This window comes from Apteryx rowi, unplaced genomic scaffold (assembly GCF_003343035.1).
Source record: "Apteryx rowi isolate R43461 unplaced genomic scaffold, aptRow1 scaffold_300, whole genome shotgun sequence".
Lineage (NCBI taxonomy): Eukaryota > Metazoa > Chordata > Aves > Apterygiformes > Apterygidae > Apteryx > Apteryx rowi.
This window is the reverse complement of record NW_020449420.1, coordinates 737,600-809,688: the sequence shown is the minus strand read 5'-3', so window position 1 is coordinate 809,688 and position 72,089 is coordinate 737,600. Positions and strand designations below refer to the sequence as shown.

The following is a 72,089-nucleotide window of genomic DNA, read 5'->3' as shown; positions in this document are numbered from 1 at the left end:
AGGCATATTATACACAGATCCTTCCTGAATCTAAAGATCAAGAATTCTGCTGCTATTTTTGTTTACAGGTTCGTAGTGTTAGCACCTCAGATTTTCAGAGGCAATATTGTGACTTTAATTGTAAGGAGAGAGCATTCAGGAGAAGCTCACTTTGCGATATGGGAAGCTAGTGACCTGTGCTGTGTGAACCTGCAGGCTTAGCCATAATTTGTCACTTGGGTAATTCATTAATGTTTGGAGAACAGAATAAGTGGATAATGAGAAGAGCAGGAAAGAAATTTTCTCATGATTTCCCTACCTAAAAGGACGGACACATGCAAAAAGCAGGTGGGCTGTATCTCAAGAAACAAATAAATGCAAGCAGTCATTAAAGATTATATGGGTTTCTATCAGGACATGCTACTGACTCATTTTAGAAGGCAAAAAGATGGCTCAAGGAACTGGTAGTGGATTACAAGTCTTCTGCATTGTCTGAATTTAGCCTGAAGCATCTCTCTTAGGAAGTTCCTATCAACTCACCAATTTCCATCTTGTGTGAAATGAACAGGTAGCCCCAATCAGCTCCTGCAGCAAACTGGAGTCTGCATCACAGAAGCCACCGTTACAAGCAACATTAATTGGCAGTTTGGCAAGCCAGTCGGCCCTCATCCAAATGGGCATAATTACATGCTCTTTTAACTTCAGTAGCAGGCCCCTTCAAGTGCAATGAACAGGGTAGCCTGAAGAACTTTCCACTGCAGATCATCATGCTGTATCTGTTAGGAGATCAAGAGAGTTCAGACCCAAACTTTTTAAATCCAGTATTTTTGCTAACACAGAAAGGTTACTCTCCTCTCCTACTGCCCTACACTATAGGGACCATAAATACCTAAAAGCTATCCATGGAAAATTTTTCCAGAGTGGACCCAAACCAGTATGTAGCAGGTGTTGGAGTGGGAAAAGCCTTCTGTGCTGGTGGAACATTCCTAGAGAAGCTTCTGTAAATGCACATTCTGCATATTCTGTAAATATCTACCCCAGAGTTTGCTCAGGGGCAAACTGGAATCCTAGGAATGACTTAAAGGCCCCTTAAATACCATCTTTCCCTATGGGCTATGTTTCCTCTTCACAACTTGATTACCCAACAGGAAAAGAATTCATTCCCTGACAGTGATCTTCACTCTTCCCTCCAATTAAAGAGAATGGGAAGAACAGTGGAAGAACTGTTTCCACTCTAAAAATACTTGATACAGGAACTGTAGTTCAGAGACTGAGGTTTATTTCCTAGCCCTAGCAATCAGGACAAAGGTTGCAGGAGTCAATAAAACTCAAGACCCAATTCTAATTTCACTTGCCCCACTTTGACAGAGGTATAACTCTTTATCTCCTTTTCTCCCAATTTACAGCAGTGTTGGAGTAGAAATACTGATTGCAGAAAAATTTATAGGGAGAGACTGTAAACAAGACTAGCCATTGTAAGCAAAAACAAATGATCAAGGAATGATTTCTGCTGTCATTTTAAATGAATGAGAAAGTCAGAGAGCCCCACTGAAGTCAACTGGATAGTCGGATAATCCATAGCACAGAAGATCCCAAGCCCAATTTGGCCAACCATGGAGTACTAAGTTTGCATGAGCTAAACAAAATACGCACAGATAAGCTTTACTTTTCTTTTTGCAGTCCTGGAGGGGTTATGATTCCGTTTTAAAAGAAATGGAGAAGCAGACAGTTTCATACAATCATTTTCACACTGATACTGTTTCAACAGACCCCGGGGAATAATTCTGATTTCTGTTCGTCACAAACTGTGACAGTTCAAGAATGAACCTGTTTTGAAACTTGCTCTGACGTAAAGACCCTTCCCAAAAGAGGACAAGTGTTAACTGACTGAACATATACATGTTTTCCAGTGCAGTCATACAAATTTGAATTAATATGGTCAAAGTGAAAATACTTTTTATAATGGTTCAGTGCAAAATGACAATGGCAAACTATATAAAACTTCCTTAAAAATTTATCCAGCAAAAATCTGACTGGCTTGGGAGGACCAGTTTAGGAGGCAGGCATCTCTTTTGATATGTGAAGTCTATTGCAATGCTCATTACCTGCTAGGATTGTGCAGCAGAGGGAAATATATTGACATTTAAAATTTCTGTACTTTGAAAGAAAAAGAAACAGATTTCAGCTCAGGTAGCACCTCTGGTTTTAAAAGGCATATTGCTTCACTGTTTCTGAGTATTCATATTATTACAAAATGTCTTTCCACATATAGAATTTTCAAAGCTTTCATCAAATGCACAATGAATGTCGGATTTAGTATCCGAGCAGATTAGCTATTCATCAGCGGAGAAGGCTTTTCCAATCAAAACCCTTTGTCCATCTCTCTCTATAATGAGCATAATGGGCTGCTTTTCCTTCCAGCTCACTCCACTCACTTCCGCCTAACCCTTGGCAGAGCTGCCTGCAACTCCATCACGGAGAGAGCTCTGAAGATGATGGGAAAACCTGAAAAGCAGGGGGAGATGGAAATATTCAACAACAGCAGCTGCTTCCCATTCAGCTGGCTTGTCAAAGTACGTCCTGACTGGAATAAATTACATCTCAGCCTCTGAACACTGGAGGGGAAACAAGGTGTTTACAGCACAACACCTAGTTGGATCAATTCCAAAATGTGACATATGTCACACAAAGTTGCGTTGATGGAGCTAAGCACACGTTTCTTTCCACAGTTGAAATCGGTGAATTAGCATTAAAATGTGGATCTTCATTCTGAGTGACAGCATCATCACATTAGCACATAATCAACATAACTTTATAGAGAAGTGCAAGATTGTGTTGATGCAAGACAGGGAATCATCTTGAGGAAGCATTTTTATACTTTAACACTAAATAAAGCCTACAGAAAAATGTCATATTCACCAGATAAGATACCAGTTACATTTTCCTTATCTTCTATAACATAGCCACTCTTGAAAGGGATGGCTTTTAGGACACAAAAAAAGTCCTGCCCCCTGTAATAAGAGCAGTTCAAAGCCAGACTCTGGCTCTAAATACCACTAAGCTTCAGTGAAATCCAGCTACAAACTTTGCAAATGTAAGGGGTTATTTTCCCCCTCAAAGAAACAAGTGAATTTTTGAATTGTCAAACCAAGAAACTAACAGTACATGGGAAATTAAAGCTGGAGACTGTCACTCTACATGAATCTATCATTATGTAGCTCAATACAGACTTCTTGCATCCTTGCTAACCATTTGTTGGATCTTCTGCCTGAATGTACCATTGACTGCTATGCCACATAAACAGAAAGAGAGGACCCCAAGATGGATAGGCCTTACYCATCTACATCTTCTGCTTTTAAGGACTATAGCAGAGTATTAACCATAACAAACTTAGCAATGGTCAAGGAAAACAATCTTATGTTACATAGATACATATTTTTTTTCTTTGGTGCAATAAGGATTTAATCGGTATATACTTTAGGCATTCTACGGTCTCACTGAATACCTGTGTCTGCTCCAAGAGGTAGATTTCATTTCTAGTGACAGAAGAATTTAAAAATTGGAAAGGAAAAGGAGGAATATCATGGAGTCCCTAATCGATTCTAGCCCAATAGTGCTAAAAATATAACATTAAGCAAGATAAAGATGATGTAACAGAGTGGAGGATCAGGTCCTAAACCAGAGTTACTGGAAATGATATACATTTAACAAGCAACATATGCCTACACTGAAAAATTGTGTTCTCTCTTCAATAGGTCCTCATGGGACATTTATCTGGTAGTTTTGGCCTCAAACCAAATTTGCTAGAGAGTATCTGCACAGAGGTGACATTAAGCAGAAAGAAATAAAAAGAAAAAAGAAAAAAAAAGGAACAGTTTCAGGAGTTTTCCTTTTTAATTATCACTTCTCTTTCTAATTGCAGAACTTTAATACTAATGATTATTTCTTCCAGGGTGACAGCCTGCATGCAGTCTGACTTCCTCAGGTTTGAATGGCAGCTCATGACTCAGAGTGCCATCTTGCAACAGCGCGTAGCGCAGCTGGCTGCTTTGCCCAGTACCCCCCAACAACAGGCAGCACTGCCTCCTTTGCCATCAGCCAGCCAGCCAGCAGTAGCCAGAAGTCATTTCTTTATTAGTTCTTAACACCTCACATCTGGACAAACCTGTTTTTAGCCTACCCACTGGGCACAAGTAGAAGCACCAATTGCATTGTGCTGTTGGTTCATGCTTTGGGCATGAGTGTGTGGTTTCTCCCCACCTCCCCTTATATTGGATCAGAAGTCTGATCTTTAAAGCAAACTACAAAAAGATGAATAGCTTTAGCTGTAGAGGGAACAAATCTTCAGATCTGGCTTCAGATGTCATTATAAAAGTCACTGCAGTTACAAGGTAAAAGTTATATGCTATGCATTTTTCTGGGTGATATTTGCCTGAAAGCTAGACATGAAGCATCCCAACAACCCTGTTGACCCTTAGGAGGAAACTAGCAAGACTCAACAGACTTATCTTCTTTGGTAATCAGAATCAGATTTAACTCATGTACTGAGCAAACTCAAATTCAAGTAGTCTTGCAGCATAGAATTTTAAAAGAAAGGGTCTTTAATCTCCACTGATCCATGGTATTGCCTATGGAACCAAATAATCTTTCTCCCCACTTCCCTCCATCTCAGGACGGGATTTCACTCTCCACTCTGTATCCTTTTACGCACTGGTACCAGAAATCTCACAAACAGATATGATGTTTGTCACATCACCTACTGCACTCCTGAAATGCTTGCAGACTGAGGAGGATGCCAGAGATCCTGTGTCCCTTACATTAGCAAAATCATTTCTGAATGCCACTTCATAGCCAAGTATTTTCAATGCACCAAGCATTTCCATAAATCCTGGTGGGCATCTTCTCCATCAGTCCTCTGCCCTACCACAGCAGCACCATACAATATGTGTTTCTGGTTGCCCTTTAAACAAATAATCCTTTTCACTTTGCATACTTTAATCCATTGCAGGATGCAGCTTTGTTAAGATTAGGCAACGATGAGTCGTTTTGTGCTTATTCAGAGTCCAGGAGGCAGCTTCTGCTAAGCAGGGATGATTTTGTCACCAGTTCTTTCAATCCCTAGCTCAATTACTGTAAAAGGGAGAAGTCCTCTCACTTTACCACATCTCACTTTACCACATCAAATGGCAGATTATGGCAATTACCCTGTCTCCCCTTCTCCCTTTCTCACTCAGACCAGTTTAATATTCAACCTCCCACCCTCTTTCTGGACCCCAGGCATTGTGAAGAGCACAAATAGACTCCCTGACCTAACTCTTTTGCTTCCCCTTCATCACAGGGCTGCTTGCTTCATTTACAGATAGGCAGCTGAATAAATGTATTGAGCCGTCTGCACTTAAGCAGAAAATGACACTGATTGTCACTAAATATAATGAGTGCCGTATGTATGTTTCATTGGAACCACAAGCTCAAATTAGCCTGTCAGAATTTCACTGTACCCTGATGCCAGCCTGTCAAGTGACACAATTAGCTCAAGAGAATAAAGAAAAGGCTTGTCAGAGCCATCAAGTCTTTCCACTTGCTCAAGTCCCATCCCTTTGCTCATTGCCTTTATTAAATCTAAATGCATTTTGTGTTTGCAGTTAGGTAGATACTGTCTCTTTGCTCCCTTTTCCCCAACTCCCTTGTCACTATCACTTTCATACTAAAAACCTCAAATCTGTGGAGAGGAAAAGAAAGCAGTATACGCCTTAAGTCTCATTTTCTTATGGAAAAGGGCAAAATTTACCTGTAGATAAGATTTTATCAGTCTTGTTTTTCTTGCAGAGCACTAAAAACATTAGAATAATACTGGATTTAGAACTGAACTGCAAGAGGAGACATTTCAAGTATAAGGGCTGTCTTCCTTATAATTATTTCTTTCCCCATCAGAGCATACAGAAGCGCAACATTTCTTGTCACAAGTCTCAGAGACTAGCAGGAAGAAGAAGGAGGAGAGAGGGGAAAAAAAAGAAAAAAAAAGAAGTCAAGCTCAGAACTGGTATCTGTTGCTTCAAGGGCATAGCCATGCCTAACACAAACTGCAAACTCACTAATCCCAAGCATGTCTGAAACTGACTCAGAGGCTGGCAACTCTGAGCTGCAGTTGGATCTACAAAGTAGACAGCTTTTTCAGATCGCTCCTTAGCGACAGCACTTTCTTCTTTTCCCAGCGATCCCCTTTCAGCTCCTTCCCATCTCTCAGCCCCATTTAGCCCTGACTCCACACCACCTCTTTGTAATTCCAGAGACTGTCTTCGCAAGGATACCAGCACATTAGCCAACAAAAACCAAGCAGCATGTCAAAACTAGAATGATGCATCTTCTTAATTAGTATTTTAGGCATTTTCCTTCTCTGACCACAAGAATATTCATGCTTGTATAGTTGTTAAAAAAACAACAACAACAATTTTCTTCCACAAACTAGATTAGCGAATCATCCATGCTGATGGTGTTTCACAGGAAAAGTAACCACACTCCCCCTGGACCCACCTGCAGCACAAGCTAAATGTTAAAAAACTGAGCTTATGTCATTAAGACATAAGATCTAGCTTCAAGTCTGAAAAGCAGGTTACAAATAAAACCTAGTACCTCACATCAAGACTGTGTTGACAAGAAGATACCCTTCCAGGTCTTATACTCTTATCTAGGTTTCCACTGATGCCAGGGAAGGTTTCTTGTCAAAATGACTGTTACGTTATTTTGCTAACCAGTATCATAATGAGGTTGCACTAATTTACACACTGGATGAAGCTCCAGTGTGTCCCTCACTTTGAGAGGCCACATGCTCCGCTTTAACAATACAGCAAGAGGCCTGGTAACACAGCAGCTCATCTCAGCTGCTACCCCAAACCTTGAGGCAGCGCTTTTGGCCTCAATCCTTGTGGCTTAGCTCAGCCGAGAAAGGCTGAATGAACACCCTGACCAGTCTAGAGACAGCGACTACCCCAGCTGGCTACCTGCCCCTCTGCTGAATCACCAGCCCCACAGCAGCAGAGCACAGCTCAGCATGTCAGCACAGTCCCACAGTCCTCAGCAAGTCCTCGCTGGCCTGACAAGGACAGGCAGCGGAATGAGCGTTACTACAGATCTATGTAGCTTATAGGGAGCTTTGGGGATCCAGGAAGAGAGACGACAAAAGATACTAGTCATCTTCTCAGATATCCTCTGGCTCTGTGACCAAAAGGAGGTAGGAAATACTGGCAGTGACTTGCTCATTTTATATTTCAAAGCACCAACTGATCACATAACACAAGCCTTACTCAGTGTAGAGTTTCAAAACCTTCCACCTCCTGACACAAAATACTGCTAAGAGCAACCAAACGTGAATATGGTACAGATGAATTAGTCTATTTATTCAGTAAATTCTTATCTCTGATACTGACAGACCTTGCCTTTGGCATTCTTTCACTTATGTGAGATTGCCATTTTGTAGCTAGCACAGAACAAGCTTTTGTCCGTATTCCTTTAAACAGTAAATATTTTTCATAAAGGTGATGTCTCAGAGGAGACTCCACCTGAAGCAAAGTGCATGGATTATTTATCAAAAAAGCATTTTACTTCATCTGAAGGAAGGGATCACATGCATTGGTGAAGCATCATCTAGGACTTCTTCCTACACTTCCAAGAAATCTGCAGGGGTGGAAAGGAGAAACAAGTGACCCATAATCCCCCCTGCTAACAAGTAGGGCAGTAAAGAGAAAGGCTGTACAAAAGTTTCAGAAAATAATTGAGTAAGGGTTTCCAGTATCTTGACACTACTTTGGGATATTTACACTCCTTGATGGTATCAGTATTTGACATTGGTGCTTATCAATGAAAGAACGTGCCTGTACCTCTCACCACTCCCACCAAGGAGGAGGGTAAGTTAACTGGAAAATGGCAATCTTCCCTTGACAGAACTTCTATTTCATTCAAACATCATTGTTTTGAACTTGAAGTATCCTTTAACACAAAGATACAAGTCTTGTTTTGGCAAAGACAGGGCTCAGAAAGGGAACTATTAGATCATGTCACCTAGTTCAATCCACATTTTATTTACATGTTGCCTAGCTTAGAACCAGTTAACAGATAGCATGTTGCCCAAGTTAAAGGCTTCCCCGTTAGGCTTTGCTCTTGAATAGTTTAACATGCTGCCAAGTGCAACATGTCTGTCTGGAACTGAATTTTAGAAAGCATTAAAGATATGCTTTGGATCAAATCTTCTAAGTTCCATTCAAGCCAAAACTTTCTTCATTGTTTTAGTTAAGTATGAAAATGCAGGACTGAAGAATGCAAACTTCTTTAATCCAGATAATACCTCCCACACCCTCTTCTGTATATTTTCTGGTGATAAACAATAGCTCATGTTCATCTGTAACAGAAAATGGTCCTCAAGATCATTTCTGCACCTTGCTTCTGAGGTAGCCTGGGATCCTAGAGCATGTACGTCAGACAGTCTCTTTACTCCCAAGAAGTATAGTGAAGCTTCAACTAAGAGCTGCTAAACAAAAATTTCAGCTGCTGGGAGTTAAAAAACAAAAAAGCATAACTAGTGCGCTAACACTTAAATATYTATTAGACAGGACTGGAACATGGAAACATTTTTAAAATGTTCTTAGTGGTATTATTAAATGCTAAGTTTTATGCATACCAAATAATTTGTACCCTGTTAAAATAGCTTCTTTCTGTGGCCTAGGAGATACATAATTAATGTATTTTTTCTAGCCATTGATGTTTAATAATTAAATAGTTTGACTAGCATTTAGATGGTAAAAGTACAAAAGTCCTTTGAAAAAGCCTAACATTTTCATGAAGAACATGACTGAGAGAAGTCATTTTCATTAAGGCTTTTTTATTATGATTTATTTTAAAAATAGCACATACCAGTCTCTTTAGATCCTTCTGAAGTCTGGTGTATGGGGCAGGCTTCTATTTTTTTTTTTTCTGATTCTTGAATGTGTAACTGTATTCTTTTCTTTCACTGGCAAACTAGGTACAAAGAATAGCTAAATAAATGAGAAACTAACTTGCAAAATAACTGGAAGTTTTATGCTTAGGTTGTCTTCATATTTGATATCAGCAAAAAAAAAAAAAGATTTCTAGTAATAAGTAGTTAGCACTTTTCACCACAGATCTCAGTTCATAGAATGTTATTGTTCTGTAAATTTTATAAGTATAACCTGTGTAGAGGAAATCAAACATAAGTTAATTGACCAGACAAAGATCACATGAATCTGCAATGCTGGGAAGACAACCCAGAGCAGAGCTGCCTATTTCTACAGAAAGCATGAGAGGATCTGRGATACTCCACACCCAAGGGCTGAGGAAATCTCTTCTTTGTAGGGCAAATACCACCTGCATAGCTGAGTTCTACTATTGCTTGCATCCCAGAGTTAGAACAAGCCTAATACTATCGTGCCTTGGCACACAGTTATTTTAAACATGTATGGATGCATATAATTAATTTTATAATATCATTGGTGTGATACTGCCTTTTCTGAACAGAAATTAAACTGAAAGAGCACATGAGCAGGGCAGTGGACAGATGCCTTCCAACAGCTGCAGTACTATTCCTTGTCTTGCCTTAGCACACCAGCCTTCTGGTCACATGTAATGGCCCACAGTGCAGCTGTGCAGCTGAGCAAGCATGAGTATCAAACTCCAAGCTTTAAGGTCTAAGTACAGGCGAAGGGGTGCACAGGGCAGCATCAGAAGCAAGGAGAAACTATTGTTCGGCTTCGCAGCTAATGATGTCAGCCAGTCAGCAGCTCAGCTCCGTCAAGTTTCTTATAAGTATTAGGGAAGTATTAAGGAGAATTACAAGCAGACATTTGAAGAAGAACAATGAAGTCACTTCGCAGTGTTGGAGGAAAGCGCTGGAATTGCTCACAAGCACCTGCACTAATGGGAGACAGCACAGAAGTACTTGCCTGAATACAAAAAATTAGGGTGAAAGTCTGGCACTGCCAGCACCAGATGCTTATTGGAGGTGGGAGTCAAGCTTTCAATACTGGGAGAAAGGATAGGTAGGCCTTAAGAGAAAAGCTATAGCTTATGATTGACATGACACAGAGGGAAGAGCAGAGTGGTGAAAAATGATGTGCAATACAAATGACTGCAGCAGCAGTACATTGATTGTGCCCTAAACAGGATGGAAGAACTGGATTCTTGGAAACAGTTTAAAATGGAAAAGGGAGCAATTCAGGGGTAAGAGAAGTAGGTAGGTTTTTCTGGGAAAATAAAGTTCAAATTAAATGACTCTATACCCAGGAGTACAAGTTTCAGCATGATAAAGGCCAGAGAAACAAAATGCAATTCTTCAGTAGCTTTCTTATCCCAGGGTAAAAGCCAATACTCCTTTCTCCTTGCTCTTCAAAGGATCAGAGCACCACCATTGCTTGGGAGCTCAATAAGAACCAGCCTGAGCTTGAATAAATGCAGCAGGAGCACTGCTGTATTACAATAGGCTTTTCTGGGGTTCCCCCCCCCCCGCAAAGTAATAAAACAAGCTGATAGCTGAATAATGCAATCAGCAGCAATTCATTTCTTTAAAGTTTGGTAAATAAGCAGAATATGGACTGTGGGGCAATGTACTTTAGAGAAAATAATGGTCTCTGTACAGAAGCAGAGTGGAATTTCCTCTCAATGAAACTTTTACATACATTGCACTATATGGATATAAAATTCAGATGCTATGCTTCAGGGAATATGTAATGACATGAGTAGGTTCCAGAAACGTACACAATTATTCTGTTCAAAACATAGAGGTGTAAACAGTTTTCTGAAGAACTATGAAATTGCTAACTGGGAAAGTTTAACTCCAATTCCGAAATAATTTAAGCACTACATCAACCAAAAGCATGCAACTCATTCCACTGAAAGCCGCACGTGTTCTTAGCAAGTATAACATGCTGTTGCCTTTGCTCTCCTGGTAAACACCAGCCGTAACAACTCATAACAGGAAGGACTGCATTTTTCTGCACCAAAACTGTTCTCTTACCAGCTTGATATATCCTTCTGGGCAACACGGCGTTTGCAGAGGGCAGCCCTGTCGCTCTCCTGCTCCGGTTTCCGGCGGGCAGAACTTGCCCTGGTGGCTGGCTCTGGCCCGCCACTCCTGACCTGCAGCTCCCCACCCCTGGGCCAGCATCCCCATCTAGGGGGAGTTGGTGGGGGGGGAGAAGTAGAGTCCCCCAAAAAGGTGGCAAGCACAGAATGCCTAACAACCTCTGAACAGGGTGAAATGTACTTGAAACGCCCTGTTAGACAGGCTGCCCCGCCGACTGACACCAGAGGGAAGTACTTCTTCCTAAGAACAACGAGGAGTCTAAGGAACGCAGCACCTTTAGATAAAGCCTAACAGGATAGTAACCATACTTTAGAATAACGATAATAACTTTAGTATTGTGATATGTGCTAATTTGTTGCATCGAAGTGAGAAACAGCCTTGGGAACATCTGTGGGAACATCCTGTGGTGGGGGGGCATGTACCTCACCTGAGAAAATTGAGTTGAGCTAGCGAAGCGGCAATGTTAGTTTAGATAGCCTAATATGGCACACAATGCAGAGGAAGACTCCAGCCTTCATCCCCACGACCACCAGAGGGCTGAAGAAGACCCCCTAGCAACAGCCGGCGCAACCACAGAAGTTACAGCAGGTGCCCCGTATACCCGGAACTGGAATCGCATATAAGGAGACTGTGAGGGGGGGTTGCGCGCGCCGTTGGTGGAGCAGGAGACTCCCCCCGGCCGCCCAGCGCTGCTTTGCTTACTTGTGACTTGCTCAATTATTTTATAAATTGGAATTTATGCAACCCGGCCCGAGTGGTTGTCAATTTGTCACGTTTACCTATAACAGTATGAGTAGCTAAATTATTTTTTCCACAAAACTGTACAGCATTAGTTACTGAAAACAAACTAATAAAAAGCAGTTTCATCTGAAATATGTGGTTTATAAATACTGTTTGCTACTGAGGATCTATCTGCCTTACACTTCCATAACCACATCCTACACTAATTGCTGATAATAGACACTGTAAATTGCCTCCCTCAACCTCTTAACTGAGAAGTGTAACAAAGTCAAAAGCCCTCTTTTGAAAGAGGTTTAAGGCATTCCTCATCATCAGCAATACCAAAGAGGGGGGAAAAAAAGTTTCTACAAAGCTGTCAGGAAGTCTTGAAAAAGACTTCCTGGGTTATGCGATTTGAGGACAAAATTCACCTGACATCACAGAAGGGTCCACAACAGACAGAAAACTAAAAATACAAAACCCATTTGGAGCAAAAAATATATATATATATATATTTTTTCTCCCCAGTATCCATATTGGCCAGATGTAGGTGCAAGCAATCAGCCAACAGAGGAGGATACTGCTACACCAGACAAGAGGAAAAGTGAAAGAAATAATCTCAATATGGTAAAAAATGAATACCAAAACAGTGATTTAGAGGCATTTACAGTGGAATTTGCCACAGTAAAGCCAGATTCTGACATGATTATTCAGAGATCTTTTTTAATTCTTTATTTAGGCCCACTGAAACAAGAGAAGAAAAAGCTTCACAAGCAGAATTGCAGGGATTTGGTTAGTTTTATTTTGCATTTATTCTTCATGAGCACCGAGCAGTGAATAAAACTCATGAATTCTTCTTACAAAGGGACATTTAAACATAGCATTTAAAAATTAAAAGTTGCCTTTAGAAATGCACAGTTCAGGTCTGATGAGTTTTAGTCCATACTTTCTGAAAGACACTTTGTATGACATGTGGACATGGCAAGCTAAATACTGTCAAGTTAAGAGTATGAAAGAGATGACAAGTGAAATAACAGAAGTGAGTTTGCCAATGCGAAAAGTAAAATTTTGAGCTTGCTGAGCGTGAAATAGAGGTTTTATAATTCTGAACAGATTCAAATTGATCTGAGCATTGATACGATTCATTGCAAATGCTACTCCCTAAAACAAAGCCCTGAAATATATCATTTCATCCTGAGCCTTGTCTTTGAGAAGCTGGTCTCTGTAGATTGTTGGCTTACAATGCCACAAAAAAGACATGCAGGCACATTTCTGCTGTCAGTAGCAGAGGTAACAAACTCGGAATTCATATTTTGTGAGGATTGTCGATGTTTCAGGGTACGTTTTCACCACAATTCAGAGGAAAACCAAGTATTTCCTATTTTCAGTGATAAAACACTTTGAATTTTCAGCATTTAATATTGTAAAACATTCTAAACAAATTCTACATTTCATGACAAGTCTGTAGAGATACACTGCAGACTTTACTACAACTATCAATGACTCAGGTTGATTTAATACAAAAGCTAAAATTCTCCCTGCTAGTTAATATAGATTGAAACATCTACTTCTTCTAGATCAGCATTTTCTTCTTCTGTTGTCATGAAATATTTTGACAAAAGCATTTGACTGTTCCATTACAAATAGCAGGAAATCTGAAGAGGAAGGTATTTCATTCGTTCCTATGAAGTAGCCTTCTTGATTGTTCAAGCTAGTATTTTAATATCTGAATTACACCTCCTGAGTTTTAAAAAGTCTTAAAATACAGTTAAAACCCAAAACTAATTTCACTGAAATATTGCTAACACAGCCAAACTTCTAGGGTAGGAACATGAAATTTCTAGGACTTCAGATTAGCCCAGATCTAATCAAAACCCTCAAACAGATGTAGTATCGTTTTACACCGAGTCCAAGGGCAAGCTGCAAGCCTTAGCAGAGAACTTCCCGCAAAATCAGACCAGGAATTTTTTTTATTTTTTTTTTTTCCCCAGTAAAGACTATGTGGGAATTTTCCTGATGATAGAGGTTCAGCAGCAAACACGATTTTTGCTTATGCAAAAAAAATCCTCTGCAGGATATTAGAGTGATGCTAGAGTAAAACTAAGCATCTAATAGATCTAAAAATATGAGCATCTCCTCTCCCTCTGTTCCTCAGGTATATTAAAGGGTTTGTGTAGACAGCCTGTGCAGAAAAACCCAGGCCAGCTCAGCCCACTCTAGCAGGACAGTTACATATGCGAGATACTCAGCCTAAGCTTGTTTTCACTCCCAGGTGAGGCTACCCTTAGGCAGAATATCATACAAAACGGCTGCCTGAGGCCTGGATCCAAACTAAGCTTTGCCACATCTAGGAACATAAAAACAGTCACCTTCAGTTAAATCAGAAGTCTGGCCAGCCCCGGTGGTACCTTGCCTCCAACAGCAGCCCCAAGCAGATGCCTGGGAAGCAGGTAAGACCAGAGGAAGCAGCGAGGGCGCTCGGTGTCCTCTCTCCACTCATGGCCAGGGGCATCTCCATCCCACACAGTGTCTACATCCTTAACAGCCCTCAAGGGACTTCTCCTCCACAAACCTGGCCTTTCGCCTGACCTCCAAGATATTACATTATTCAGCACAGATACACTCTGTTGTTCCCTAAGGATTCATTGCCACAGCTGGTCCCTCAGCCCAGATTCTTACTAATTTGCCTTGCATCTAAAGGACAGCATTATTATCTTTGTAATTGGTACTCATTCAAGTAAGACTAAATAACTTGTTAACAAGATACTGCAAAATACAAGTGAATAAAAGCATCAACTTAATTAAACAGGTGGTAAGCCATAGAATAGATATTTCTTCAAATCCCCAGTACCTCCAGTTTTGGACCTGAAGATGTTTCTCCCCTTACTAAAATATAAGTTAATAACTTCCTTCATGCTGTAAAGAAACTGTTACATTAAAAAAAAAAATCAGGAAATCAAAACAAAATTTTTGTAAGTAAGAGATAAATAAGAAAAAAGGAAAAAACAGAAAGATTGGTGAGGGGGCAATTTTGACCCTTAAAAAAAATTTTTGTTCAAAATTTGAAAAACAAACATCAAATTTTCTCCAGTTCTCACTACGCTGCTTCACAGGAAGGTCTCTAGCTCATAACACAAGCCAACAGCTTCTGAACTTCATGAATCATGGGATCCTACTCCTGTTGGGAAGGTCCATCTTGGAGAATAAGTGAATGAGAAACAAAATTACAACTGCCTGGCACACCATTGCTGAAAAGCCAAATAGAACATCTCAGCTGACAACATGCATTTTGGGAAGTATTTTGGTTTTTTGCAGTTAAAGTTTAAAGTTTTCTCCTGAGAGAAGGCACTTTTCACACACACAAAAGTAACAGAGCCAAAAACAATTTTCCAATAAAAGAGTTTAGACACACACACACAAAAAAAACATTTACTTAGCTCTAATGCACATACACACAAAATAAAATTAGTCTCTCCTAGAGAACATCCCTGGGTTTTGTAACAACATTAGGGGGAGGGGGAAAGGAAGAAATGATTCAGCTTCACTCAGAACCCAATAACTGGTTTTCAGGTCAGCTAAAAAATAATAATTAAAAAAAAAAATCAATCACCCTAGTGCAGAGTGCCACATAGTGCTTGGACACCACTGAAGTCTGACTTAAAATATCAGCATCAGTTCTGGGTGTACAGTAGTCCTCTCCAGATGGTTTAACATTACCCTCAATTAAGTTAATACTCAGTCAAAACATCTGTGCCTGTATCATCTTTCATGGTTATAACACTATCATTTTCCTTTCCCCCACTTCTCTGTGGCCTCATCATGCAATTTAGTATCGAGTGGCATGGATGTTTATTCTAATTAACTGCATTGGAGGCCTATTTTCAAAATGCCAGAAACAGTTTTGACTAGTTTCATATGCAAATACTTTGTATATCTCTAGACATAACAGCAGGTTTTGTTCAGCCATCTATACAATACAAAAATTATAATTGGTTAAAACAGAAATATACGAAAGTTACTGTAACAAAATTTCATCCTAGTTCCAGGCTTCAGTTCTGGTGGAAATCAGCAAAAGTTCAAGGAGAGAGAGTGATTATTTTGCTTAGACTTTCTTACACAGATTTAGGCAAGTTGTTAAACTAATTGCCTTTTTCTGACAGTTCTTTTCAGCTGTAAGTTTATTGTCTTCCTTTTTCTATGGCTAGTAGTTTCCAGCACACTGATCTTTCCATTCCTTTATTTCATAGGCCCAGCCTGTAAGACGGTAGGTAAGACTTCTGTTTGGGGAATGCATTTTTATTATTTCTCAATAAATACTTAATGTGTCTCATTCCACATCCAGCATGACTCTAGTCACAGGGGTTAATAAAGAAAATCTGCAATTATGGATGATGGTTGGCCACTTAGATTTCGCAACCTTAGAAGTTCTCCCTGCGGTTGCCCCAAGATGACGTAAATACGCTGCCAGTGCCTTGTACTCAAATATACTTTGACATTGCAGCAAATAGCAATATTTATTAAGATAACAGTGTGATGTTTTTCAAAATGTATAAGGTGTCTTTGAAGTCTGTACAGAATTATGATAAAGCAACTCCCCCTCTCCCACAATATAAAGCTAAAATTATTTTACATACTTAACAATGGTAGTATATGGTTTAATAACCACCTCCCTTGTGCATGCACATACTTCAGGCAAATATACAGAAACTTGCCCATGTTTTTGTCTCCTGACAGTGCTAATCAACCTACTTCACATGCACAATATCAAACTTCACACCATCATAATACACAGCTTTCATAGATAAGAAATCTGAAGCAACAGGGGAATGCTTACAGAAAAATCCGCTTTCTTAGGGCACAGACAGACAGGCCCTTGCCAACCCAGGTAGAGCAGTTCAGAAAGTTATTATAGTAGCAATCCCATAGCTGATGATGTACATGTTCGAGTCTGTTTTGGTGCAAAATAAAAGAGATTAAAAAGAGCAATGGTGACACCTCCACACAATGACAAGGTCAATAGGGAACATGGCCTTTTTCTACTTTCTTGAGTCATACAGAGATAGAAATTATCTACTGAATTAGTTATGTCCGCATTTTAGTCTTCTGAGGACTGAAACAGTTCAGCTTAACCCAGGCTGCTAGGATCAGCCTAGTTCAATAGCCTGGAATACACAGAATGATAAACAAGATGATCTAAAGGGATCCTGTTGGGCCTTACATTTTAAAAGTTTTTTAGAAAAATGTATTTCGTCACATAGCTGTTATCCAAATTCTATTTTAAACATGTGTCTCTCCTTTTATTTTTCTTCCTCCTTTCTTACTACACACAAGACTGTAAATAAATAAATATCAGCTGATTGCTAAGAATTTTAGCTACTTTGCTAAGTTAGCAGTAGTATATATGCAAAGGTTTTGCTCCATCATTATAAACTAACCTTTAAATTTCTAATCGATAGGAAAACRAATGGTACAGTCATGGCTTACCAAAATTGCCATTGCCTTTGTTGTAGCAGCAGTCAGGAATTCCCTAATACAGCCCCCCACAAACACACACACTGGCAGAAAACCAGCCCTCAGCACCAACCCTTCTCCCGTGAGAGCTCTCCTGAACATGCCTGCAGATGAGAAACTCAAATCAGGGTCACTCAAAGGCCTTAGACAACTGCTCAGACCACACAATAACTTTGAAAAAGAGGTTGTTCCTGCCAAAGCTCTGGTTCCCCTCAGTGCTATTCATCACTTCACCTTGAAATGCTTATTACAAAAGCACTACCTGCTCCACTCTACCCCACGGAGCGGCCCCGGGATCCCCCCCAGGAGGCTCTGGGCTGCCTGGCAGCCCACAGGGAGCCGCCTGGAGAGCCCTGCGGCAGCACAGCAGCTACTRAAAGATGCAAACAGTTCACAAGACAAAAACCAAACAAGTCTGTAAACCAAACCAAACAAGGAAGGCACACACACAAATCCTTACAAATGCTACCCTCCAGCAACACTGTAAACAGGCCAAAAGTAATACATCGTGGCCAGTAAAGGAGCTTTACCACACACATGCACGCACACTCAAAAGATCCTAGGAATTTATGTTTTTTTAATACAAAATAAAAAGATGATACACGAGAAACATGTCTTCATCAAACTCATACCCTTGCAGAATGCCAGAACAGAGCAAAGATTCAGCCCAGGTGGTTTTGAACCCCGGCCTGTCTAACTGATATAATACACATAAGCACAGAATGGTGCTGCTCCACCTTCCCCATATCGCTACTGGGAAGGTTCACAGGAACCCACCAAAGCAAAACGTGCACTGAAATACAGATCCCAAGGAGAGAAAACAGTTTTGTCTGCTTTTTGCAAGCAGCCTCTGACATCCCTCTGAGGCCAAGGCTTCTCCTTTACTGCTCTACTTACACCACTTGCTGTCACCCTTCTTCCCTTTATGCAAACTGAAGCACACTGCACCTTATCTGTTTGGTTTTCTTTTTTTAAGCCTGTTTCTTCCTGACTCTGTTACCTTTGTAACATCTCCAATTAAAATCTCAGTAATTCTTTGACACCTAAATAATAGCTGGCTCATAAAGACTTCAGAATGTTTAGATGTGAATTTGTCTCCCCCTCCCATCTTCTCTTAAGAGAAATGAGACAGGGTTGTGCATGAGAACTCTTTTTAAACCACTGCAGCATACAAGTATATATGTTCTGTATAAAAGCCTACATCTCCCCAGAAAAGAAGCTTTCTACCTTGGATTCACATAGCTTCAGCTTTCAGCAAGCCACGGACACTCTCATTAGCACATCTTGCTCTTGACAACTGCACATTTGGCTCATTATATTTTTGTGGGATTAGCATACCTCCTGAACAAAGTTGTTCTCCAGTTCAGTTCTGTCTTATAAAAAAGAACATGTCTGCTAGACCTACTTCAAGAGAAAGCAACGTTACAATCTTAAATACATGCTAGGCAGGCATAATACTAGGAAATACTGAAGGGGATCACAGCCCCTTATTTATGTTACCATCTTCCCCAGGTGGCAGTGCCCTTTTATCAGACACAGCTGCAGCTTCTCTGATGGCAAGCCTTGTGATGCAGGACTGGCCCTGGGGTTCAGTGGGGGCACAGGCAGTGCAAGCAGTCAGGCAGGGTAGCAGGCTACCTGCACAACCCCTGCAACAGGGCTCAGTGGGAGAGTAAGCAGCAATACTGCTGGAAGTGTACAGGAGCAAGTGTGAAGAAAGCATGGTCTGTGGGTATCAGGAGGGGCTGCAGAGTGAAAAGTTTAAACCTCAAAGAGTTGGAGAGGGGAGAAAAGGAAGGGGACAAGCTAGGAGAAGAGAGGAAGGGAGACTCAACTCATAGCCCTCAAAAGTCCCAAGAAACTCCATGATTTCTATCTACGGCTTCCTAATATTCATATTACCTCCTTCCTACTGCTCAGCATTTCCTGAAATAACACTAACTGCTTCCCCAGCCAGCCTGCTGGCACTATGCCAATGCTTTCCTGACCCACCTGAAGGTCCTGAGATGTTGTCGTGTGAAAGGGAGGGACGGAAGGCCCTTCCTTATCTTTATAATTTACGTTTGCCTGCCAGAGCCCCCCTGTTTGAGGACTTTCCCTGGGTCAGTTTCTCAAAGTAAAAAGAATAAGATTTTATTAAAGCGACAGATACAACAGGTTTGGAATTGCCGTTGATAAATGCACTTGCTGCTACAAATTTTCTTTCTATGAGCTCAAACTAACAATTAAGCGCTTTCAATAATAATATATTTTCCCGGGTAACGTCCGACGTTTGTCGGAGGCGCAAGTCTTACCAAAGAGGCGTCCCTGTTTGGGGGAGGGAGAAGGAGGCTCGCTCGTTAGCAATCTCCAGTGAACAGGTCGGGGGTTCAATTTTCTTCCCTTCCAAAAACTTTAGTGAGCTCTGTTTTAAAACTGTGTATAAAACTCTGTTTTATAGTTGCTGAAGGTGGGATGTGGAAGTGCGGCAGACATACTTCATTAGCCAGATTGCCATTTGCGCGGTTGTTGGGGGTATGCCCCCCTTATTTACATATCATTATGCAGCAAAGGGCGTGATTTTTAATATGGTAAGCAGGGATAACGAGGCTAGGGGTACTATAGGTCAACAGTTAGTCTGTGAGCAGCAATTATTTTTTGGGATGCAACCCTTTGTGGTCGGGGCGGACCGTGATACCTCCATATCGCTCCCTCCTCCGCCGTGCAGCTGGAACAAACTGTCTGGCCTTCACCAGCTAGCTTGTTACTCATGTTGCAAAAGGGTGGTGTGCTTTGGCTGCCACGTACTGTTTTTCCCGTGTGCCCCCTTATCTTTCTCCCTGAATTCTCTCTTGTTCCCACATCAGATATTCACTGACTGTTCCCAGATGTCATCCTGGTGCCACGATGTCTTGAGCTAGCTCTGCTCTACAGGATCCTGAAGAATACGGTGCAGGATTTCCTAGACCTGCTTTCTCAAGCCGTTGGTCTGAAATTTAGGCTTTAAGAAGACAAGCGAACAGATAGGATGACAGAAATTTTAGACACTTCAAACTGCTCCTAATGAGCCAGATGATTCCATGGAGACATCAAATTTCTTGAGGAGGAAATAGCATTGGCGTTCTTAGACAGTGAAAGATGGGGTAGATTTGAAGAATGTAGTGTGGAAATAACTAGATTTTGGCAATCAAAGATAAATTGTTGGCAGAGTGGGGGACAATATTGCATAAATACTTGCTAGAAGAGGTTATATTGAAAGGTCTTCCAAGATTCACAAGATAAGATCCTAAGCAGCAAGCTGGGGAGAGAAAACACATGGAAATCTCAATAGTAAAAGCAGTAGGGAAGCTTAAAATTCACATTCATACAGTTCAGTTTTCAAAAAACCCAAATGACAGAGATACTATGCCCCATCAGAAGTCAGTGAACCAGAGGCCTTCTTAAAAATCTCATTCTCAACACATATAGGGAAATGCTTAAGACCTATTAGTGTAGTTATATCCACATTAACAAGTGTATCACTTTGTTCATACTGTCAAATACCTGGTGATAACTTAATACCTAGGTTTTCACTGCATATGCAGGCAGCTTTACGTGTTCTGTTTTAAATTCACTTAGTTAACTGACTAATTTCATTATACATTTGTTGTTGGTTTTTTTCCCCTTAATAAGACCAGCTGCTAATTACAATATCTTACTACTATCCACTTCTTGCATTTGGTTTATTGTAATAAAAGAGATGATTGAATAAACCAACTGTTCTAGGTTAACTAATTTAATTGCTTTGGGTAACGGCTTAACTAACTAGAAAAGCAACTTGGACAAATGCATGCCATACTTTGATTGCATGTCATGTCTAGATTTGTAATGACTTGCGATAAGTATCCTGTTCCTGGCAACTAATAATGAGGATTTATTTGCTCCTATGGGGACAATATGGTGCTGGATTCTCACTTCAATACAGTAAGTCCCTAGCATGGGACAGATGACCTTGCACAGATCTAAGGGGTTGAGTTGCTCTTTTGCTCTAAAGCAGTTGAGAGGGGTAAGTTGAGAGTAAATAAAGTAAGTTTACTTTACTTCCCCTGAGTGGGAAACAGATTTCCTGAGACAAATGAGTTAAAAAAACCTCAAGAGAAGTAATTGCAGAACTGAAAGACCATCCATGGCACTGTATGAAGATAAGCATTACCTAACAAGAAAGGGAAAAGAAATATCCTTCCTGGATGGATACAAAATGGATATGAGTTGAAAGTCCTACAGAATGAGTCTTCAGACAAAGACAACCTTCTCCCCTTTCTAATGACTACTGCCAACAAAGGTCTTTCTCACTCCAAAGCTCTCTCTGGTGGAAGCAGGTTGTATCAGTCCTAAAAAGACTACCCATGGGGCTATGCACCGGATGTTTCCCTTGCTGTTGGTTTGCAGTTCCCACAGTCAGAGTTGGATGGCTGGCTCGAAATGGTGCTGGGCAGCAGTCTGACCATCAGGACTGTGGGGTTCATCCCTTTGGAAGCAGATGTTCTTCACAGTCCTCTATGATCAGCTGATATAATGCACAATCTGGCAATAACCAAAGTCTCTCTGCATCATTTGGCCTGTGATACTAAACTTGGGAATGAAATCCTAGCACCACTGGCACGGCAGTGAGAGTTTTGCCACTGAAAGAGTTTTGCTTTTATTTAAGGCAAACTGGCTACTGTTGCTTTTGTTTTCTAGTGACTATTCAAAAGCCTTGGGTATTTTTATGATTTAAATGATGTCTCACTTTAGTGAAAGACACAGTCTCCTTCTCTCCATCAAAGTGCCTGGATGGAAACCTAGTTAAAAGGTAATTCCCCTGTCAAAGAGAGCAAGGAAGAAACGGGCTGCTAAGAAGACTTGAAGTTGCATTTTAGAAAACTGTTTGGACTAACTGTCAGGCAGGTGAAACACATGATCGGGTAAGCTATGGAGTGTGAGAATCTGTTTCACTGAAGATTTTAAGAACAGGTTAGACAAACATTAGATTCAGTTCAGTTGGTGGGACTCCATCAAGTTTCATGAGCACTCTTCCAGCTCTGCATTTCTATGATTCAGGCACCCAACTCACTATTTTGACTAAAAAACCTTGTGAGTTTGAGTCTTGCTGGCTAAGGACAGTTTGATGTGTCACAATAGAATGGGGGAAGGAAGAAGTAACCATATGAGGCTGTGTCATCACTATGCAAATAATGTTAGCTTTAAAGATCATTTTTCTTTTAAATATAATTTCTCATTTTATGAATAGAATCATGAAGAAAATAATATTCAAATGGCACTTATAATTGATTTTCAGAGTGCAGGAGAACAATACATCTGAGAAGAAAAAGACAATTTTGCTATTAAACAGAATTATTTCTGTTTAACAAAAGCTCCAACAGTACTTCTTTGAATCTAATTAACAGGCCTGCTCTCCTTGGACCTAATGAGAGCAATGTTCTATTTTAGGGGCCCTATGGAAACTTCTACCAAGACCTGGAGGGTGCACTAATAGAAAACATTAATCATATGGGCAATAGGGGACCTAATAAAAGACACTTTATGAAAGGTACAAGCACATGCAGAAGAAGAAAAGCCTCAAGTTTCCATTTTGCAACAAGTTGGTATCCTAAAATAGCATGTGTACTGCAAATACTGCTATCAATCAACACCATAAGCACAGTAGGAAAGGAGAATGCCAGATCCATGTCCAAGGTGGTTTTAAGTTAGTTCCTTGACTTATCATTAAGGTAAAGACTTATCATTAAGGTAAAGAAAAAGGTCTTAAAGTAAGTCCTATCATTAAGGCTTACACATGGATACATGGGATTTCCTAAGTGTTCCTATCCTAGATGTCAATCAGTTCTTCAGGGACTGCATCATCTGTGGTTTCTGCAAAAGTTCTGCTTTGGAACATGCATGGGATTTCTACCTTAGTTCCTTAATTTCTAACACTTGGCTTCAGGCTCTCTTTGGCTAAGCTGCTTCCAGGTCTGGAACAGATTTCCTGTCTTCTTGCAGCATGCATCAGAGCAGTGTCTTTCGTCTTCTGATGTTTCACGTAATATCCTCCACTTCAGATTATTTATCCTTCCATTTTTACTTTTATCAAAAATCCCTTCCTCAGCTCTTACTATCTAACTGATGTCATGAGTCTTGTCTTATGTTTGGAAGAGGTTTAGAATATCTTTTTTTCAGGGAAGGGAGTAAATATCACCTACTCAATTTTGTAAAACAGCTTGTAAATTAAATGTTGCATACCACTATACACCTGCTTGAGGGTCAGGCTATTCTGTACTTTTTCCATGTGCTTCTTCTGCATAGATCCCTGTATTATCTGCTCATAAAGTGGTCCATGTGGCTGAAGGGATTATGACCTGTGCAGGTGGTGAGATTTCCTTTGGAAACTTAGAGCAATAGATTTGCTGGACACTCAAAAAAAAAAAAATCAGGCAGCCACACTTAAGGATCCTTACTCAGAAGAAGTAATTTATCTTGGCATTTGCCAGCACCATGAAATCAAATTGAACACAAGCCAAATTAAGTTAAATGTAAAAAAAAAACCTATTTATTGACCAAAGCTAAAGAGATAATCACAGAATCACAGAATCACAGAATCGCTGAGGTTGGAAGGGACCTCTGGAGATCATCTAGTCCAACACCCCTGCTCAAGCAGGGTCACCTAGAGCACATTGCACAGGATTGCATCCAGGCGCGTTTTGAATATCTCCAGAGAAGGAGACTTCACCACCTCTCGGGGCAACCTGTTCCAGTGCTCTGTCACCCTCACAGTGAAAAAGTTTTTCCTCATGTTCAGATGGAAAATAATAATACAGAATCAAAATTTATAGAAAATTTTAATAAAAGATGAAAGGGAAGCCTTCTGCTTCACTCAACTCCAAAGGTTCATATGAACCTTCAACATGCAGCTGAACCACTGTTACACATTCAGAGCTCAAGTCCAAGCATCTAGTTGCTTAGCACAATCCAAGGAAATAAGATTTTTAAACAGAAGAGGATTTGATTTGGGATTCTTTCCTCTCTGCTTCTCTCCCCTCCCCCTGGCAAAATCATCTCTTTCAAATCTTCTCTTTTTGCCTGTCATTTCTTCCTTCAAAGATGTCCTTTGATCTCCCACCCCCTGGCTGTTCCCTTCCACTTTGGAAACTGTAGTGTCCCCTGGGCATGATTAGTGTGATTATCACTTGCCCAACTGGTAAGCAGTCAGCTAGTGGCTGTTGTGGCGCTTGACTAATGCCTGAAGAGGCTGCTAGTCCCTTGTGAGGCAAAAGGCCTGTCTGGACAGTTTAAAATGCTTATGTGCATCTTCTTCACATATTCCTTTATACACAAGTAACTTGTTAGCCATACTTTTTCAGTCACCCTGCTGGGATTAATGTTTGCATCATATGACTGGATTTTATCTGGGACCAGACTTAACAGTAACCAGTCTCTTCAGGGTAATAATGGACTTCAGCTAACTGCTCCCTAAACCAATATTTGAGATATAGTGTGACATACTTTTTAATAATAGTTTTGGTTATTACAAAGAAAATTGTCATAGTACCTACCCATCTGTTCTAATGATTGTCTGTTTCAGTGCCAAAGTGAGAGAGAACCAGCTGGCATTTCTAAATCTCATATGTTAGTAAGGATGGCTTTCTCCTGAGAGAATGTTCCTAAAATTTGGAAGTCGTCAGGACATTAATACCAACCAAGTTTTCCTTGGCCCAACCTTGCCTCCAGGAGAAATAATTTCAGGAACTTCCATCAGTATAACAATAATGACCTGGTTTTTACATGGAAAAAAAAAATCTCCAGTGTCACAGAGCAACTAAAGAAACAGTGGTCCTTCTACCTTCATAATCAACATAAAGGACTGAGATGACCTTTAAAGAACCTTCATGGCCAAGTTTTAATTACCCAATAGTGCCACATCATGAAATGGAAGGAGAGTAATGAAAATAACCACAAGCTTTCCATTTCCACCCACAATTATCATTCCTGGGCTGAAAGTGGCTACACACAATACAGAAAAAAAAGGCTATGATGGCAAATTCGGGGGGGGGGGGGGGGGAAGAGTTAGTAATCAGTCCAACCTGAGTGGATATGAATCCACAATAGAAAAAAAGCAGCTCCTCACTATGCCCTCTTGGGCATGCCTTATCAACCATCACTATAAAAATGTTAGAAAATTGAAAGGATATTGTGCAAGGAAAAACAGAACTAATTGAGGCACTGGAGGGAGACTGAGGAACTGATCCAAAAGCTACTGTTGTCAGTGGGAATATGCCTTAAAAGGAACCACAAAAAATGTTTGTACTTTGCTTGCTAGCATCTTGTGCTAACAGCATACACAAATGTTAGAAGCAACCAAAGGTGAGGAGAAACATTAGCTATAAATACCAGCCTGAGTAAGTGAAAGCTTTATTAAAATAAAATGTTGGCAAGTTTTTGATGATTCAGAAGAAAAAGAACTGGCAACTTTGTTCGTTAAAAACAGTTTCAAAATGTAAACAAACTATGTGGCAGCATGTTTACTGGTTAGCACCAAGTGAGGGACTGGGAGACAGTGCAAGAACTTTATTCCCAATTTGCTACATGATCCTGGCCAAGTTATTTAGCTCCTGTTTGTTTATCCATCTGTAACACGGGTGTAAGAAAAGTTATTTCCCAGATGGCAGCATGGTGAAACTTAATTGATGTTTGTAAACTTCTGGCAGAGTCCCTGGTGAAAGGTGAGTACAAAATAATATTACATTCACCTTCTGGGAGCTCTTATATTTATTTCATAAATGCAATAAAAATAAAGTGAGGGTTACAAGGAGAGAATTATTAAAAATCTGCTGTAATAATTAGTGAGTTCAAAAAGTGCATTCTAGTTCACAGAATACCAGTAAGTACTCATACATAAATATAGATCAGACTTGGTTTAATGGCTGTTTTGTTTTGTAAGATGAATGCATACATCCTCCCAAGAAGAAAGCTCAAATCACTTTCCCACCCTTTCCCCTGTCTAATTTCACTGAAATGATCAGAAAGGCTCCAAACCACTCCCCCCCACCCTCCACCCCTTCAAAAAAAGATTAAATCTGGAATTTGTGGCTTTGTAGCTATGGCTTCTTACTTTACCCTGCTAGAGTGCATTCCTGGGCAATTGCGGCAGCTCTCGATTTCCCACCTCTAAAACAGGACATGGGAACTGGCACCACAGGCCCAAATTCAGAAAGCATTTTCCACAGAATGCCATCTCCAGCAGTGAGCAGCACCATATGCTGCTATGCACACTTCCCTTCCTACTCTATAGATTAGATATTACCAAGAGATTCTGGCTTTCTTCCAACACTTTTTTTCTGTTTTAAACAGTATCTGTTATAATTCTGGCTACTCTTGTTTCCCTTAGAAAATCCCATCCTGCTCACTTCTTGGCGCCAATGTCATCCTGTGGCACATTTCCACAGCCAAATTAAGCCTTGGGCAGCAAATCATGAGGATAATACTACTACCTTTCTGTTTTCCTTTTTCATCTTGGCTTGTTTAGCTTACAGACTACAGAGCCTGGATTCCTTCCTGCTCTCTAGCATGGATGGAAGATGGCAGATTCAAACAAAAAATTGGTGTTTCCTTCATAGATCAATAACATATTACATGAACTCTTCCACAGAACACTGTGGATGCTAAGAGTTCAAATGGATTCAGAAAGCAAAACTAATGCAAAACAAATCCAAAAGACAAATTCATAGAAGAAAACCATCCTGGGCTACTAATCACAAAGTAATACCTTTGGCTTAGAAAGTGCCTGAGCTGTGGCTAGAAGCTGGAGAAAACTACTATCACTGGAAGCTGGAGACAGTTTGAGGGTGGTCTTCCCCTAACTGCCCCTGCTTATATTCTTCCTCAGGAGATAGGATAAAGGGGCTAGAGCTCTAAAAAGAAAAATGATAAAAATAATAAAAAATACATACTTAGGACAAGCTGGAATCATGCTCTAGGGTGTCTGTATGTAAAAAAGGGATAGCAATGCTTTGCTGGTGGATCCTGTGGGAGCCCAATGTGAGTAAGGTACTGAACTGCTGCGAGGCCTCAGGCACTGCGAAATGTGGACTTTGTGTGTCTGCAGGCTTAGACAGCAGCTTGAGCCAGATGGAAGGGAGAGGAAGAAGGCTAAGGGTTTTTTGCTTCTGGCACCTACAGGTTTTTATGTATCTGCACCTAACAGGCAAAAACCTAACAAGTCAGCTCCATGCCATAACTTCTTCAACTTGACATCTTGCCCACTCTTTTTTTAACCACCTGCTACAGTGATAGCCTATTCATTAAATTTGAAGAAATACAATATTTAAAAAAAAAAGATTAAAAATAACTTAAATAGCCTTTCAGTTTTGCCAAATAAAAGAAGGAACCTCAAGATCCCCTTTTTATGAAAAAGGTGAATTTGTTTGGGGGGGGGGGTTAAAAAGGGAGTTCTCCCAGGTTGTCAGCAGTAGACTATGTATCATGGTCAGATTGAGATGTACAGTTTATGAGCCTTTTTACCTCCAGTTAATTCAGATATATCCATTAGTCACATCAGGAGCTCTGGATTTGTCTTGCTTGCTACTAAGTGTGAACATGCCAATGGACCCCTTTCGTTTGATAACTTATTAAATTGGAAGAAACATGAGTCCATTGTGCCCAGCTTCATCTATGCATGAGCCAAAGCATAACGTTCATCTAGCATAGATATAGCTATGTAGTTGGTATAATCCTTCTCCTTCCTGCTTTTTCTTCACGTTCTTTCATGGTGATAAACAGAAACTAACCTCATAGCAGAACTTTATGGCTGGCATTCACAACAACATCCCTTACAGTCAAAAGTAAAAATTCTTTTCTCTGACCTGTTTGTTTTTTCAGGCTCGCTGCAAAATCAGGCAGATGCTGCCACTTGATTTAAATGTGGCTTAGATTTCATAAGATAAAAGCCAAAATGTGGGAACCATGAAAAGGCTCTTAGAAGGGATGTTTATATGCCACTGTGTTCCAGCATAGTTCAAGGCCTGACAAGACTAGCAACTGAGAATGTTCACAAAGTGATATGAATCTTATTTCAAAGATGCAGCTTCAATCTACTTAAATAACTTCCAGTTGTGCGCTCCATCCTGGGAGTTTAATTAATACCCACTGATGCTTCCATAAATAAAGGATCCATGACTAAATGAGAGCAGTGCCTACTGAAAACTGTATAGAAAGACACAGCTATTTAATAAAAGTTACTAGCACAAGACATTTTCTAAAAATGGTATAGGGAAATATCTCTTTATGCAGACAGTATAGCTATCCACACTAATGTATGCAAAAATGGAATCACATTTCTGACTTTGAAGTTGCATTATAATATTTGATTCTAAGATCCAACAGTAGTTTTTCAAGACTGGGTTCCACTCGCACAATTTCAAGATGTTAAAAATATCTTTGATGCAGAGGGCATTTATCTTCCTAAATTTCATTGCCCTTATTTTCTTCTGGATTCTCAGAACCTTGTTCTTCTTCTTCAAGTAACAAGAATTCCTCTATCAATTCCCATACGTTCCTAAAAAAGCAGAATATATAACAACAGAATCAGCGGGTAGAAAATGAGACTTATGTCAGTGACAGCCAACACATGGGTGCAAGCACAGGCGGTGTCGGAGAGGCTTCCCATTATGAGCCATACAAAAGGAACTAAGACTGAGCTTAGCTAACTTCAGGCACTTGAGATTGCTTATAGAGACAGAAAGATTCATCACCATAGGATGATTCATCCCTGCTAACATCTTGCTACCTCAGAAGACTGAAATTTGTTGGAACAGATCTAGGCGGAGAGCTGAGGAAACCCTTTTTGCTACCATTCCCCTACATACTCTTCTCAATTAGATGCAGCAGCTCTGGAACGTAAAGATGTGCTCTTCTCCCCCAGATGTTTCCAAAGAACTAATACCAAGAGAGATATTTTCTAGACCTGGCATTATTCTCTGCAAATAAAGATAGTTTACGTTTACAGCACTGGTCCATATCGTTTTGTAATGCTAAGTGTGGACATCATTGTATCCACAGCACAGCTTGCTTTTCTGTTGCCTACCTTTCCTATAATGACCTGGATCAAGCAGTGCCATTAAGACTTGACAATAAATACATGGGCTTTTTTCCTTATAAATATTTAATCACATTAAAATGAAAAAGTGTTTCATCTAATTTTGTAGCTGTGTTCTGGTCACTTTCTATGAAGACCTGAGCAAGACAGTTGACTAATACAAATGAGAACAGAAAGCTAAATCCAAAAGGAATTTCATTATTTGCACTAGAGGTGTGGGCACAACCATCCCACCAGAAAAACAAATAAAACTACATGACCTAATCTATCCATTTACAGCTACACAATAGCATTTGAGCTTTCGTATTTTGAGTATTTTTAATTTAGCAAATGAGCACTAAAAAATAAAAGTTTTTTCACTGAATAGCTACTAAGCCTGAAGAAATCACATTCCTGCAGCAGAAGGAAAGAAGAAACTTGGCTGAGTAAATTGTTTGCTGCAAACATTTTATTTAGCTGTAGTCACAGGATAAATATTTGCCCCCAATTCACTGGACAATCTCTGAGCACCTGGGGGAAGCTTCTACTGTAGATATTAAGTAAGGATTAATCTATGCTTTGCCTCTAATTAAATGTCATCTAAATTATCTTATGTGCATTAAGGGCAAAGGATGATACAGTTTTGACTTCAGACAATTAGACACCCTACTTCAATTATGCCTCAAGACAGGCTTTGATTCAGAAATCTCATGCTACTATTACTGTTTCAGTCTCCCTGATCTGTCCTGGAGAAAAAAAAATGATGTCAGCTCTAGAAATGTGATTCGTAACGTTAGGAGGGCAGAATTTTGGACATCTATTTTATAAAGCAACTTATTATGCAAATATCCCAGAGCACTGTGCATCTTTAAAGGATTTATACATAAACTCTGCTGGAAGCAAAATGTTAGAGTCTTTCTGTTACATTTTTTAAAACATTTAGTGAGAACGCTTCCTTAAGTATCTCAGGGCTAATTACTTTTAATAATTAACATCATACAAATGAGACTAATTAACCTTGTGTTCAGCTATATCTACTACTAATTACCTCAACGTTTTATTTCTAATAACCTTTTGGCTGACCAATTGTTCTGTTTTRATAATGTTCCCAAATTTTTACTTTTCACAAAATGCTTCCCCTTATCCCTTTGGACAGAATTGCATTCCATTTTCTTCCAAGTTTTCTCTGTCAAATGACATTGATTTTTGTTTGTGAAGTCCCATTCCCCTTCCAATTTAAAATGTTGTCCTACCTTTCAAAATCAAAAATCAAAGAAATACCAAAAAGTAGGTTAATGCACTGTCCTGTAATTTCTAAGCAGATGCAAGTGTGATCATATTTTATGGGCCTGACTGCACTTCAGATCTTTCTTGTTGCACACTTTCCTAGACCATGGACCATCACTGTCTTTCTTAAGAGAAGCATCAAAGGACCCTCCCATTCATACAGGTCCTATATGTTCACCCATTACTATCTTGGCTACCCTGACTTATGTTCGATAGCTGAACGGAATGTAACCATCAGTAACCAACACACTTTCCTCAAGCAAGTATTACTTATTTAAAATTAAAGCATTTCAGGTAAAACAGGTTTTAGAACAACAGACTATATCTATCTTATCAGATGTCTATGCAACTGCACGTTAAATCCTTCAGACCCCTAATATGGCAGTGAAAATTTCTCCCTAAATCACAGTCATGTTTTATTTCCACCTGCTCTAAAGACCAATGCCTTAAATCTTGCATAGCCTACAAATCACACTTCTACTTTTCTCCACCTAGAGAGCATGTAATTTTGTAATTGTCCATAAGCTCTAGATCTACTAGCACTCAGCTCTGGCAAAGCAAGTCTTGCAACTTTAAGCAGGAGGCCAGAAATATGCTATTGTGTAGTAGCTGCTTTCCACGTTGTTTGTGGGGAGATTGTTTATTTAGATCTCATGTGTTGCTTTACTGTTGTTCTCTTCCAATTCCTCCCCTTCCTCTCATTAAGCTTAATGAATGCATCCATCCAGGAAATTTTAACAACATAATATACAGTAACTTCATATCATAAAGCAGGTCACTTTCCATGTTCATGAAATTATCATATAGTAGTGGCCTTAGATCATTAGGTAGCAGCTCATGAACTGAGAGCTAACTCGCACTGCCATCCTCCAACAACAAAAGTGCTGTGACTGCAGAGACTACCTTGTGAACTCTTATGTTGGCAATTCCAACTAATTAAGAACCAGAAACAGTAGATTAATTGAAGCTTAACCTTAATTTTAAGGCCTCATAGACTCCTAGAATCCAGCATTTTCTGTTTTAAATTAAAAGTGAGTTGAAAATCTTTATACTTCATAAGACCTGAGTTCAGGGTTCTGTTTTGCTAAGACTCAAGACTTTTGAAACAAACATTTAGGCTTTTTTTACTTTTCCAGCACGATTTAAATGTTAAAAATTCTGCTGTATCAGCAAAACAGACCCCCTGTAACCCTAAGTGTTGACAATAGGATGAGAATAGAATCATTCTTTTCTATATTAATGCATCATTTTCTTTTCAGTCTGTAAGTAAAGTATCATTTGGGATTTTTACCACCAATCTCATAACTGTGCATGGAAGTGTACAGCTCACAGACTCGTACTCACAGACAAACACAACAGGGGGGGTTGTGCCCTATGACACAAAACACAAGACCTGACATCTAAATTTGAGAAACCACTCACTTAGCATAGTATTATGATAACAGGAGACAAGTCCATAATATCTGCCTAATGTCTGAAACATAAAAAGGCTGACACAAAATACAGTAAGGTCAGTGAGGCTTTCCATGGGCTGCTCAGGCCTTTTTCTAGGCTGCAGCATCTCCCTCCAACTGATAAATGAAAACATTTACATTGCACATGCAAATATAAACCAACAAATTGGGCATGCAGCAAAGCAAGAAGTTAAACCTGCCTGATTTGCTTGGATGCAGTGATTTCTTGTAAGGATAAATTATGGGTCCAAAAGTGCCTGTGGCTGTTGGCAGGGCACATCACTCAAAAACTGCCTTAAATTCTAACAATAAACTTGACTTTTCAGCAATTTTATAGATCTACTTTTTCAATTCATATTGAGCTTTAGTTATGGCTGAAGGTTGCTCAGTTTTTGCAAAACTGCATTGCAGGCCTGAAAAGCAAACCTGTGAGCAGCACTTAAAACTCACACCAGTCTGATAGCATATATGCCATATATGTTAAAGCTTGTACCTATCTGAGTATGTGCATTTCATGGCATTAATGGTGGATGACTAAGCAGAGATAGCCTCTCTTCCTTGCTTTTTCACCTTGGATGACTCCTCATCCAAGGCTTCTGAATATTAAAAACATAGCAGGAATAAACAGAGTCTTAGGATAGAGCTAAATACTACAAGCACCACAGCAACAAATAAATTCATTATTTACTACTGATAGGTGGCACTAATAACCAGAGCCACATGCTAACTCAGTTGCTTGAGACTGACCCCATAAACCCACAGAAAAAAAAGAAAAAGAAAAAACAGTTATGTTATACAAGACTGGGAATCTCAAGCCAGTTCCCAATATAAAAAAATCCTCATCACAAAAAAGTTACCAAAATTGACCCTAGTGGATGATGGCAGAACAGACAAGGGGTAGAATTCCTCCAGGTGAAATGTGAGAAAACATTGGCAAGACACTGAGGGGAAGCTTAAAAGGTTTTTGCATGTACCATAATGGTCTGTTCTGTATTTAAACAAGTAACTGAAGCAATCAGGGACGTTAATCAAACACTAAGCGTAATTCCCACTGTTAATTTTTCTTAGTTTAACACTCAGGGCCCTACTGAAGTCAAATCTATAATCTCTGATTATGACTCCCAGCTGCTATTGTATGTACTTTGCAAGTAGCACTTGAATGCAGCTGCTATTAATAACTAATCTTTCTTACTTTGGTCTAGCAAGTTATTACAACAGGAGTTTCCATCACTCTAACACTTTCTGTGTAACCACAGTGACATATTTGAACATCACAGACTCACTTTTGATTTTCCTGAGTGATATGCAGTTTATCTAAAGTTTCTGTGATACTGTCTTCAACTTCCTGTAAAAAAGACATAAATTTTGAGAAGTACTGAAATATCTTTCAGTGGCTAAGAAAAAATCTGCAGTGATATTAATTGGCAATGTGTCTGATCAGCATTTAAAATACTTCAATACTTTTTACTCCATTAACCTTGACATAAATTATAGTAAGTAGTTCCCGTGTGACAGGAGTTTTAATTTAGCACTACATCTGAAGTTTTGCATGTCTTTGAGTCTGACATAACGCCTCACTTCTTGCCAGCTCTCACACCATGAGGAAAACCCTACAGACAGTAAAACCAAGTCTTAATGTATAAACATGGAAGGGTGTTTATAGCATTGCTTTTGTTAAACCAGTTACCTCTGTACAAATTTTTTTATTTTTGTCTTTCAGCATACATGTCCATTCCTGGTTTTTAGAGTGAGCTGCTAGACAAAACTTTGTTTCGGTGCAACTAGCTTTGTATTTCACATTTCACTAACATCTGAAATGAAGCCTGCTCTTTTGGCTAGTAACATAGAGCATCAGGCTTCAGAGTGTTCAGTGAAATATCATCTGAACCAAAGATTGTTTTATTCAAGCTATTACTCACTTTTCTTCTCTTTTTAGGCATCTGTCAGTCCCTGTATTTTACAGAAGTCTTTCCAGGTTTTTCTTGCTGAGCTATTCCATGGATTTTATAAGTTGGAGACATCTATCACAGGCTCTCTTACCTCATTGCAGTGCCTTAACTACAGTTGAAAAATGGGAGCTTTTGCAGCTTTGATTTACATATTCAGATCAAAGTACACTGATAGCTCTCCTCAGTAGTAGAAAACAAGGTGAATATATATCCAGTACCTTTCTACTTTCTAGCTGGCAGTTCTCAGCAGGCCTAATCTGGAACCTGCTGCAGCCAAAGAGAAGCTTTCCAGTGATTTGGGATTAGATCTAGTGAAAGTAACTCATGTAGAAATTAGTTTGCACTATGCCTGAATCACACCAGGGTCTAAGGAAATAACTTACTTTTATTTGGTATTGAAGAAATCTGTTTGATGAGTTGATTTTCATAATTTCAGTCTGAAAAGGCAATATCATAGATCAGTTAAATTGTCATACAACATTTCAGCAAAAGCAAATGCATCAAACTGACTTATCTATTTAAAAAATGCAATCTGTGTGGAAAAGGACACGTTGTACTTATGCAGCTTATGAAATCATGTTTTTAAAAGAATATGGAAAAGCACTAGTTTAATTAGATTGCTCTCCTTAAATGATAATATGCTTGCCCTTTCAAAGGAGAAATGATTTAAATGGTGAATTATTACCAATAGTAATAAAAACTCAGTAAGCCTACACAAACATTCAGCCAAAATATCCTTGGAGGGCTAATTCTTCAACTAGAAGAGGCCCTAAAGGGGCCTGTCCACTTCCCCTCCTGGCTACTTAAGGAGTATCAGAGTTTTCCCTCCCTTGCTGATGTGGCTGTCTCCTGATGCAACAACTATACAACATTGCCATCTGCTGACTATCCTTTTTCATTACAGTACGAAGCCCAGTCCAACAAAAGCCCTACCCACTAGAATTAGAAATGTATATTTAAAGACCTTCTGAATTCTCATATTTGTTTAAAAAAAGCAAGGAGAGGAACTTATCAGAGTATCTATTTTTTAGAGGACCAGAGTTCATATACACATTTCTCGTGTCACTGCAGGAGCGCCCCTTACACACTGTACTGAAGGTGCATAGAGCCTAAGATCTCCTGCTTGCCAGCGAAGAATGGAAATTGTCATGACTAATTGCTGTTATTCATTGTTTTAATATCTTGATACTAAGTACATTCGTCTAAATTAATCAAGAGTTCACCTCCTCGCCCAGCCCCCCCGATCCTTGGAGGCCTGCTGATTATTTTAGAAACAAGTGACAGACTTCTGTCTTGTGCTCCTAGGTAGCAGCACAAGGAGCTGTTTGAAAAAGCTTGCTGGCAAAACAGCAACTTTGAATATATCTTTCAATTTAAAGGCAACCAAGCATGACACAGCAACACAATGGCAGTCTCTATGCCTGAACTGGTAAAGACAAAAACAAGGAGTTTGGGCAATTTTTGCATTGTGTGTTTGTATAGTTTTTCTCAGCTTTTCTGTGACTTTTTGGCTGCTCTGTTTTATTTTCAGTTCAGATAATTAAATGGATTAGATGTCCTGTCAGCAGCTATAATTCTGCTTCAGGGGACAGAAAGTTTGGAGAAATGTTTGACCTTCTAGATGTTTATCCAAAACCAAGCTCTACATAAACATTCTGCTGTTTGTCCACCATTAACAGTGACATATTATTCCCTGTTCACACTGACTGTACTTTTTAGCTTCTATTTAGCTGCATGAAATTACCTCCTCACTTAACACAGCTGGAACTCTTATTAGTGTAACCAGTGACAGGGACAGGTTAAAAGTGGCTTTATTGAGATCATGCACTGTTTCTAACTGCACAACTGCCAGTAGAAAAGGAATACTGGTTTTAATGCTGAATGTGCCATTGCTGCAGAAATTTGCAAGTGTTTAATTTTTATAATATAAGTGGTCCTCACACAGGCCACTCTCAGTATGCAATTTTTAGCACATAAATAAATCTCTGCAAGTTCTGTGCCTTGGATTGTATAGTATTCAGTACAGGCCTGTCTCCCACTGTTTGCTTTGTACAGCATCAATCACAATGAGAGCACAAGCAATAGTAATGGTGCTTACTGTACTACAAAAAAAAAAAAAAAAAAAAAGTAATAACTACTCTGTAACAAGTATGCATGTTAATATTTGTATTCTTTTTCTTTTATTAAAAATCAATTACTTGATCTCAACAATCCATCACAGACCTCCTGTTCTCAGTCTAGACTTAACCTATCCTTCATTTATGTTGCTGAAATGTATTCAGATATGGTCATTTATATCCCAAGTGAAAGATTTGCAGTCACATTCAGGTATTTAAGCACCTAGAAATGGGATTCCAGAGACTATATCAGCACTGTGCTATCATCAGCAATGTGCTATCATGGTCCCTGTTGAAGTCATTAGGCATTTCAGCATTGATTTCAAGGGTGGATGAGTTAGCCAGCTCAGAATACTTGAAAACCCTACCCATTGGTGGACATTATTACCACCCTCCAGGCTGAGAAACACAACAGGTTAAAAATATGATGCTCCAGTTGTTTAATAAYTATTTGGCTACAAACTTCCCAACTTGTGACACAAATGGTGAAATAACCCCTGTGTCTGTAGACCACCATCTACCACAGTGAGGGTCAACCACCAAGCACCCTGTTGCAGGATGGGAGGCTGGACACTGGTGATTGGAGCCAGAGGAGGGCCAGGACTAGATACATGTTATGTTCTCAGAGGAGAAAATTAAGACTGCTGAGTGCCAATCTGAGCTCTAAAGAGTCCATGACGCTAGTACCTAGACATCAGCACTCCTCAAGAAACCTTGCTAGGAAGTGTTTAGAATTAATGATTTCTTGCCTCTACATCTCTGAGAGTGTTTGCCATATCTACCATCCCAGCACAAGCCATTCTTTCTTTCTTCTCAGTGTGCAGTATCATCATTTCCTCCCATGTGCTGAGAACTTTACACCTCATTGATTCAAGCTGTTCGACAACAGAGGGATTTTTTCCTACTACCTCCTTTATCTCATGGTTGCTGCAGGTTTCTGGAAGTATAAAAATACACGCACAGTTAAAAGGACAGAGCTGGCAGTGAAAGCTATGTGGTGTCTATGGCTGTGTCCATAGTGCTTGCAGTAGACATACCCAAGTACAAGCTTGAGTTAGCCAAGCCAAGTAGTACAGACCAGGGGCACCCACAACATTGCTCCCAGGTCACCTGGTGCTCACACTTGCTGCACCCACACTTCATTTCAGCCAGACTGACCTCTGGCCCGCACCAGCTGTGCCACTCACCTTTCTCAGTCACCCCAACCAAGGCCCTGCAAGCACTTCATTCAAAAACATGGACAGGCTCCCACTGGATACAATGGGAACCCAGCCAAAGAGGAAATCCATGCTGCATCCCCTACCAGCATGGAGACCTGGTAACAGCATGTAAGGAGCAGAATAAACACACCATACTCCCTTAAGCATCCAGAAAATGCATAGACAACTTCACTTTCACCCACATTAAAACAAGTCAATAATGTGAGCACATGAGCTTTAAACAAATAACATCTTAAGGTAAATGTGTGAGGTCCTTGTCGCATTGAATGCCTGTTCAAAAAAAACACCAAAACCTTCCTCCGGTAATCCTAGCTCAAAGCTAAAATGTCCAGTAGGGAAAAAAAAAAAAATCTGCCCATAAAACGATAAGGTCTGTTCCTCCCTCAACATGTCCCTGCACTAGCACCCCTTTGATCAGGCAGATGGTATAAACACTAAACGCGGTCTAGGGCAGAGCAGTGGGCTTGGGGAACCATCTGAAATGCCATGAGGACAAATGGAGCAGGGTATTTATCGCAGCAGCAGCAGGCACTGGCTCTGTGCACACCACTGACAGCTCTGGCGGGGAGCAAGCCCTGGGCTAGGCTCCTTGGGGAACTGCCTGCTCAGTGCCACCTCTGCAGGAGGAGCTGCCAGGGTGGCTCAGCCTCTCCTAGCTGGTCCATGTCCAGCCTTCAAGACCCTACACAGCCAGCTGACCCTTCTGCCCATCCAGGGTCTTGTTTGAGTCAAAATCTCTCTGTCTTTTTATAGCTTTTCAGTGAGCTCTCCCACAGCCTGTTGATGCCTGCTCCACTGTGGTGGGAGCTATATCATGGGTCCTTGCCTCCACCCAGCCCCTCACCAGGCATCTGGGGGGCATGGGAAGCTGCAGACACAAATGAATAATGTCCCTCGCTCCCAGAGTCTGGGCTTGTACAAATAAACTGCTTTGTTCCCTGGCAGCACTGCACCTCCAGGTTGCACTGTGCTCTCGCATGTGGTTTCATTTCTTGGTGCTTGTCTGCAAAGAGGGGAGCTGCGGAAAGCAGGGCGGCCAGGAGAGGTGTCAGGGTGCAGGGCTACATCCCCCAGGCTCTGCCTCTACCGAGCGCTCAGGGAGGAGAGAGCCAGGAGGGAGGGAAGGCGCCAGCAAAGGGAACGGAAAGAGGGAGAGGAAGAAGTGGTCTGTCTCTGCGGTGCAAGATGCAGCTGCCATTGGTGCAGACCCTTCTTGGCTGACTGGAGCAGTGAGCAGAGCAAGAAAATCCTGGTGGCTCAGGTGCTGCCCTGGAGCTCGAGGGGTTTTCAAAGCCCATGGTAGTTCGCTAGCTACTTTTGCAATATAACAGCTTTGTGCAGTGTTGWCAGATTCAGGGCTAGGCCACTGTGCTGGATACTGAGGATGTTTTAATGATTAAAGGCTGCCTGTTGTGATTGCAGAACACCTAAATTTCCTACTTTCCGAGCAGCCTGTCGACAGGCAGCCAGCCCCTCTCTGCCTCCCTCTGGTCTGCGGTGCAGTATCTATGTGCAGTCAATAGTTCAGTGAGGGATGACAGCTTAGATGAAAAGCAAGGCAGACTGGAGGAAGAGAGTACGAGCCTGACTTGAGTTGTGTACTGCCTTGCATGGTGAAAGTGTCTGACCGTGCTTCCTGCCTCTCCCCCTGTCCCAAGGGCCAGCCACTACCAGCTTTGCAAAACTCCTTTCCCTTTGCATAGGCCAGTGAAAATGATAGTGAGCATGTCCCTTCTATGGGTCAGGATGGCTACTGGGCCTGGTAGGGGTTTACAGAAATGCTACTTGGAGAGAATCAGGTAGTGCCTTTTTATTTAGAAGGGGTTAGAAAAACATTTTATTTAACTAAAAATAAATAAATAAATAAAATCTCCATTCTTCTCCCTTGGGAAAACCACAAAGTTCTCATTTGAAGTTAACTTGGAGAAAATATTTTTGATTGCTTAGCACCCCACCTCCCAAAACAAAAAACAGATATTTTGCACAGCCTTCCTCTCTGAAGTGCCAGCACTTGTTAGCACATTTACACCCCCAATTTCATGGCTGAGGCTTCTAAATACAGCTGTAATACAAAAAGAAGAACAACAATTTTATATCTTTTTGACGTGGCTGGTTTTGATTCCTCAATGTGTAATTGAGGAAGGCAGGGAGGGGAAATTTGAGGTTAACGGAACAAGTATTTTTGAAATTAGTACCTGGTAGGGAGAGGAAGAGGGAGAAACCTTTACCATTGCTTAAATGTCTTTTAGCTCATTTTATGCAAAACCATTTCTCAGAAATGCCTTGGCCTAAAAACTTCTGATTGTTTTATTCATTAGTCCTGCAGGAGAGCCAGAGCCAATGACTGATTTTATGGGTTTTTTAGTGGTTGGCTGCAAAGCTTTGGAATTCAAAACTTGTACCATGCTGTACAAACAAACACAATCAGGGCAGCTGCATCCAGTGAAGACAGTTACACTAGGGAGGAATTGGGGTCAGTTTAATTTCTGAGGAAAAAAGGAAAAGCAGAAGCTGGTTTGGTTGTGCAGCACTGTTCCTATTGAACGTGTTTATAAAACAGAGCTAGATACCAGTAGCAAGAACCACATAGGGCGAAGGTAATGACTCCACACAGCCTACAGTAGGACACTGGGCCGCTGCGACATTGCACATAAAGCAGGCTTAGATCTTCCTCTTTCATCAAAGCTGTGCTATCAGACATTATGCATTTCATATCACAGGTTAAACACCTATTTCCTTATTTACTACATTATAACTTGCAAACCGGTATGCTCTCATGCTCTGAAAGAAAACTATGCTTTGAATACAGCTTTTCAATAAAGCCATAAAATGCAGATGTACTCTGTGGTCAGGCCAGTCATCCTGTATTCTACCCTGATGGCATTCCCCAGATTTTAACCAGTTCATCAAACTCACTCAGCTTTTCTTTTTTCCCTTTCACAGCTTTCTAGATTTATATATATTACATTATATTCCATCTGAACATGAGGAAATACTTTTTCACTGTGAGGGTGACAGAGCACTGGAACAGGTTGCCCATGGAGTCTCCTTCTCTGGAAATATTCAAAACCCACCTGGATGCAATCCTGTGCAATGTACTCTAGGTGACCCTGCTTGAGCAGGGGGGTTGGACTAGATGATCTCCAGAGGTCCCTTCCAACCTCAGCGATTCTGTGATTCTGTGATTACTATGGATAATTCAAAGGTCCTGATCTAGATTTCACTGATCAAAGACCTTATCAAAAGACATGTTTTCTCAGGAGATATATAAGTAGACTGTAAACCTCATTGCTGTTATTAAACCAAGGAACCTAACAAGTACCCAAGAAGGTCTGGAGTTTTGTATGGATAACTAGAGCATCCATGACTGATACAGTGAATGCTGAAAAGAAGCTTAGGAAGGTCTATAAAATCATGTGATTCAGGGCTTAACCTACCCATGATAAGCATGAAATCCAGCTATCACACTTCTGCCAGCTGAAGGGTTTTGCATACCATCCTCTGAGACATCTTTAACTCACCAGAGTGTTGTGACTCCAACAGTGACAGAATCAGTCACAGACTCAAAGACAATTTGGCAGTCTCTAGGTTCCTTAAGCATTAGAAAGTCTCCCATTGACATCCACAGGTTTTAGATGAGATCAGGAATGAAAGAAATATGTTATGCGCCTGACTTCATTAGGTGCCAGCACATTTTTATCATACTAACAGAAAAAAAAAGTCATGGGCTGAGATAATTTTTGGTTTGGTTTTCTTTCAAACCATTTAGGATACCTTAGTACCCTAATTTGGACCATATTTCATTTTTATTTCAGTCAGATTTGTCATATCACTCACCTGTTTTATCCTCAGGGGTCTGGCTCATCCACATCACCATTTCTAATTCATTCTGCAGTCTAGAACAGAACAAAAGAGAAAAACACTTTAGGGTGATCACAGATGTTTTTTCAAGACCATACAATGAGTAAGGCATGAGCACAAATTAATGTAGATGACCCCACATTTCTTACACATAATGAAGATTATTACTGATGTCTAGAAGCAAAATTCTGCTCTAATATGACATAGAGCAAATTTAAGCTCACTAAAACAGTGAAGTGACTCCAGGTGATCTGAATGCTTAGTAATGCAAAGGAGAGAAGAACTGACTGTGTGTGAGAAGAACAGGATTCAGACAGTCACCCTCTGCTTCATTAAAATGTCAGCTTCTTTCCTGAGACGAAAGACTTCTTGTTCACTGAATGAAAATACTGAAGCAATTATACATTACTTACTTACACACATACATAGTGAGCCATCTAGGTAGCACAATAACATAAGTAAGTGGACCGTTTAGTTCTTTGTATATACTTCAGCATTCTTACTTCCCCTCCCCTCACCAGAGCTTCAAAATCCTACCAGATGTTCTAACTTTACTAACCAATGTTATTTTAAAAGAAGACATCAGTCTTGTGTGAAAATGTTTTCCCCTGCCCACCAGCCAAAGATGGTTTCCCCATATAAAGAAAGAATTACACATGGCCCACGGCAAAAAGAGGAAAAATTCAGTGTTAGGCTCCTAGTAGCAGTGAATGCAGGAGAATATCAGATTTTGATTATTAGCTTTCCTGCAAAATTAGAAAACTATCATTAGGTTAGTGCAACTTCCTAGACTTTTCTGGAAACAAATTACTGTCCAGACCCAAAAGGTCTTAAAGAGTATAGGATTTTTATACCTATAGTAGTCAAATCTTTCAAGAATTCCTTCAGATCATTCTGGGGTGTTTATCATTATTCCCTTTCAGCCCTTTAGCAGAAAACAAAATGACATATTTTTTCCCCTTTACTTCTAAAATATTTATAAAAGCTTACACAAAAATCAATCTCTGTAGCCTAGATAAAATTTGCATATGCGTGCTCTATAAATATTCCACACTATGTCCTTGATCCATCTTAAATTCATGGCAGTTTGACTTTATCCCCCACTACCACATCATGAATTCTCTCTCTGTAGACATGTGTACACATGTTAGAGTACTGGGCCCCTCTTAATTAGCATCCTGACTGTTTACACTAGCAGAAACTAGTGAACATGAGTCTCTCTCACACTCCAGTATCTTAACTGCAGAATCACAGACAGTGCATTTTGAAAGCACAGTGTAAATATTGTAATGTGTACAAACTAAATACAATGAAAACAACAATGGCAAGGTAGATATAAATGACGTCTTAAGTCATCTAGTCTAGTTAGAGTAACATTTACAAGAAAAAGGGATGGAAAAGAAGGGGAACCCATCAGCTGAGTTAAACACTGACTTGTTAATTCTTCAGGTTGCTGAAAGACAGTGGAGTGGGGAAGAAAACAAGGAAGTCTGTATGAAAGATCTCCTACCAGGACAGCTTTCAAGCCTAAAGGTAGAGGTCTAGAACTAAACAGTGACAAGCTCAAACATTGTGGGTAGCAAGTCAGATCAGAGCTTGGAGCAGGGAGGAGAAGATTCAGAACCTGACATATAAAATATCAGGGGAAAGTAGAAGACAGAAGCATGGAAATGCTAGGTCAGTCCAAAGAAGGCAGAGTTTCTCAGGAAGTTTGAGAATAAATCAGACAAAATAAGGAAGTCAAACTAAGTCCTGTCTTGGCATAGGACACAACAAGCACAAGCACAGGTTATGCTGCCTCCATAGTAAGGAACGAAGCCAAGGTCCCAGCAAAAGCGACACAGCTCTGAAGCCTGATGATGCATGCTGCAGTCCTTGTGGTCAGGGGACTTCTCTGTGGCCACGTAAGCTCTTTAGTGGGGATCAGTCAGGAATGGCAAAACAAAAAAGCCTTTCCCCTGCTCAGAGCTTAACCGTGTCTCCCAATGCAATTGATACAAAAAGGGGGGAAAAAATGAACCATATATTAAACAAAGCAGAAAGATTTTTACCTAGAGTAGGCCATCCATAGGATATGATCTCTTGGCCTTCTATTTAAGAGTAGAAGTTTTTAAAACTGCTTTTTTTACAACTGATTATTTGTAGCTGCTTTATCCCATCTATGTAGTAGTCACTAGACAGGTCAACAGTGTGCAGGTCTCCAGCATTAGCAACACTTACTCTTGGTTTCTTTCCAGGGCACTTTTGGCTTTCTTCATAAGAACCTGCACGTCTTTCCTGACTGCCTGTATTTCTTGAGCCTTTGAGGGTCTTGTTTCCATCCCTTTGACCTGAGCCTTCAGAGTCTGCAAATGTAAAAACAAGAGTAAAATGTGAACAAATGTAAAGTGTTTCCTTGGATAATATTTTCTTCTCTAAATATTGGCATCATTTTTAAAATTACTTTTTCAGCAAAATTCAGTTCTGATGGAGACATCTGAGTGAGCTGGTCATGAGAATAAGAGCTGACATGGCCAGGCATGGACCAAAAAACTATGGTGGGTGTTAGTCACTCAAAGAAGTCCTTGCAATTGGTAAATAGACTAAAGGGCTATTAAAAATWGAACAAGCACCGACAGTTGCTGTTGTGTATCACAATCAGACAATAACAAAGACTCAGACCCATCCAAAACCCTTGCTTTCAGACAATCCTTTTGGGTGTTTTGCTGCTTAGCAGCATGTTACTTATGCTAGACAAAGCACATAGGCTGTCAGAGGTGCCAGCTTCATCATTACCTTTCATTGTGGTTTCAACAGATTGTCAATAATCCACAGAAACTCCTGGGCTCAGTGCCGAAGGGAGCGGATACCTGGAATGAGATCCGTGGAGTACATTCTAAGGATGTGCTCAGGGTCAATGGAGAGCACTCACCTACAGAGCCAGCAGGAGAGGTGGGGGGTCATTTTGGAGTATGGAAAGTAAAAAGAGGAGGAATGCAAAAGGATCAGATAGAGAAGCAGAAAAGTGTCTCAAATTAATGAAGAAAAAGGCAAATAAGCCTTTTAGCAGGTTAGAGATGCCTGATCCAGAGCCATGAAGTGCAGGGACTGTGATGGTGGAGAACTGGGCCAGACACGACATGGCTTCTGTCAGGGCACCGTGCAGGCCAGCAGCTCCTCGGGGCCCAGGCTGGTATCAGGCGGCTCCTAGTGGGCCAGGGCCAGGCCTCATTGCCAGGGCCCATCCTACTGTCCCAAGAGAGCAGGGCACCAGGGGCAGCCCCAGCCTCAGGCATCAGGCACCACCACAGGGATGGGACCAGGCCAAGGCCAGGCCGGGCAGTTACCCATGGGTCAGGGTCAGGGTTGGCAGGGAAAGGGATCCCCTTTCTCTTCTTCTGCCAGAAGTGAGATGTCACTGGTGGGGGAATGGGTGTGTGGCACTACTCCTGCCAGGCTTATGCTAGTGTAACCCACTGTACAGCAGGACTTCTGCAGAACGGCTGCCATGAGACCTAATATGGTCCCACTAAAGAGGAGATGCCAGCTTGTAATACTGGCACCTTCCTCTGCCATGTTTATTGCCCTTCTTCACATTCAACTTCCAATTTTACCATCCCTACAAAGAAACAGACAGAACATTTACCTGAGGCAGCCGCCTCACTCTCTGTGCAATGGGCTGTACGACTGTAATGTGCCTATGTACCATGCCCATAATGATCTGGACACAAGGGATGTTTTCTTTTCCACTTGGAAAGGTGACTTTTTCCAAAGTCAAACATGACTCTTCTAGGAATGAGTGAACTTACTTATTTGCTTCATAAGAGACCACTAAAACAGTGCTCAGATGGTGCTCATTTTCCATTACTACCAGTGAGTGACACATCCAAATAAGTGATAATAAGTTTGATCCAAGGACTAAAGGGTCCCAAAAAGATGAGGAGAAAGACTCATGTCTGTTTGTGCATCTGAAAGCACCTGTTTTCAAAAAACTGAGTCCAAGAAACCTTATGGCTTAATTAGGAGCATTTGACAAGCAAATACTACCTTGTATCGTTCTATAGGCAGGGAGTCCAGAAGTATCATCATGTACAGCTCATACTCATTCTAAACAAATTGAGAGGAAGGAAAAGCATTAGAAAATGTTTAACACAGTCCAGGGATTACACAGTCTGGTTTCACTTTGGTTCCAGAAAAATCATACCTCTTCTGCTGGTGCCAAAAGCTTTACTTCTGTTTCTGTGCATGATCTTGTTCAAAATCCACCAAAGCTGATAATTTGGATTTTGCCTTTGCCAATGTGATTCTCAGCACAGTTCAACTCCCCATCTTGCTTCTCTTCCTCAAGGATGTCTTGGCTTGCACTGCCTGCTCCCTATTCTCTTCTCTCACCTACAGCTGCTAAATTTTAGTGGTAATTATTTTGTCAACAGCTATAGAGGAATGACATTTTTCTCCCCTTCAGTTATTGCTGGGAAAGTCAATGTAGGATTTCTACCATCACTAACACCACAACACAGTGTACAGAATCAGAGTGCAATTTGGTTTTCTCCTATATTTTAGTTGTGTTCCATATGCAAATCACTCTTTTGAGTGTCAAAGAAGAGAAACAAACAGATTTGGTCCCCACATAAAGGGTTTCAAAAGTTATTTTTCAGCACAGCAAGAAATCAAAAGACAAGAATAGGCACCCTGCTTAGTAAGTCAGATAAGAATTAACACTGTTCACGTGTAATTGTCAAAGAAAGAAGTGGAAAACTAATGTACCAGTAATGTACTATGGTTTGATTTTTTCCAGAACTTTTACAGGACTTTAGAATTAGGGCTAGAGTTCCAGAACAAAAGTTAAAGTTTTCTTGTTGTTTTTTTAGTGATGCTTTTATCAAAGTGCTTAAGTGGTAGCCAAATGTTTGGTGTCTGTTTATGTAACTCACACAGTGCATTAGTGGAAAGCTTGGAAAAGAACTCATACGTCTTTCCCAGTAGCTGACTGCCCTTCCCACTTGATCATAAAGAGATGTTAAAGCAAGTGCAAATGTAAGCTTTGCACATGATGATGCTGTCCTGTAGCCTGTGGCACACTGCAGGAGGAGAAAGTCATGGTTTGTCACTATATTGTTAATTAAATGGCATAAAGTCACAGTAGAAACACTGGGACACATGGAAGGCTTTGTCGTCTCACCAGTAGGGCCAGAAACAGAATTTGGAACATACTAAACACATAATCACGTGTTTTATAGGCATAGAGTTTAGTTTGCTGGTCAGCATAAAAAGGTGATGGTAACACTTAACATACACACACTGTTGTAGCCCTAATTAGAATGAATCAAAGCAGTGACTAAAATCATAGCCTGCTTCTGAATCACTCAATATGACAAGTTTCCACTGCTCCTTGCTCTCCACTGTCACTGCTTCCAGTCACATGTCTGTGTGCCTTGTTCCCTTCAGCTTCTGCCCTCTTTCCCAGCAGCCACTCCATCTACTTGGTTCAGTAGGTGTCTTCCCCCCTTACAAGCAGGGGTTAGATTTGGAAGTTCATACTACATGCAAGAGGTAGAGAAGGACAATTCCTGTCAGCTCCCAGGCTCTGCTCCCAAAAGTTCCTGTCCCACATACACAACACATCTGTGAGTTGAATGATCTACAGAGGTATGCCATTCCTTGAGATTTCTCCTTTTTCTATTAACATGATGATGCTTAGAGAAGGAAATGATGTCAGCTCGAGTTGCTGACCAGACTGGTAAACTGAATTTCTGTAGTGGCATATTTGTTAAAACTTCCAGTCTCTCTTCTTGTTTGCTTACCTACATACAGAGGGAGAAGGAGCTCAAATGAGGAAAGAATCAGCTCCTTTGAGAGCATTAGTGACAGAAATGGTTCTTTGAGCCCCCATTTGCTGGGTATGTTTGATTTTAACATGTAAGCAAGGGGGCAGATATAAGTCTCCTGAAGAATATAAATTCCCAGCACTGTCACTATCCTCACTGTAGTTAAGAGTGGATAAATGTGCCAGATGCACTGAGAAAAGCATTGGTAAAGGCTACTGGGAGGTAACATAAGAAACAGTAGTTAATGTGCATTTAGCTTATGTCATGCTAAACTTAGGAATGTTTCTTACCTTAATTTCCTTCAAAATATCACCAAACATCAGAGAGCTGTTGCAAATATCTTCAAACACTTTCTCAACAACCTGCAGTCTTTTGAAATGGAGGGGATCACAGTTGCAGATTTTCTGGAGTTCCTGTACAATCATCAGCATGAATAACTATACAAGTGCATGCAGAGAAGGTGCTCTAAAACAGCTACTGTCAGAATGTGTTACTTGGTTCAAATCCATGCTGTTCATCCTGATGGTATGCAGTAAAAAGTATCATCAGAACCCAGCAACTGAAGAATAAATGGTTAGGAGATCAAGTCCACGGTCACAACTTGACTTCTGTATTTTGATCATCAATAAGAAGAAAGTCCACATTCAACAAAACAGGATGTACTGACCACCAAAAAGATGAGGAGAAAACAAAGAAGACTCAGGTTTGTGGGGCAGAAGACAATAATTACATTAGGCTTGCATTTATTGTTGAATGTCTTGCTTACGTGTTTACAGCCAGTCCTTCCATAAGAACAAATCAGTCTGTCTCTATTAACTTCAACAGATCATCTCCAGGGCTATGAGAAGCAGCCCTTGAAACATGTTGCATCTCTTAAAGCAATTGGTAGCTCAGAGAGACAACATACGTAAACAAATAAATAAATAACCCAAGAAACCCTAGCTAAGGAATGCAACAGTTAAAATTATACTTTAGAATTTCATGGTTCTACATATCAGCTGTGAGTAGCAAATCTGAGCTAGAGAAAGAAATTGTCTCATAGGCAACCTATTTCCTCTGTCATAGGAACATTTTCTCTAGAGTTGCTGGCCACACTTCAAAATGCTCCATTCCTAAGATTAACTTTTTCACAACAAGCTCTTTAGGTAGATAATTGACTAAGGGAGTTTTTCACTTTGTAAATATCCATGTTTCAAACCCAGGTTGATAGAGAATTTGTCCGTTTAATCAAAGGCCACAGATTGCCATTGCTGCTAGCTAGTACAACTTTCTGCTAAACTTCACTGGAGTTGCACTAACTCACAAAAATTGTACCGATTCAAACTTGTTCTGAGGAAAAAGTTTTTTGGGAAAAATTGCTTGAAAAATTGCAAGATCAAGTTGTTATCTGGTCATAATACAGCACTTTGCCTTTAATGGTTTCTTTTTTTCCCCTCTCATCCCTTCTTCCCTTTTCTTCTGCCTCTCAGCCCACAGGACTAGGGGAAAAGGTTGCCTGGGGATATTTATTGAGGTGGGAAGTAACCAGCTTTTGGCAAGTGGGTTAACAGCATGGCAGATGATACCTCCTAGGAGCTAGTGGAGCATGGTTTATGCTGCTTACTCAAGTAGATCAGATGAATTTGTCCCCTCACTTCCCTCATTTTGCACAACTTTTCTTGAAAAGTTTAGGCAGTATGTTGGCAGCATTCAAGAAAGAGCTCTGCTTATTCCCTTGCTCATTTCTTTGCCAGTTTCTCCTATACTCAGCACCACTAGCAGGAAGTTGCTTCCATCAAGCCTGATCTCTGTTTTCTCTATCAGCAGCCACCTCTCCCGTGGCCCTGCAAATACCACTACTTACTTCTCTGATTCACTAATAAATCAGCTGGCAACTTACAAATAAGAAACTCCTGGCCATAAGTACCACAGTGAGAAACGAGGTGCCTCTTTCAAAAATGACTCTTATCTACGTGAAATGTCCATTCTTTCCCTGCTCACACTAGCATTAGCTATTTGTTAGGTTTCCGAGGCTCAACAGCTCTCATTAAACTCCGTCCCTAACTTCTATGAATTCAGTATTTTAGTCCTGCTCCTTGGCTCCCACAGCTGGCTTTTGGGGGACTGATAAGATTGCTACCGCTTCTTCCAGGCAGCCTCACCTCAAGCAACCTCAGCAGCTTCTGCTAGGTGCATGTGCTTGACTCAACAAAACTATTCCTGTCCCATCAATTGGCAACTGTCTATGCGCAAAGACATACTCCACAACACACACGAAGACGGTAGCTTCTTTTTTTTTGCTGCTGCCGGAAAAAAGGCTGGTTTCTGCAGAGCTGCTGGCCCAGATCCTGCTTTACTGCGTACCTAACCCACACCTCCACATGAGGATGTGGAAGGCAACATGGTGGAGAACATCTTTGGGCTCCAGGTTTTGGAGCACATTATACATGCATCTTGCAAGTGGGTGACTGAGCAATGGGATCAGCTCTCTGACAAGCAGAAGAGACAGGTGCATTTGCTTAAACCCATTCCTTTTTCCTGGAACTCACATAACCAGCCCTAGATCAATCCATTCTCCCAGAAAGATTTTGCAAAATTTACCTTTCCATCAATTTTGGGACTCTTTTTTCTTACCTTAGCTAGTTTCATTTCATGCTGCTCTGATACTTTGCTCCCTGTGAAATCATTCTGTAGTAATTCATGGTTTGCTATGAACTCCCTCTGGAAAGGTAGGAACTTGTTAAACTGATCAGTTTTAGTTATACCAGCCAAGTATGAAGGTATAAACTGGTATTCCTCCTTGGCAGGTTCAGCAACACACTGTCGGCTGTTCTTAACCGGTTTCTTTTTCAGTACCATAATCTCTGACACATCTAACTCATGTCTTTTGAGATGCATCCTGAGTCTGTCGGTTGTCTCCTCTACTTTCTTTTTAGGCACTTTCAAGTTTAAACTTTCCAGTGGAGTTAATGATACATCTGCTGGGGGACCAACCCTAGTCACAGATGTTTGCTGATATCTGTTGGTAGGGAAGGAAGAGTCAGTGTGTGCTGGTAGTGGAGGGATGCTGGAATAAAAGTTACTTGAAAAAATTTTCATCTTTCCGCCTCTCTCATTTTGAGCTAGGAATTGATCTCTTTCTCTCATGAAGATGGTTTGCTTCCTGGCAGAATCCCACTGTCCCCCTTTTATTTTCTCTGAGGGTTTATAAAGCTTGTTATGGTTTAAATGTCCTGAGGTATAAAGTTTAATATCATTTTTGTGGGCTATTTCCATTCTATCTAGGAGATGAGTCAGGCTCCTCATTTGCCAGCTTCTCTCCATGGTGAAATGGACTGATGTAGCTTAAAAGAAAGAGGAAAGACAAAATCCACCTTAAAAAAAAAGGGGGGGGGGGAAGAGAGCTTTAGATGGCAACAAAGATCAAAACTCTTCCAGTTCTATAACAGCGTATTTTTTTAAAAAGCTGGTCTAAGAAAAAGTGCTATCTTCCTTCTATACACGGCAGTGTACAGAAAATCAGACAGATCTAGACCTGCTAGTAAGTTCCTGCTACGCTCAGCATCTGCCCATGCTTGTTGGTACCAAGTCTCGGATTTTCTTCCCCACGCCTTCCCATGAATTTTGCTGCTTCAGACAGTGGCCTGCTCTATCTGTTAATTAATACCAGGCCCGAGACTGATCCTTTTCTACTGTATGTCAAATAATCCCTTTCAGAAACTCTTGCTATTCTTACTGGGGTGTTGCTTTAGAAACTCAGTCCTCCTAATTTTAAGTCTAACTTTGTTCCTTGTCAGATTATACTTTGTTACATGCTAATCTTGCACCAATGTAGTTTGTTAGTTTCAGTAATTCTTTCCTTGTCAACTACTCCTCAATATGTATTTTACAGAGAGGAATCATGGCTCCTTTCAGCCTTGCTTTTGCCCAATGAAAGAAACAAAGCTCAGCATATATTAACTTGTTTATCTATAAATGTCTTTGTGTGAGGTATGCTCTCCATTCCTCTGATCATCTTAATAATTATGCTCTGCTCCTCTCAGAGTTTCACAAAATCACTGAGGTAGGACCAAACCCCCCTGCTCAACCAGGGTCAGCTAGAGCAGGTTGCTCAGGACCATATCCAGACAGGTTCTGAGTATCTCCAAGGATGCAGACTCCACAACCTCTCTGGGCAACCTGCTCCAGTGTTTGATCACCCTCACAGTGAAAAGGTTTTTTTTGCATGTTTAAATGGAATTTCTTGTGTTTCAATTTGTGCCTGTTGCCTCTCATCCTATCACTGGGCACCAGTGGGAAGAGTCTGGTTCTGTCTTCTTTACTCCCCTCCATCAGATATTTATACACATTGATCAGATCCCCCCTGAACCTTCTCTCCTCCAGGCTGAACAGTCCCAGCTGTCTCAGCCTCTCCTCATAGGAGAGATGCTCCAGTCCCTTCATCATCTTTGTGACCCTTCACTGGACTTGCTCCAGTATGGCCATATCTCTCCTGCACTGGAGCACCCAGCACTGAACTCAGCACTCCAGATGTGGCCTCTCCAGTGCTAGAGGGGAAAGATCACCTCCATCAGCCTGTTGGCAACACTCCTTCTAATGCAGCCCAGGAGGCTATTGGTCATCTTTGATGCAAGGGCACAAAGGGAGTTTGAATTACTCTGCCCTGAACATGAATGACAGAACCATACACAGCATTAACTCATGTTCCCATTTTAAAAAGTGTTGAGCCATTCTGAGTGTTTGTAATTCAAAAGGAATTTTAGTTCAGAATGGACTTTACTTATTCCAAAAAAATTTAAAAATTTTCTAGGAGTAGCATTTTCTGCCAAACTGTCTTTTAGTGCTTGAATTGACACATTGCATTAGCAGGGATTTGACACTGCCAGAATGACAAAGGCAATGACATCCATGGAGCATATTGATCAAGAAAGGATGCCCATACCTCCCACTAATGTACCTATGCCTTAGACTGTAACTGCTTTGTGATGAAGACCATATAGGCCATTCTGTGTCACTCATGACTCAGCCTACAAATATTGCAGCTGATGATAGCTGTGGTGGTAATGGCTTTGTCATCCATTTACTCATTCAGCATTTTGTAATCTTAAACTCAGACAGGTAACACCCTGAAAGCTACAAGTTTTTGAATGTGAAGCATTTGAGGAAAATGGTAGGCTGATTTTCATAACATTTGTTGGAAAGTGGATCACTGGTTGCTTTTTTTTTCGAGGGGTGAGGTGGCCATTAAAAATTGAAAACTTTTTTATACCTTATGATACTGTTGTGCTCTGGCTCAGAATAACCTAATAAAGGAGTCACTGTAGTGCCTGGTGTATTTAGAAGTATTTAGGTTTACATACATAGATACTCTGGTCCTGTAGGACTTTGTTGCCCTGGAGGGGTGAGGCAACGAAGCCCACAGCAGTGGAGTTCGGGGACAAGAGGTTTGTGAGGCTGTCTCCACAGGGATGCCAGCTTGGAGGATAACAGTGCAACTCCTTTCAGTGCTACAATAAGCAAAAGGACCAGGAGGCAACAGAGGGGCAGGCTAGTGCTTAGGCCAGCTCTCCATACCTTGGGAAGCTGGACGAGATCTTAAAACAGCTGCATACTCTGGCAGACACCCACACAACATGCAAAAAACACTGGAGCCTGCAGGAGGCCATACTAGAAGGGCAGGGGCACAGCCTGACCTCAGCATCTGCTCCCCAAACCCACTGGCAGCCCATGAGAAAGCAAATGAGAAAGGCAAGAGTATGTTTGCATTCATTTTTAGCAAATCACAGGATGCCCAGGTGGCACTTGCTCTCACTGCTGGTAACCAGCAAGGCCAGCTTCGGTGAGCTACTATTTCCAAGTCGCTTTCCCTTTTGTCCCCCCAGTGCAGCCTTCCTCACCTTCTCAAGATGGTGCCAAGCTAATGCGGACAACACAGATCCCTCTTATCCTCTCCTGTCTCCTCAGTCAAGTTAGTCTGCATTTTTCTGCTATATTAGCAGCGCTCCAGTGCTTTTCCAGGCAAGCTGACCTTCCCCTCTGGTGGCAGACATGGAGAGCTCAGCATCGGCACTTGCAGCAAGGTGAGCCTGTGACCCTGCAAGCCAGCAGTGCCATTTCAGTGACAACCTCAGCACGGTCATTCTGAAATAGGGGAGACATTTGTCTTCACGAAGGGACACAGTCCCTGCACAGAGACTTGTGGAAGCACCGCCCTTTGTTTCAAACATTATAAGACATCATCAGTTAAGTACATAAATGTTAAGTGAAAGAGCTAAGAAATATTGCTACTTTGCTCAGTGGAGAAGGGGATGGAGGAGAGCAAAAATGCCAAAATAAGCTTTTCCTTCACTTATCACTGAAAAGGTGAGCAGGTGACTAGCACAGGTAGCATCAGTGAGAGAAGGGTAAATAAATGCTATAAAAAAAAAATAGCCTCAATGAGGAGAAAGCAGATTAGGCAGTACTTGGAGTAATATGTTACTGATTTGGCTGAACCTGATAAACATCTGTCTGGCATATGTGAAAAACTGGCTTAAACAGTCTCAGAACCATTAACAGTTATTTTTGAGAAGGACAGCTGGGGACAGGTGAGGCACCAACGGTGGAAACAGTGTAAGTACAGGGTCTGTCTTTGAAGGAAGAGGCCAGGGGAGAGAGAAGAGGAGGAGCTCAGTAACTTTCTCTTCAACTTCCAAAAAAAAAAAAAAATCCTGTGGGAAAACAAAGCTTGCTCTAAGCACCTGGATAATAAGTAGCTGAGTAACAGTCAGCATGATGGTATAAGAGTGTTAGTGCAAGGGAGAAGCAGTAGCTGTCACATATTTTGACTTTACTGAGACTTTTGGTACTATCTCATGTAGCATTCTTAAGAGCAAACACACAAAAAAAAATCTAGACAGAAATAGGCTAGTATGGGTGCAAAACCCAACTGGAAAACTATATTCAAAAAGGAGTTATAAAAGTTCCCTGTCCAAATGGAAGAGGTACCAAGCAGTATAATATGGAGATTCACTCTGGATCTGATTTTCTCAGTATTTTTATTTGTGCTGTGGATGACAGAATACACAGTACGCTTATTAAATTCACAGATGACATGAAACGGAGAAGGGCTGCAGATATTCTCATGGACAAGACTAGAATTCAAAATACTCTTGATAAACTGGAGAAATTCTGAAAACAGCTGGATGATCCTTAATATGTGCAGAAACAATCAGCTGCCCAGAGGTCAGCAACAGCTGCCTCAGTAGGAAATTATTTAAAAAATATCTGGGATATATTTTGGATCATAAGACCAACACAAATCAACAGTATGAGTGCCAGTGAACAAGATAAACATCATACTGGGATGAACAGACAGGTGCTCAATGTGTAGAAAGTGGAAATACTCCTTTCAGTGTGCCCAGAACAGAAGTGGCTTCAGCCAAATATTGTGCTCAGTTTCAGGCACTGCTCTTTGGGAAAGATTTCGGACTATTGGAGGATTCCAGAGGAGAGTGAGTCAAAACCATGACTGAGAAGAAAAAGTGGGTGTGCAAGGAAATTCAATTTAGCCTGCAGAAGAGACTGAAGGGAGATATAGCAAAAAAACATGCTTTTAGTATAGCTGCAAAGGTTTTAGCAGTTCAGATACAAAAACAATGTGTTCAGTGTTAGAGAGCATGCCTTGCTTCCCCCATTTCCAAATGAGTGGGAGTGAGCAGCCTCGGATGGCCAAAAGCAAATCCTAGCTGCTCTTGCTACCAGGAAACAGACTTGGAACTTGTACAGACGTCCAGAAAGTCAATCCTGATCTGTCAGCCTAGACAGCATGAAACAAACCCACAGCACTGTCCTGGCTTCCTTGGCTGTTAAACCATGTTTGAAGACCATATTTAAACATGATGCAATCAGAGCCTTGATTTACATAGCAAAGACCAATAAATTTAGTGGAATTGGCTTTCTGGAGGAGGGAGCTTTGGGGGGAAGTAGGAGAAAGCTTGGGGACATGGCTAGGTTTTAGATAGAACAGAGCACGTTTCATAAATAGATCTAATCAGGCAGAACCATATTATTCCTTCAACAACAATATGATACAGGGAATGAGGGGGAAGAAAATAAACCATTCAGTTCTTCCTCCCTGCCACCCTATTCCTATCCTTTCTTCTTTTTTAATTGTCACTTCTAATTCCAGAACGGTTTAATTGTTACTGTGACTGACTTGTGCTGGAGGTATGGAAATGAACAAAATAATAAGGTTGTGATTTTTTCATAGAAACCTGTGACAGAAAAAAGAGCATATTGCAGGGTGTCAAGCAGGGGAGAAGCAGTGGCAGCTGCTAGTGAGAAGGATCTGCCTAACCAATTATATTCACTCGTCTTTTCTTTAAATGAACCCAAAAATCCTCTTGTGGAAGTTGCCATTATTTATTCTAGAAATATAGAGCTAGGCTAACTAGGTAGAAGGCAGAAAAAGGCAACTAATGGTGTTTGCCCCTCCAGAATATAGCCTGGGAAAGCCCTGAAGGGAAGTCTAGAGCCAGACTGGGCGAAATGCATCCTCGGATGCTGCCATTTCAATTCCCCTCTGGGTACATCACAGTAGTCTCAAAGTATCAACACAGAAGCAGCCTTGAGTTGAGTCCTCACTTAAGCTGAAGCTTTAAGATCTAAGTAGATGGGAGATGAGACAAGGCATGTGGTAAGGCATAAAGCAAAAGGAAGCCAACTGTGTGTTATATAAAGGTTTCCTTGACCTGTCCAGGAGCAGGAATTCTCTAATTTGTCTCCTGACTGACTACCTCGACAAGCAGGTAGCACAGGTGAACACCTCAGGGTCTGCATTTCCTCCCTGGGGACAGATCTGTGCTCTGGCACCTGTCATTTCTGGTGGTAGGTGGGAGGCTGACAGGACAAGTGGTGTTGAAGTGCCCACAGGTGCTGGGCAGCAGACCAGGGAGGATAGGGCGTTCTCCTTCCAAGATGGCCACCACTGCTAGTAGGGCCAGGCTGCTTCTCAAAGCTCATCCCACTGTGTGTCTGCCACCACCTGCCTCTACAGTCTACAAAAAAAGGAATCATATTGTTTTGAGGAACAAGTAGATCTTCAAACATGTTTGTATAGCACAAACACAAGAGACTGGGGAACTACATGCTTAACAAAAAGTGGGGGTAGAAAAACCATTCAGGAAGACTTTGACAGGCTGGAAGAATGGGCCAACAGAAGCCTCTTTAAGGTCAACAAGGACATATGCAAAGTCTGCATCTGGGATGAACTAATCCCACACAGCAGTAGAGGCAGGGGGGCCGACTGGATAGATAGCAGCTTTGCAGAAAAGGATGTGGGGGTCCTTGTGGGAAAGTTGCACATGAGTCAGTAGTGTTCCCCTGTTGTGAGGAAAGCTGACCGCACACTGCACTGCATAAGCAAGCATGCAGCCAGCAAAGGAAAGCACTTATTCCCCACAGGCTGTGCCAGGAACTGTCGAGTCATCGGCCCTCCAGCGCAAGGGACATGCCAACAAACTGGAGAGAGTCCAGCAGAGAAGCACTGAGGTTGCCAAGGGGCTGGAGCACAGGGGCACCCCAGGAAGAGCTGGGTTTGGGTCACCCGGAGATGAGACCACTAAGGGGGGAGCAGGAAACTAATTAAAGTCTTCTACAGCCTTGCGTGGTAGAGAAGAAAGAGCCTCTTCTCAGAGGCACACAGTGAAAGGGCAAGGGGCAACAGCCACATGTTGCAACAAGGGAAAACCAGGTTGGACGTAATGAAAAAATTCTTCACAGTGAGAATGGTTCATCACTGGAGCCTTTGCCCAGAGAGGCTGTGAAGTCTCCATCCTTGGAAACATGACTCTACTGGCTAAGGCCCAGAGAGTCTGACTGAACTGTGTTAGCCTAGCTTGGAGCAGGGGATGAACTGAGGACCTCCAGAGGTGCCTTCCAACCTAACCTTTTCCTGAGGACCTCCAGAGGTGCCTTCCAACCTAACCTTTTCCTAGGAACATTTTTAGCTTGCAAATGAAACACAGGAAAGTCAGGAAATATTCTGATACACTTTCCTTCATCCTTCGCCTTGTGCGTTCAAGCTGTGCACTGCAGGTGGCAGAGATGCAATGGAAAAGCAGTGGTCATGTTACTGTAGTCAGAGTCTAAAGGATGCAAGTAAGGCAGTGTCTGTAGGAAGGGGTAATCTCTTTTATTAGACCAACCGATATAGTTAGAAAAACTTGGACAAGTTTTCAGGCACACAAATCTTTCTCCAGCCCCAAAATAGAAGCAGCCCACTTCAAAGCTAAATGCAGGTTGAAAACAGTTACTCTGAATTTAGCTGGCTATATTTATCGAGTAGACCATCTGAGAAAAAAAAATAAAACGTAATTGGCACTTGTGGCGTGGAAGAGATGTTCACCACATTTTCATCTCTCCTCTTGATGCCTCCTGAGAGAGCCAGAGGGATATTTTTGCCTAGAGAACATGAGGGTGGAAAAGAGATTCAAAGCATGACAAAGTTGTTAAGTAGAGCTGAGCATGGCTTCCTGGGAGCTACGGAAGCTTGTGCTGGCTATGGTGAGATAGATAGATAGATAGATATACATTATATATATGTATATATATATCAGTGCACCTGAGCCCAGTGTTAGGTCTAGGACAAGGACACAGAGCAGGGCACGACCACGATGTCCTGGGAGCCTGGAGCAGGCACGTGGAGAAAAAAAAATGCATGGTGCCATGCAGACCTGCCACACGGACGACGCAGGCTCAATGCGGCGTTTCTTGGCAGCGACGCCGGAGCGGCCGTTGGAGATGCCCCATCTCCACGCCGTGCAGTGAGGGGATGGCCCGCGGCGCCCTTCGCGTTGTGCCAAACCCGCATTTTGGCACTGAGCACCGCCGCCCAGCGCCCCCCGTGTGCGCGTGTGCCCGCCCCAGCCCACCCCGGCCCAGCGCCCACCTGCTGCCCAGCCAACGCCACCAACAGACATGGAGCCGAGCGGGGCTGAGCGGGGCCAAGCGGGGCCTCGCCACCGCCACCCTGGGCCATCGCCATGTACACCGGCCGTTGCTGCGGACACGGGCCCCAGGGTCCAACTGACACTATTTCAAATCCCAGTAGACTTCCTTCCCTGGTCTGAAAGCATTAGTTACCGAAGAAAGAAATAAAGGGGAAAAAAAAAAAAAAAAAAAAAAAAAAAGCCATTTGCCCTGGCACATTCTATCTTTGGTAAACTTTTTTTTTTTTCTCATTTTCTGTTCCTGCCATGTCTTTAATTAGATTTACTTTCAAAATTTGTCCTGATTTTATATGTTCTTCATGGAACTAAGGTCAATTAGTTCGGGCTCAGTATCTAAGGTCACTTCTTCCTTTCCTTCTCCTCCTTCTATGCTTAAAAACAAGTAGTATGTTTCCAGCTAGATGATACTTCCCTTCATTTGATAGATTATTAAAAAAAAAAAAACTGTAGAAAGCTATCAGACTCATAATACTGTACACAAATCCTCTCAATACCCTCACATGGTGACCACCTAGGTTCCCCAGGCGTGATCTGAGCACATCGAACAATTACAGTTCTTGTTCAGACGTGGCTGCTGCTTCCTGCTGCCCTCCTCCCTCTCTTCTGCACCTTCCCTCACTTGCCTCCCTCCACCTCCTCATTTAAAAAAGCTGGTGTCACCGAAATCAGGAGAAAAACTCCTTAACACCAATGTAGCATTAAGAAGTAGGCATTCTCTTTATTACGGCGCCGGGTACACAGGGGATAGCTCCACCCAACGTGCACACTGTGTGTCGCATCATCTAAAGTTTATATTGCTCTATCYTATGCATATGCATTAAATTTCCAGGAATGATTATACACATTCATTCTATTTCCTAGAACTAATTATTACATTTACATAATCATTACACATGCAATCTGAATCTCTGGGGGTCTTCTGTGGGGGTCTCTGGTGGTCCCTRGTGGTGKCAGAAGAGGTGTCACTCASTGTCTTGCCATGAACTTTGCTCTACTTTTCCATACATGGTCTCAACTTGGCCTGCTTCCTTGTTTGAGAAAARCTGTYTYRGTCCTAATCTTGGCTCCAACTGGCTTCTGCTGGTTTATCTGTACTTTCTCAGGATGTATCAGTCCCAGCTGCACCAGTGTCCTTGGGTATGTTTGTCTGAGGCTCCTGTTGAGACTCCTTCTTGTCTGAGCTGGTAACAGTTCCCCCATTCCCCCCCCCCCTTTGAGACTCTTTCTTGTCTGTGCCTTTTGGTAAAACTGGGACAAAGCAGGCTCAGCTCACGGCCGCTTGGCAGCAGAGCAACAGCAAATTTGAGGGACAAGCACTCATTTCTGAAGAAATCACCATCTCCTGAGACATGTAGGCGTTGTCCTGCTGCTTGCTCTAGGAGAGGCTGTGGAGGTCCCAGGCCAACCATGGGGAGCCTACACAAAATATATGCTTAGTTTGGGGGTTTCTGCAGATCTGTGATATTGATCCTGCTGTTTCCTTTTCTTTTACTTTTTCACATGCCTGCAGACATTTTTCCCTGGTGCAATTTCCCTTCCAAGCTCCAGACTGGCCTTCCCGTCAGCATAGCAGGACACAGGACCTCAGCTACCACTCTCAGCTCCTTGCAGGATGGGACTTGAGCTGTTTATAAAGAGACTGTGTGATTTGGGTATTGGAAACACAAGGCAGTTGAAGGACCAGACCTTACAGCTAATCCTGTGGCAACTGTCGCTTTGTGCCCATATTGGCTCATCTCCAGAAACATAGTACTCTTGTCTGAGGCGGTGTCTTTTGTCCACAGAGCACTGCAGTCTTTTCATTACATATCAAATACAATTCAACATTTAAGGAAAGAGGGCTTCATGCTTCACTTTGCTGTCAGCATTCAGTGACTGAAGGATTTTAGCTTTGGATGGAGCTGAGCTTTTGGGTAGCTGCAAGGTAGAGAACCAAGAACACGTCTAATCCTGAAAAGCTGAATTCCCATGTCCTCCCACAGTCACACAAGTATCTTGTGAGAGACTAAGAACCAGAATGAAGACGAGGCAAAAAGTTCACTGGCCTCTCTGGGGATTTGAGCTGATGTGAGGTAGACTGTGTACCAGATGGATCTGTCACATAGGCCACAGGTGAAGCTGTACTAAGACTCATAGATAAGTCTGTGCACCTAAATCAAAGGGGCAAAACCAGATGGTAAATGGCTAGGGGAAGATATGAAGGAAAACAAATGATAAAAAAATCCTAAGAGCATGAGAGCTAGCAAAACCACAGCCGAACTGAGCATCCATGAGTGTCAAATGTTCTGAACCTACATGAAACTGTTGAATCAAAATTTAGACAAGCTGATGATGTAGTGAGCGTACATGAGAAAGAAGGTGCAAGACAGGTAGCCTTTCCCTGACAGATAGCAACGGTCATATAGCTGACTGCCTTTAGAAACATATACAAGACCCTGTCTTCTTACCATAGTTGTCCTGTTGCACAGTTATTAGCTTGAAAATCCTGTACTTTGTCCCCAGCACAGGTAGGAAGAAAGAGCTACAAAAAGTCTTGATGCCTTATGTTAATCATATACCTAATGAAAACCATTTCTTCAGAAGCCTGAGAAATATCAGACTGCTCTGAGGGCTCCTGACAGTTTATTTCAATTCCTGCATGTCTGATTCCTGGCAAACTAGATGACAGGCACTTTAGGGAAAATTGAACACAGTGCTGGTCACCATCTCCGCCTGACTCAACAGGTTGTCCTTAGTGCCAACAGCCATTCTGTTGATTGATGAACTGTAGCCCAAGTCCCTTTCCAAAAACATGTTTTACACAGATGAGTAGGATAGCAGTTAGAGCCCATTATATTTTAGAATAAATGTGAAACCTTCCATCTGTGCCCAGCAGTGATTATTCCCAGCCGGCATTCCTACATACAGTGACCGCAAATCTAGCTAAGTCAATATCGCTTTGTTACTAGTGAAACATGTATGCGCCAAGCTGCAAAACCTCTCTTACCCCTGAGCTATTGCTCCTGCTCTTCAAACTCTGTTTGTGCAAGAGGAAAAGAAGCTGAAGCATTCTTTCCACTCCTGTTGGTGCTACAGTAGGACTTTTGTTTGCACTGAGCAACCAAAAGGTTTGCCAAGAAATGAGATCTACCGCTACAAGTTTTATGGATATTATCTTTCCCCCAAAATGCCCTCAAATGCAAGTATCTGAGGGTTGAGTGTTACATATTTCACTACAGCCAAGAGTTCCAGCTACTGTAATTTCATATTGTTATTACATAAAAGGATGCAATGAACCAGAAGACAGGGAGCCCATCTGAGGAGATGGATATATCATTCTGCAAGTAGAGGTGGGGAGCACAAACCCAGTCTGAGCAGCCAAATACTGCAGCAGAAGGAAAATTGTGCTCAGGTCTGCAGAGCAGCCCAGCAAAGGTTGCACAGGCCCATTGCAGCTCCCTGCAGGAGCAGCCCTACGATGTAAGGAAGAGGCAGGATGAGGCCAGACTCTGTCACCTGTCTCCAGTGTAGCAACAGGCTGGATGCCATATTAAACCAGACATGTACAACCCCTGTGTACCAGACCAGCCAGGCACAGCAAAGTACCTGTGTCAAAGGCAACCTCCAGAGCCAGGGCATGACAGCCAACAAGGTCTAGGTTACCAGGCTGGGTCTTTGGCAATCACTATTAGCCATCACTAATTAGGCTGATATTTTCAGAGGCTGATGGCACATTGTACTTTGGGGGCTGACAGTGATTTAGGCTTTTGTGCCTGTTCCAAACACCCCTGCAAGTCTGGTCATTACAAAAGGAGTCAGCAACATCTCTTTGTGGAAATCCTCCACAGACACAGCCAGGATCTGGACCCCATTTCTTCATGSAACAGCAGGAGGCCAATGGAGGCTCACCACAGGGCTGGGAAGGTTCCAGCCGGTCTGCCATGCAGAGCTTTATACAAAGGGCAAAACACAGCCCTTAAATAGGGCCCATCCATCAGCAAATGTTTACAGGATCTGGGGAGAGCATGGCAGTTCAGCTACTCACCAGTCACACCTTTCAGTCTCAGTGGTACCAGTGGGAAGGCTAGTGACAACATCCGCAGGCTCCAGGATTAGGTTTAAGAGAGTTTCTAAACTTAAGTCCTTAAACGAAAACAGAAGTCCTTAACAAGTCAAAACTCCAGAGATTTTTTTTTAAATGTGCTGCTTATTTGTTTGTCTCCTTCCCAGTTTCATAACCACTCTTTTGTCCCAGAAACTTCATTTGTAGATAGGCCACAGCATTGCAGCACCCAGTCCTGAAACCCAGACATCATCTGCTAGGAAGCATTTTTCCCTGCTGTAGACAGCAGTAAAGTATCTCTTACATACTACATCTCTAACAGAAAAACCCAGACTTGTTCTGAGATACTGCAGGCAAGTTACATTGTTTACTTTGTCTATTAGGAATGCCAAAAAAATATTGCTAGTATACATACAGTGTGTGCAGTTAAAATATATCTTATTCTTTTCCCACAGTTGTAAAGCCAGAGTTTAAACTGTAAAATACAGTCTGATGTCCTAGGTGGTTTTCTAGCAATGCCAGGCTCAGACCTCTCTCCACCTCTTCCTGGTACCTTTGTTCTTCTCCCATAAAGCTTTTAAATTTAATGGCTGATTTCATCCAGACTCGACAGAGGGCAACAGTCTCAAAATTACTGAAGTTCCATGTTTTATAAAATTGGGGGCTGTTTAGACAGAGGATTGGGGTCCACCCCATAACATTTTATTCTGTCGGCCAGTTTCTACAGAATATGGCAGCCTGTGTATCACAGCCACAACGCTGAAAGAGATGGATTGTAACAGGAAACAGTGGAGAATTTCAAAGGTATGTGTAATCGTAGCAGAAAAACCTAACTTGACTTTTTAAACCCCAAAATACTAAGGCAAATCCATAGGAAGCCCAACTCCATTACCTGCATGGCTCCAAGAACGACCTGTTTGGGAGCGTTGGCTGTTCTTCATTGATCTCACAAGAATCAGGCCAGGTCAGACCCTCTGAGTAGGATTTCAATCAACTCTGCCCCTGTGGATGCCACCAGTTACTATTGCTGGGAGCAACACCATGCATCACTGCCCTAAATTCTTTTCTGTGTAGGGAGGATAATGAGTTTGGTTGGGTCTACTGCTTATTATTTTGGTGACTGGCAGAGATTGCCTTAAAAGTGGTGTTGACCCCTTCCTTGTCAAGTACAGAGGATGCTTTCCAGTCACACTGAGCACTCTCTTATCCTACCAACTCAGTGACAACAATGCACAGAACATTTTCTGGTTTATAAAACTAAGGGAAGGATTGAATCACTCTAAACAGTCAGTGCTAAATGAGATGCAGCACCACATAGGTGTGCATGACTACATGAAAAAAGTGACTGCTACCTTCCTGAAGTTTTCCCTGCCCTGCCAAAACCCCACTTTCAGCAAGCTAGAGATCTGCCACATGCTAAAACTGGTTGAGAAAGTTGTAACCCTTAACATTTTAAAACATCTCAGCATTTTAAAAATGGGGGGGTTTTTAGTTTATTTTTTCTTAGTTTATGGTTTTGTTTCTGCATGTTCCCAGCTTGTTGTTACCGTAAGTGTTGAGATGACATTATTTCCAATAATCATATTGGCTATTCAGTCAACACAACCTTGGAAAGTAATAACCAGGTGGTTTATTGTCAAATCAAATGTAACTGTCCTCAGGGTAAATAAATTAAAAAATATATTATTCTGTTTTTAATGGGTTTTTTCACAAGCATTTCACTGTTAACATTTCTTGGCATAGAGAAATTATAGCATGTTATATTTTTACCTGAGGCCACTTGTGTTTGAAACAGGCTCTGAATGCAATGCAGGGATAGTTCTGGAGAACGATACAGGCTATGGGATAACTGCAAGTTTTAAAGATGCATGCTTTCTATGTACATACACATGAAAAACTGTGTGAAAGATTTGGACCAACCCTTCAGGGCCATGTGATGAATTAAACAGTATAGAATATGGCCTCTAATCTTACTGTAGAATGTGCCATCTTCTTTTTATTTTTTATTTTTTATTTCCCTCAGGGCAGAAGTAACACTAGGAAACTGCCTTTCCAACCAGTGTATCTCCAGGATAACCTAATGAGACATGCTCTAGAGAGGAAGAGAAGTCAGTCTGCCCCTGCCTTCCCTCTCTCTCTCTCTCTTTCTGTGCTGACCAGTATCCTCCTTGCTTCAGGACAGCGCGGCAGTAATTTCACTTATGGAAGGAGAGGAGAACCCATGAGAAACTCGGTTACAGCCACCAACCCTATAAAGATTGTAAAAAAGACACTTCCGGGCTCTATCAACCTCATTATCCTTGACTGGGGCAGCATAAACATTAAATCATGCAATCCTCAGCCATAGGCCTCTCTTGTTTAAAATTGCACAGCTGTTGCTAAAGCACAATAAAACTGTCACCGTGACCAGTCATTGACACAAAGTCTTCCCTCTGCTGCAAAAGCAATAATGTTCTGCTCCAGTCTTCCCACGGAGGTATGGTTGATACAGACTGACTTAAAAGAAGACAAGTATCCTTTGTTGATAGATGTTCCAGTTAAAAGGTTATGAAGAAATATTTCTTGTCTACCACATGCATGTCTACCATGGCATTTTCTGTAGCATCAGTATTTGGAGTAGTGAGGGTGGTGATAATATTCAGTATCAGTGACTTACTGCTGTGGGATATCAAAAGTGTTTTGTCACGCTAAGGTTAGCTACCAAAGAGAAATGGAAGCTCAAGGAAAATTCTGTAAATTCTGTTTTGTTTTACTGCCACTATAAGCTATTCAGCAAAGGGAGTAAGGTGGGCATGAAGCTCAGAAAGCGGCATCATCTGTGATGTGGGCTACACAGGATCAACTAATTTAAGAAAATTGGTAAAAGATCTTTCAAATGAAAAAGGCTCTTGTTTCACTCCAAAGTCTTTTCTTTTAACTTCTTAATCAGGTCTATAATACAGCTTCAGCTCCAAATGAAAATCACCAGGACCCTGAACCAGATTTATTTCATCTACTCCACTGGGAAAGCAAGATCATAGGACTAAAGAGCAGCAAGGAAATGGAGTAAATGAGGAACCTGCCAATGTTACGGGCAAATTCTGCTTTAATGATTTCAAGGAATTGATCTAGAAGGTTTCAGACAACAGCCATTTAAGTCTCTCACAGGAAGTTATTTTTCCTGTATGAAGCAGAAAGTTTTCTTTTAAGTCGGCAGTACAGCACATCTTGCTTTTCTGACACTGGTGGTCTTGGGGTTCACATGCCTTGGGGTGTAGGAGAGAAACAGGCTTCAACCACTACCTCACCAGCTAGTATTGCAACTACCTGTAAACATTCTGAGAGCTCCTTCTGATCTCTTGGCACCAAAAAGGTTTAGAACAAAGTCAATGAAGGCTGCTGACCCGGTACATTCAGGAGGCAAAACTGTATTAGGAGACATCCTGGATTACTTCCAAGGCCCCAATCATGCGGAAGCCCTTTCAGAAGTTTGCTTGATGAACCAGCCACATAGTTTCACTTCTAGCAAAAGCAAAGATAGCTAGCTCTGATAGTGGTGCTCTGCTGCAGGCAGGAGGAGGGCTTTAAGACAATTTTTTTTCTGCAATATGCAGAAAAAAGTTATGAAAGACAACTTTCAAAAGGAATATATTTTGATTTTCTATGTGTTATTTTACACACATTCTAACAACACACCACATGAAAAAAAGGTGTTTATTGTTTGGAAACTTGAGTTCTACCATGATTGTGATTCTAGAGCACCTAAAGCATTTACTAGGGCTGTGGCTATTTAAGAAACTTTGAAAGGAAGTCAATATATTGCACATGAAGCTCTGCATTAAGCTATATCATGTCTTAATGATTTGGTAGCTCACAATGAAAACCAGGGAAGACTGCACAGAAGACAGGCCTGATTCCCTGGATAGCAACTGAGTCCCAAAATGGGCTGTTATCCAAACAGCTAGAGCTGATGCAGATGGTTCAGAGTTGAGGGAAACAGGTGAATTAACCACACCACTCCCAGTGGCCCTGGAATAGGATGATACAAATGTCTGTGGAATAGGCACTAGGGACGCGGTATTCAAAAACATTTGTCGCTGGCCCTTGCATGGAAGTCAGTATTGGCTTAAAAGAAAATTCAATACCATGTTTAATTAATGGAGTTTGAAATTTTACAGATGACATGCCATTGCAACAGCTGAAGAGTTTTCATTAAATGTGAAACAACTTATGCCAGCTTGAAAGTATGCACTGAAATTTCTAAAGTCTCACTTTCTCTCTGGGGAAGACAGAAAAGGGGATACTTGTAAGGGGGTAGAAGGGGGTACTGCTTATCAGCAGCATATCTGAGGGCATCACACCTGTGTCATGTTTATCCTCATCTGGGAGGGAAGGAAACATCATCTGCTTTATAAAGTGATCACAGTCTGCATCTACATATATTTTGAAGCCTGGACAACCAGGGATATTTCCAAACATGCACAGAACTGAAAAAAGTTTAGGTGTCTAAATAACATGTGAAAAAACAAAACCATCCAGGGCTGGGCAACTTGCCTGAGATCATAACAGAAATCTGTCATGGAGCAGAGTTCAACTCAGTTCCTTCAATCCATAAACAGCATCTTAACTGATGTCCATCATCTTTCCAAATGTACTGCAAATAGTCTTCTCTGAAAGCTCTCTGTACATTTTCATGTCAAATATCTTTCATGCATAATATGTCACTGGCCTCTTTCCTAGGCTAGTCACATGGGGAAACTACTTTTTTTTTCAGCCAGGTGGTATTTTGTTGCAAGGTTTAAAATACACTCAATATCAGACACTTGCTTTCTCTCCACAAGTCAGCAGCAGAAAACAACTTGGACTTCACTACTTAGAAAGCAAACTTAGCATACTTAGGTTTCTCTTCATTTTCATTATGATCAACCGGTCAGTCTGCACTAGTTCTAGACTGCCAGTATTCAACACTGAACCACATTCACCACTATCATCAACACTGATGGTAACATTTCCAAGGCTTCTGACAGACACTGACTCTTTTAGGTGCATCTGAAAGTTTAACATTTTGGTTTCAACAGTGTGGATTTTACAAGATCTATTTTCCATTTCTAAATACTTTTTAAATAGTGTTTATTAACAACTCATGTTGCTTCTATAAACAGCACAAAAACAGCACAAAAAACAGAAGCAGCTCTACAAACGTCATTCTCACCTACATTCACAGGGTTTACATTGCTGTAAGAAAGGAAAAAATAATTAAGGCCAGCTGAATGTTAACAAACCACACAGTGAAAATCATTTAGCCCTTCTAGCAATATTACAAACCAAAAAACATGAAAGGAAAATTTTACTTGGTATAATTCATTCTTTTCAAAGACATCATTTGATTAGATTCATGTTCCTGAGTCTCAAGTTTTCCCTTTCTCTTAGAAGACTTTTACCCAACAGATCTTGCACATATGCCAAGTACCTTCTGAAACATGGATCTGTAACTCCTTGACCTACAGGCAAAGATCTTCATCCTTGAATGCAAGCAACATTCAAGATACAGGTAGCTTTTCTGAGAACTGTATAAACTGAAACATATTGAAAGAACTTTTATTTCTAATCTGAGGAAGAGGGACTAAATTGTGGAAGAGGAAATCGGAAAAGGAAATTGGCTCTGATAATTGTCTTCAGTAAAGTAAGTACAGCAAAGTAATTTCCAACACTGGTTGAGCAGATGAAATCCATTGCAGTCACTGGGTGATTACAATCAACCCAAATGAGCACAGAGTCTTACAAAGCACTTGGATACCTACAATGGAGCCTGATCCAAAGTTCATTGAAAGCAACAGAAATACTCCCTCCCTAAACTTCAGTGAGCTTCAGTTAAAGCMCTTTGACATTTGTATTTTCAAATATCTACAAGGGAATACATTCTGGAGCTGTTTCTATAAGTCCCTAGTGATATTTTTCAGTAACAAAGGGATAAAAATATTAAGGAAAAGCATACTAACTGAACAGTGACCATCAATGGCAAAACATTATGCTCTGCTACAAGAGCTATGGCTGCATGACAAGCAGAAAAATATGTGAAGACATGTAGGTTACTGCCATCAATTTGAGAAGCCTGATCAAAGAGTAATTAATTATTTACTCATTAATTAATAAACAACTTTGGACTACAGTTCCTTACCAACAATACATAAACAGGTGAAAAGGACCAAATTAATAGCATTCATAGAAACATTCCTCTTGTATTCTCCTCCCTCAAAAGCATTTGGGAGGTTTCAACTAAAATGAATAATTCCTGTCCAACAAATGCATTAAATCTCAATGCAGTTGCTGTGGCATCCCAAAAGTTTGCCTTAGCAGTATGCAATGGATGCATTGCAGCAACTGAAACTTCATGGAAGCATGAGCCACAATAGCACAATACCAGGAATGCTTTGTAAAACCTTTTTTTGACTATCACAGGCAGTAGTTAACTAATCTTGCTCAAAGGTTGCCCTGGAAGCATCTTTCTGGCCAAGCTGCGTTAGTGATGCTCCAAGGTCCTTGAATGAGGAGGAGGCCAAGAATGCCAGGGGCTATGGCCAGTCCTAGCCAGGGTTCAGCCCTGGCTCACCACCTGAGAATGGCAGGTCATGCAGAGCTGTAAAGACACAGGGCCGCTGAAGACCTTGAGGGCTATAAAGGGCAAATAATCTGTTTACTGAGCATGCAGGGTGCAGGGGATCTTTGGAGCAAACCTATGTGCTAGATAAACAAACACACGGGTTTTTCTTTCATTTTTTTTCACCTGTTTTACAAATATCTGCTAATTTGTTGTTTAGAAGTTTGTTTTACAGTTCTCTAACCTAGCTTGCATTTTCAGGGTATTGGTAAAAGTCATGGTCCTATATCCATCGCCATTTGGAGTGGCAAACCTTAAAAAAAAATCAAGTGCAAGATTATTTTTGTACAGTTCAGCATCTGAGTATGTTGCTCAGTAATTCCCAAAAGGTGGTAAACTGATTCTGCATTAGCTACATGCCAGTTTGGCAGTGGCAAAGCAGAGATCTGTGTGAAAGTATTTGTCACCAACAAGGTAAGGTCTCTGGCAGCAGGAGGGCAAATGGGAAAGTGGAGCCTTTCGGAATTCATGACAAGTGAACTTGCTATAGGTGATAAAATATATTATTAAAAGAAGAAGACAGACAGAAAGACAAAGTCAGACGGACAGAAAGACACACAGACAGAAAAAAGAATTTATGTTGGGAAAATGCACCATAAATGGTAAACTGCAATTACAGAGAAAAACAGGCACCACCTTTTTAAAGGACTCCATTACATTTTGATTCCATTCTCCTGTGGTTTACTTGTGGTATACAAACACATACGCACACACACACACATACACACTAACTTCCCATCCCTCACTTCCATGCCCAATAACAGCAAAAATAAACATGAAAAATAATATTAAAAAACTCTGTATTCAGTAATATTCACACCAAAGTATATGTATATATATCCATTAAAATTATGAACATTTCTAAATATATTTTATGTATCATACATATATTTATATGTATAATTACATATCCACAGAAGTAGTCTTGCTGTGCTAAAGCCAGCAGTAAAAGCAAAAACAGGTTTCACAATAGGACACCCATATATGCATATGTACTGGCTGTTTGGTTTGTGAATTTATTTACAACTTAACTATTTCATAATAAATGCTTACTGTTCTATTGTACAAACGTAATAGTAAAGGTTTAGGTTTGTTTTTTAAATACAAAGACTGCAAATGAATACATGAAAAAAATTACACACCATGTACAATATTTATAATTTATAAATGCAAAGTTAAGACCTCTTTAAATTATTGCACTTGCATATTTTTTTTTACAAAGATAGTTTATATGTATCATATATATATATATGTAAATATATATATATATATAAAACAAATTTTCAGCTCACTAAATGTAGTAAAATTGAATGTTGTTACCTTAAAGTTCTTTCTTCTTCACATAACAGCCCAACCTGAATTTTGAATATATATGAATCTACTCTACAAATCAGTTTGATCTACTCTAGAAAGCAGTCCATTATTTTAGGTTTTTTGATAGAGTATACACCCGTATTACAATCGAGCACAGTTTTTGGTCAGAAAGCAGAATAGTTGTGATGTGCCTTCGCTAGATTGGGATATACAACCTAAACTTGGAACATGAACTTCAATGTACTAGTGTGCAGAAAGTCACTTCCTGTGTTTAGATGAACAAGAGTTGTACCACTTCACAGAACTGTTAATATATCACAGTGTTTGAGGCAAATGCATTATTTCAAGTGGGTCAAAATTGTTTTGAGCATCTAACAACATCTGCATTTTTTCTTTAACATGAATAGTGCTATATGCTACCCCTATAATTTTAACACTAAGTGGTCTAAATGTAGTCACAGCAAACTGATCACATTGTTCTAAGTTTAAACACATGAAAGAAGTCTGTGCTACATAAAAAGATAAATTTCACACTGCATGTCCCCTCCAATGTAAATATATTTTAGCATATACTCCCACTAAAAAAAACCTATTGCATTTCCCTAATGAAATAATTAATTATATTAATTATAAAAGTATTACTGTCATGAATGGAATCATTAGAGCAGAAAGCTGTAATACCTTAAAGAATTCATAGCTTATTTATACCAATGGAGTTTCTGTCAGTGCTGCTATAAAATATACAACATCTCAGATGCTAGGTCACCTATTTTTCTCACTTAATGCCTCTCTTTCAGGTATTGTTTCACAATACATTAGAAACTCTCAGATATGGCTTCAGATGGCTTTTTTCTTTACTGGGCTTAGAAAGGAAAAGCAATCGGAATTTCAATAAAAATGTTGTTATTCTGGGAGTATAAACTCTAGCTCTTCTAGGAAAAAAAGGTCTGTTAGGTTTTTTTATGCATTCTTATCCATTCCATGCAACATCAATTTTAGCAGGATAAAAATATAAGGAGGAATCGCATTTGGCAGTGTAACTTGATAAGCCAGATGTCTTACTGCTCTACTTGTGAGTACAAGTCCAGAATTTTGGACAATTAAATCTCAACATGTCTTGAGTCATGAAATTCAAATGCAGCTTCAAAGTTTTAATGTTTGGTAGTTTTGACTGTGGAAGTGCTCATTTAAGTTTGTTTCTACCAAAAAATTTACATGTCTGAATATGCACTCTGTAAGTGATAAAACAGATTAATTCACTTAGAAAATATAGCCTTTTATGACTATTTTTGTTTTGTAGTAACTTTTTGTCATAACTTTCCTCCTTTTATACACCAGAAAAACAAACCAAACTCAACCACTGCAACCGAAGTTTTTACTTCTAATGGACACCATACTGTAACAACTACATATTTTAAGTGGTTGGGATAGTTCTGTATTAGGAACAATACCTGATTGTCTTCAGATATTAACAGAACAACTTACTGACAATTTGATAAGCATTAGAGAAATCTGTTCTGTATCAGTACTTACAGACATCAAAACTGTCAGTGACTAAAAGAATAATTAAAAACTTTCCATAACACAGACACAGTGTAACAAGGAATATTTTTGCAACCCTGGTAAGATCAGCATTCCAGGAGGATGGAGAATAACAGCAAATATACTTAAGTCAGGAAGGAAGAATTTTCAGTTGATTTTTTGGGGTATCTGAATTCCAGAGAGTATTTTTGTAGTCACCATATATTTGGATGCTTTCCAAGTACATGAGGACACCATGGATTGTGTCTTAAGTACTTAGCAGTTGAAAGGTTTCACCTGAATGATTTAACTAAATCGGAACTGCTCAGGAGTAAAGCAGAGGACACAATATGTGATACTGTTCCATTTACTATGGTAAAATTGTTTCCTTATAATTTTTTTCATCCCAAAATAGCTTATTATGGCTAACAATGAATTTCTGCACTTAGAAGTGGCAAAGCAAACTGAAAAGAATTGTGGGGCTGCTGTTGGGTAACCTGTATGACACAAATAAGGTAACTTAATATTGAACTCTCAACCTCTG

The 72,089-nt window shown here is 40.9% G+C and overlaps 1 protein-coding gene across 1 annotated transcript; it reads right to left on the bottom strand.

Moving 5' to 3' along the window:
* Positions 1–28,753: 28,753 nt before the first annotated feature.
* Positions 28,754–50,364, bottom strand: CUNH6orf118 (chromosome unknown C6orf118 homolog). Its single transcript, XM_026069997.1, has 8 exons — positions 49,675–50,364; positions 47,352–47,474; positions 45,281–45,340; positions 43,475–43,599; positions 41,231–41,289; positions 36,923–37,110; positions 33,391–33,452; positions 28,754–28,847 (listed from the first exon to the last, which is right to left on the bottom strand). The coding sequence occupies exons 1-8, from the start codon at positions 50,362–50,364 to the stop codon at positions 28,754–28,756; spliced, it is 1,401 nt and encodes a 466-aa protein (XP_025925782.1).
* Positions 50,365–72,089: the final 21,725 nt, after the last annotated feature.

Coding starts and splice junctions, on each gene's coding strand:
- CUNH6orf118 (XM_026069997.1), bottom strand. CDS start 50,364: ATGGAGAGAAGCTGGCAAATGAGGAGCCTGACTCATCTCCTAGATAGA. Junction 47,475..49,674: donor ATGAAATGAAACTAGCTAAG/GTAAGAAAAAAG, acceptor ATGATTGTACAG/GAACTCCAGAAAATCTGCAA. Junction 43,600..45,280: donor TGCCTATAGAACGATACAAG/GTAGTATTTGCT, acceptor TTACATTTGCAG/ACTCTGAAGGCTCAGGTCAA.